The sequence below is a fragment of the Haliotis rufescens genome, unplaced genomic scaffold, assembly GCF_023055435.1.
Source record: "Haliotis rufescens isolate VD_foot unplaced genomic scaffold, xgHalRufe1.0.p SCAF_1, whole genome shotgun sequence".
Classification (NCBI taxonomy): domain Eukaryota; kingdom Metazoa; phylum Mollusca; class Gastropoda; order Lepetellida; family Haliotidae; genus Haliotis; species Haliotis rufescens.
Window position 1 is genome coordinate 15,505,871 of NW_025963779.1, and position 58,655 is coordinate 15,564,525.

General features: G+C 37.7%; 2 protein-coding genes across 5 annotated transcripts; both read left to right on the plus strand.

Annotated features, from left to right (window-relative positions):
- The first annotated feature begins 10,116 nt into the window (after window positions 1-10,116).
- On the plus strand, window positions 10,117-26,988 carry LOC124149216 (CD109 antigen-like). 4 transcript variants are annotated; one of them, XM_048391830.1, is made up of 22 exons: window positions 10,117-10,178; window positions 10,369-10,431; window positions 12,326-12,483; window positions 12,895-12,920; window positions 13,675-13,837; window positions 14,086-14,156; window positions 14,458-14,583; window positions 15,035-15,074; window positions 15,807-15,900; window positions 16,365-16,482; window positions 16,685-16,912; window positions 17,262-17,432; window positions 17,728-17,826; window positions 18,148-18,210; window positions 19,153-19,344; window positions 20,382-20,531; window positions 20,709-20,777; window positions 20,974-21,007; window positions 22,786-22,917; window positions 23,118-23,268; window positions 25,138-25,255; window positions 26,736-26,987. In XM_048391830.1, exons 2-22 carry the CDS (start codon window positions 10,373-10,375, stop codon window positions 26,865-26,867), a joined length of 2,394 nt encoding a protein of 797 aa, XP_048247787.1. In that variant the 5' UTR covers window positions 10,117-10,178; window positions 10,369-10,372; the 3' UTR covers window positions 26,868-26,987. The 4 variants fall into 4 exon arrangements, 3 of the variants coding, with proteins under 3 accessions (XP_048247787.1, XP_048247790.1, XP_048247792.1); XR_007219827.1 differs by lacking the exon at window positions 23,118-23,268 and having other exon boundaries at window positions 26,736-26,846; XM_048391833.1 differs by lacking the exons at window positions 12,326-12,483; window positions 12,895-12,920 and having other exon boundaries at window positions 10,144-10,178; window positions 26,736-26,988.
- A 150-nt stretch (window positions 26,989-27,138) lies between these two features.
- On the plus strand, window positions 27,139-40,105 carry LOC125377808 (CD109 antigen-like). Its single transcript, XM_048391839.1, has 15 exons — window positions 27,139-27,269; window positions 27,936-28,074; window positions 29,930-30,106; window positions 30,364-30,442; window positions 30,950-31,106; window positions 31,386-31,460; window positions 31,678-31,861; window positions 32,034-32,248; window positions 33,377-33,547; window positions 34,645-34,707; window positions 34,977-35,086; window positions 38,136-38,283; window positions 38,866-38,968; window positions 39,172-39,263; window positions 39,987-40,105. The coding sequence occupies exons 1-15, from the start codon at window positions 27,195-27,197 to the stop codon at window positions 39,996-39,998; spliced, it is 1,800 nt and encodes a 599-aa protein (XP_048247796.1). The 5' UTR covers window positions 27,139-27,194; the 3' UTR covers window positions 39,999-40,105.
- Window positions 40,106-58,655: the final 18,550 nt, after the last annotated feature.

Here is a 58,655-nt window from a genome sequence, read left to right on the forward strand (position 1 = left end):
TCACTAGGAAAGTGTTATCCAAAAGATAACATTTGTTACATTGTATCATTATTATCAGTCGATGGTATGTGGTGCATAATATTATGGCATGTGTCAATATTATAAGGGTGTCAGTCGGAGTCATGTGACCATTTCTGCGATGTTTTTCTTTATAATTATTGAGTTTCTCGCTTATGACTAACATGTCAGTCAAATACAAAAATACTTTCACTGAAATTGCACGTTTGTATATTTATAAAAGAATGAAACAAAAAAAAAGATTAGGAATCCTGTCGAATGTCATATCTAGTCATCAAGTGAATTTTCTAACAATGAACCTTATCTGTTTACATACTTACGGACTTACGTGCACCTGTACTTCAACCAAAGCCTTTTTTTCTCTCATATCTTCAAAATCCTGAGATGAACAAACATACAGATGGAATAAGAAGCTTGCAAATACTTTGACTAATCACTGCCTATGTTTTTTTATAAGTTTCGTCATTAATACCATATATTTTCAGCACCACAATTTGAATACTGCATTCATAGTTTATACTGAAACGAAAAAAAAAGAAACGCAAAGTTTTGAAAAGGTATGAAAATATAGAGTTTTCTTGCAAGTGTCAAAAGATTTTTTTTTTATTGTTCCTTGACCAGTCATGGTATGTGGTTCCAATAGTTTTCCGAGAAAATCACAATAAACGTGCCACTGTTATAAAGGGGTAGCAAAATATTTGTTTCATCACTCTCTGCCAGTGTACATACATATCGATGCCAAGATTGACAACAGCGAGAGCAGACCATCGGAGGCAAGCAAACGAAGGCAAGCTGTCGGAACCCTTCAAGCTGACCAGAGCGTTGAAAATGTTGCTCATGTGTTCTTACGACAATTTACCGTCTTCAGTAGCATTTGCCTCAACCAACAGTACTGTTGACTTCTGATATCAAAATATTATTATTTGCTTTTGCTATATGATGTAAATGGTAACAGAAATTGGCAGCTGGATAATTCAGAGAATACTTGCTTTTGTATTGTAAGAGCAGTTTTTAAAGCACTTATTGATTGAAGTATTAACGTTTTAGCAAGATTGGCATTCGTCTTTCTCAAGTGGCACCAACACATTTGGCTGCGCAATGTTCAAACATATTTGTATGGTTGAACGCTTCATCAAAGTTATAAAGTTAATTTAGATTATTTCTCACAAACTCAGGATAGAGACTGGCATAAAATATTGGGGATCATGAGAATGAATACGATGTATTTTATTTAACCAGCAGCGACACAACGCTTTCCATATTCATAAGATTCCGACTACATCATAAGCACGTGTTTATGTATCACTATCAAATAGTGAATGTGCCAGGTGTTCGCGAAAAGGGAGCGTATCCTGCCCCACCGGTGGTACCCGTCACAAACACATGTAAAGGGAAGTAAATTGTTCACAAAAAAGCACGGGAACATATACTCCTCGACATGTCTACATAAATACTTTTTGAAAATTGTAGGCCTTGAATGTCTTTACCATAATCAAACAACTTCTGAGCAAGAGTTTGATTGACGCTCTTTGAAATCTTGGAAGAAAGAGCAAGCTCGATTGTTCCTCAAAAACTGTGAAATTTAGACAACAACGATTGAGCTGCAGGAATATTGATCGACATAAAGGGAAAGCTGACTATTGGAAACTTGAAGTAAACCCTTTTGTAATACAGTCATTCAGAAAGTGTTTTGTCACTCTGAATCTTTATGCATACATATAAATATGAAACATATGACACAGCCTCACTGGTTTCCTTTATTTCTAGTTCGGGTGGGTAAATCAGTGGAAGTGAATTGGCTATTTGATGGTTATTGAAGATATCAGATTATCGATGTACCTGAAGCTTAGGTTGAACTTCTTGGCCAAATTACCTTGTTTTGACTTTGCCAATCTGAGCAGAATTTTTGATTCATGTACATACAGAAACAGCTCAGCAGGAAGGGGGGCACAATTGGTGTCCATGGGGATGCCTACTTTTTGCTTAAATGTCGTACCCTTCAGATTGTACACAGATGTTATCAATGAGGAAGTCCAGCATTTCATTTATTATTTTCTCAGTAAACTGCAGATGGCGTTTGCGTTCATGTTTGCCAAATTGAAGATAGATATGTAACTATATCTATGGTTACCACGTTTCGAATCAAAAGCTCCTTGGATCAAGGAATGATTTTTTTCCTGAAGTTTACCATGTGGGATAGTGGTGAACAAAGTTGAAAAATAAGATGTTTGAAAAATAAGAATTGAACCTGGTTCTCTTTTGAGATTGCAAAATCCTTTGGTTTTTTTTAGAATCCACTTGATATTAATTCCACTTGTCTCAAATACTTTCTGTGAATATAAATAAAGTCTTTCCTTGATTGCATTAAGCATTATGGTTAATCGCTGAGACAAATATTTGATGATACATTTGTTTGAGCCAGCAATATATCTCTCTTTGTGCGGATTTCTATGTAGCTCCGATGGGGTAAAAACAAATTCAACCTTCTAATGTCAGATGTAAATTACACTGTAAGCTATAAACATTGTATGTATAACAAGCGATGTAATTAAGACTATAATGTAGTCTCTATTATTATGTTATTTCCTCACTCAAGAAGATCGTTTTGTAACCTTGGCCTATGGTCTATATTACGTGATGAATAACACATTTGAAAAGCAAATATAACCAATAAGTGGAATTTTAATGAAACAATTCTGTTGCTAAATATGTAGATAACGACATCAACGAATCAATTAACGCAACTGTACCGTCTATATGTTATGTGTACATTTATACACAAAAGGTCAACGCCGTAGTCAGTCGTGATTATCTGTCGAGACATATTCCACAAGGCGTCAACGTGATGAAAATTATATGAATGAATCACTGAAAATCAGTGATGACACCAGGTGTTCACGAAGAGATATTCTCAATCATGTATCCAAACCTGACCACCCAATCCATTAAGTAAGTGGCAGTAAGTGAGGAAGTGTAAAATGTCTGCTGTAACATTTCTTGAAATGCCAGGCCTTTGATGGTGAAATTCTGATTGAAAAGCTTAATTATCTGTACGCAAAATGTGCCCTCCGTGGAAACTTATTGAAGTATAAATGTTCTCAAATACCTGAGAAATGTAGACGCGGTAAGCCAGAATTGATCCCTACCGTTCGTTATGAAAGGGAAATTCAAGATTGCAAAATCAAAATAATCTCTGTTGCCGTAAATCCTAGTACAGAGATTGCCATCAATTTGAAAGTCTTTGCATAGGCTGAGTGAGTAATTGAATATGGTTTTCCAGTTATATCACGGTGTGTGAGCTTAATATGTGAGGAAAGCCCGACGCCTGTGCATACATCCAATCAGAACACTGAATATGATTTCTCAGTTCTTGCTATGATTTCTACTGTACTGGACTGGTGAGGTGAAGATACTCATTGGTCTTGGCATTGTTCCACGAAATGAAGACATATGTCCTGTCTTTGAATAAAGTAAAGTTACACAGTGGAATATGACATTTAGTCCCAGAAAAGTTATATTAATATATATATGAAGGAATCAATAGACTTCAAGTCATTCTGGACTTGAGTTGGACTCCTTTTGTAATTTATTCTCTCGGTTCTAGGAGACTGACTAAGTGGAATAATGCATGCAATTATGGCGAGATTCTTGGCCATGTAAACTACAAAACTCAAACTATGCATTATGACATCATTTCGCAAAAGCATCCCAAGCTTGACTATCACTTTGCAAAGATAATCTCAGTCATGAGTAGACCAGACTGTTCCATATAGGAACAGTCATTACTTTTGCCTTCTCTCACATCTGCCAGTGTTTCAAGGATAAACCATCTTTATGTCTGCTTGTTCCATTTCGACACGTCTTGTGCATCTTAGATAAACCAGTGTTGGTACTTCATGTGCCCATTAGATCAACAAGTGTTGGTACTAATCATGTCTATTGGATCAACTGGTATTGGTTTTACTTGTGTCACACTACCTATGAAATGCCGTTTCTTTATGTCATTCTTGGGTACATTGAACCTCCTCATTAGTGAGAATGAGTATGGAACACAGAGTAAGCTGTTTATACGAGGGCTGGTCAAGAGGTTCTAAGCCTAGCTAATAAAACCAATATCTAAAAATGTTTTCAATTTTATTTTTTAACATAATCTCACTGCTTTTAAATACACTTTTCATATCGATAGTGAAGCTTTTCAATTCCAGTCAGGAAGAATTTTTCTGAAACCACCCTGAAAATAATATTCACGGCAGCTTTGATGCCATCGCTGTCGTCATAGCGCTTTCCATGGTACTAATTATATGTATTGGATCAACTGGTATTAGTTATACTTGTGTCACACTACCTATGAATTGTCGTTTCTATTTTGTCATATTTGGTGGATGATGAGGGTCGTCCAGACTTAGGGTCATCATCAAACTTTGTTCTCCCAACCTTAAACATAGCTGCCAAACGTTTAACAGTGGAATAGTTAGGGCACTTATCCCCATACTCTTGTGACATGCGGTGATGAATTTTGGGCGTGACCTCTCTCTGAAGTCACAAACTTGATTAATTTTGGGCGTGACCTTTCTCTGAAGTCACAAACTTGATGACTGCTCGGGCGTGACCTTTCTCTGAAGTCACAAACTTGATGACTGCTCGGTACTCGCTCTTTTCAAATTTCTGTGTTCAATATGGACCCCTGTCACGTTCAACTGGCTGTCACTGATATACAAATGGCCTCAACAGACCAAATACTCTTGCAGTCAACTACTCAGACAATGTACCACATAAACTATTTCACTTTGTTATGGCCCGTAGTTTAAAGTTAGTAAGGTTACGAACATTTTACCAGCCCGCGTATTTCTCATGAACAGATCACCTAAACATACATTTTATTGTCCTGATCTTATATCAACTGTACATTATTAATTCTTTATTAATTGTCTTAGCAAATGAATGTCAGCCCACTACTCAGGTGTAATACGAAACCCTTTCAAGGTCTTTTTCAATCTATTCAGCTTCAACGGGACCCTAATCTTGTTTCGAATCATTGGCAATCCATCCTTATTACCGTGTAGAATTTTGACTTTCAATTGAAGATCCGAGGTAGAATAGGGCATCTGCAACCCGTGCTTGCCGTAAAAGGTGACTATACTTGACTAAATGTCGTAAGAGGCGACTGACGGGACCAGTCGTTCAGGCTCGCTGACTTGGTTGATGCATGTCATCTATCCCAATTGAGTGGATCGATTCTCATGATATCAATCACTGGGTTGTCTGGTCCAGACTCGATTATTTACAGAGCGCCGTCATACAGCTGGAATATTGCTAGGTGCGTCGTGAAACAAGAAACCAAACCAAATTATTTGATCTGTAAATGAGAACATTCCTGTCTCTCGGTTAACCCTTTCGTCCGCTTTATTAAATTTTCTTTCTCACCTCTCTCTACATGCTTTCTGGGGGCACTGGTGGCCCAGTCGTCTAAGGCGCCGCGATTCACTGTGCAGAGTTGCGTCCCTTGGGAACGCCAGAAACCTATGATTGTGGGTTCGCACCATACCCGTGCTCGTGGGTTTCACCGAAGTGGTAAACGTCTGAGACCTGCATCACCTCGGGCTTTCCTCCCACATTAAGCTGACACGCCGCTATATAACTGTAATTGTGTTAAAAGCGGCGTTAAACCCAACTCGCTCACTCTCTCACTCACTACATGCTCTCTATTAGTCATAATTTTCAGGTGAGACACATTCCAATATTTTATTTACTTTTCACACCTGGCTTTGGGAATACAGATACATATATCACAGCCATTTACTAAACTAATTATGTTTTCTAACACAATTAAGAGTCCCAAATCGCAAATATGATCAATTCAGAAAAACACTGTACACGTCAGTGATTAATCCCCATTTTCTTTTGAATATAGTAATCAAAAAGGGCACCAGTTTCAAATAGAAGATTGCTACATTGAGCATGATGAGTGCCTCTCTCGATGTGACAAAACACGGAGAAAATATACATGTAATCAGGGCACACTGTTACGTTACAGCCATGACACCACATAAGCATGTCCTTTCCTCTCAGGATGAACTCGTTGCAAGAAAGGAAGCTGCAAATTGAGACGTTGGGGATATACACTATTAAATTATCCATGTACTTTGATGTGAAGCTGTCATCTTTAATTATTTAACGGTCACCCGACTCACCCAGTCGTTTTATAAATCATGTGGTTTTCAAAAATCTTCATTCCAAACACTTTCTCCAGCCATATGTCCATCCTGGATCATCACTTAAGCGATAAAAGCTTGGTACCTCAAAGTAGGTAACCTCGGACAGGTGGCATACACCGAAACGATGATCAAAGTCAAACGACTTACACACAAACTGTTTCATGTCCACGCATCTTCTTTCGCAGACCTTCATATTGGTACCCAAATATGTTTTCCTGTTGTGGCCCGCAATTGATGCGCCCTTCAAGAGATGCATGATTTGACTGTGCTTCAGGCAAACTGAAACAAGAAACACATTGTAAGACATTGTTTTCCCTAGAAACATAACGAACTGATATGCACCGAAGGTGAATTCTATTCAGAAAAAGATGCACCATGTGTTGCGCATGACATTCTTTGAAATAATACACGAGAAATTTGATTAATGAACCAATGTTACCAAGAAACGGAATTTAGTACTTTGAACAATAATTTCCTTGCTACATAAAATATATCACAATCAAACACATCTTCTATTAAGAATTTGTTGTCACACTGGTGGATAACATATTTTAGCGAAAAACACTATTGGAGAAATTCTGCAAATATTTAATTACAGTCACCATGCATTCTATATTTCATTTGATGTGCATTAACCTTTTGAATGAGATAACCCGTGGTAGAGAAACAGCGATCAATTCGCATTTGAAATCTTGCAATTCTAACTTACTTTTCAAATTGTATTAAAATCTTAAATGTTACACGGTCTTAAGTCAATTAAATGCGACCTCTTTTGTGTCGGTATAAAGATCCTTGTTGTAAGTGTTGAAACCCTGAATTAATTCTGTTCCTATGTTTGTTGATAATGACCTGAACAAATACATGCTGCTAAATAACAATAACAGGAGATTTGTACTATTTGGATTGTCCTTTTTCTCCCCTTCTCGATTTCTTTCAACTTGCATGCTAAACTTTTACATTATAATAATTTGCTTTTTACATTGTTCGAGTGGGACTGCAAAGTTGTGATCACTTTGATCAAATTCATTGCAAAAACATATGATAAAACAGAGCAATGAATGAAGTTTTATTTCTCTGCCACAACCAAGCCACCTAATCAGAAAAATGCTCAGAATCAACGACTAAATTCAAGAAAACTTCATATGATAAAGGAGTGAGTGAGTTGGGTTTAACGCCACTTTTAACAGTATTCAAGTTACATCTCGGCGTTTCAGCTTAATAAGGGAAGAAAGCCCGAAGAGGTCTCAGACGTTTATCACTTCGGTGAAACCCACGAGCACGGGTATGGTGCTGACAAACCTAGAAATATAATCAAGGTGAATAGGGATTCGTGCCCAAGGGAAGCAACTCTGCACAGCGAATCGCCGTGTCTAAGACGACTGGGCCATCCCTGCCCCCGACAGGTGAAAGACAAATTTACATCTCGAAATCACGCATGTATCAACCATATACTCAGCAAAGTTATTGTGACACACACGTACATCATTACATAACATGCCACGTGTGTTACAACTTCAACCTGTTATAAAAGTGGTTGAATGTGTAACTGATTAAAATTACCTTTAGTTCTGTTCTGTTGTGTTGATGGCTGAAGACTAGACTTTTTGACATCGCACGAAACTGATGCGTGTTGCAGAAATGTTGTCTTGCAGGATTCCTCACAGAACGTGGAACATATCATCTGCTGGCGTATCGCTGTCAAGTCCAACGCGACAACATCATATTTAGTTGTCTCATAACATTGGATGGGTGGAAGGAACAATGAACTGCCACACTTTACAAGATTAAGGATGATCACCGCCACATACATGACTACAGTGACTGAATGACACACTAAAAGTAAAGATAGTTTGACCACAGATTATGGCAACCACCGTCCTCCGAGGTGATTAATAATTAAGTATGAAAGCCCATGGCTGAATGGATTTAATGTTGCAATCACGAACATTTAGATTAGATTGATGGCTTTACACCGCCATCATCGAAAGCTAATGACAGAGTTTAATAATGTACAATATTGCTACTGAAACGCTGATAAATGCGACTAAAATTCACATCTTAAACACCGCCCGTTACAGGCATTCTGATAATTATATTATACTATGTAGAGTTTAAAAGTTGAGAAATATTGCATTACAAATTATGGCAAATTAATGTCTAATGTTTAATACAGTGTATCTTTCTTCGTTTTTAATTATTTATAATTTCAGCAATAAACGCGAAGTAAATAATACTGAACAGTATTAATGTAAAGGTCACTGCACAAAATATACACGACTATACGATTATAATTCTAGCAAACATTATGATACACTAGAATAATTAATTTACATCAATACCATTACTACTCAGTACTTAACATATATAGAACCCTTAAAACATTATACTAACCTTTAGATTTGTTGTTTAGTCCTAAGTGCTCTGAGTTGCGCTCTGATTGTTGTAAAGTGCGATGGCTGACGTGCAAGTAGCTTTTATTATTTCCAAACAAGCAAATCGACACAAACAAGGGGCAGTGAAAGACAAAGAACCTAAGACAGGCAATGACACAACACAACCTGTCACCCCTTATACCCGTGAGAGAGGTGACAAAGATCTAAACATAACTATAGGCTAACATTTAAAGATGATACTATTAGAGGTAAAACTATAAACAATCACAATTCTCACAACCTGAAATGACAACAACCTATATACATGGAAATTCATATCTGACACACTTCAATGATGAGCTCTTTTACAATTCCATATTTCAATATATGTATTTGATATTCAAAAATAACTCCACAAAAGCTACACAATGGCAACAAAAACTGCACCAGCATCATAGATACCAATAATACATTCTTGAACACGAGATGCATTTAATTACTTTAAAGTTCAATCATGTATCTAAATAGTAAATTGTCAGGTTTAAAAATATACACTTCTGACATTTTTCGTTTTATTTTTCGTTGGGAGAGAGAAGTAGTGACAATAGTGACTGGTATCTGATGTGTGCCAACAGGTGTCGAGTCGCAATCTCAGATTGCACAAATTGCCAAGCTCTTAAGATCACGACGGCGCTACAGACCGTGAAGTAGTTTGTTTCACAGTCCCTGAACCACATTATTTTCTCTTCCGCCCAGCCCTCACTGTAATGCTACATAGCCCCCAATGAATCAAGCCTAGATTTTCAACAGGTTCAGGCTGACATTTCCATCTCACTGGGGCTCCTTTTTGATTTAAGTACAGTTGCTCGTTTTTATCAAAATAATATATTTACTAGACTAAGCTTTAGTCTAACCATGAAGTACAACTATCTAAAATATCCCATGCAAGTCTATATTAATTCAGACAGACTCTCCATGTTCCTTTCGATATATATCAAAACACAATTAAGTGTTTATACATTCAGATTGTTTATGTTAATCTAGCGGCTTGCTAAACATATCAGTTTCTACGTCTTCTCGGAAGTGTTTTTTCTGCACTGGTGAATGGGTTACATGCGCATGTCAAGCCTACAATATCCTTTTACACAAAACAACGTGTATACGTTTGGCTCTTTTTCTACGGGAGATTATGGGTTATAGACCAGTGGTTACCTCACACCAGCAAGCCACATCCAAATTAAAGTCAGGATTTCATGGTCTGCCTTGCATGTGTGAAACAAATATCACAATATGGCTGGATATTGCTAAACGTGGTGTGTAAATTTCATGTTAATGTCAACACTGATGCAGTGAACGCACCACAGACATGATGCTAGACTAACATCTAATCTCTGAAATAAACATATTTTACAGAAAACACAATCTACATGCACATAATGTCGACTATGAGATAAAACATGTACAGTGCAGATGTTTATGTGAATAGATCATGTGTTTAAACTGCGCAGTAACTATTATCAGATAATACCTAATGTATCTGGAATAAGATTACTGAGGTGAAACAGACGCAAAGGTAGGAGGGTTTACTTCCAAAGGAATCATAGGTTGCAAATATAATATTAAAATACCAAGCATTTGTTTTAAAAAACAAGAATGTAAGTGGGAAGTTAAAAGAAAGGCTCGGTTACTGACGTCGTTAAGTGAACAGTCAATCTAATTAACATTTTGCCAGTTTTTACACCTCCACAACTCTTCTGTTTCAGGGAGATGCATTTAGTGTTGGTACTTCTTGCGCTCCTGTCCCCATCATGTTCAGCGCGATATCAGTGAGTAACAGCTTTCAACTAGAACAACAGTGAATCGAGCTTAAATCATAACTCTACCCGAACTATGGAAAATACTCGATTCTGCTTGGTCAATCAGAGGTTATAAATCACAATAACAATGGATTTGGCGGCCTCATTACATGGAAGCTAATATTCATAGGAAAATTCTTCTTTCATAACCGTTGTCGGTACGCATCTTAAAATAATGTTGCATGTGTGTACAGTTGAAGGTGACAAAATGCTGAATTACGGTTCCTACATTATTCATGCGTGACAATATATTTAGGAAAGAAAACACGATCTAAATCGACCGAGAGCATGTATATTTAGTTTAAGGCACAACTGGGAGCTTGAAGGAATATGACCTTCTCTGTATCCAACTAAGACGGCTTATGTTGTATGTCACGCGGTTCTAAAGTTGGCGCGTTCCGTTCCAAATTCAATGATTCTTATTTACAACTACCATAGCTCTACTGTAAAACCTGGTATGTTTATCTCCTAAGTATCAGAAAGACACGAGGTTGTCGTCCCACGTGTATTTATCCTGAGATTAGTCTCATCCTTCTTGAGTAGATGGTTGGACAGTAACCAGATATATGCTTATATATATATATAACCCATACTTACGATTTATCTCTAATCTTACATGGCAATGCAATTCATCATTCATGCCTGTTGACTTTTGTACAGATTTTGATGTATTATGATAGATCACGTACAGATTTAAAGATAGTTAATACCTATTAGTTTCAGACAGAATTCGTTCTTAGCATTGTGTAGCAGAGATCCAGGGTTTGTTGATTTGTTGTTTAACGTCACAGCTATATGACGGCGGTCTGTAAATAATCGAGTATGGACCAGACAATCCAGTGATTGATATCACGAGCACTGATCCACGTAATTGGAATACGATGACATGCATCAGCCAAGTCAGCGAGCCTGACCACCTGATCCCGTTCGGCGCCTCATACGATAAGCATAGTCGCTTTTTACGACAAGCATGGATTTCCTGAAGACCTATTAGAGAGAGATTCACGGTAGATTTGAGGCTCCCAGATAACCTATAGCAGTGTGAATAGCAGGCCAGTTAGGAGATAAACCTAATTGTTTTGAATTTTGATGTAATCCCGCTGTAGATAAGATACGTCTTATATTATTTTGAAGTTTTTCGAAAACAAAATAGTCCCAGAAAAAAATATGTATATAAATATAAATGACGACAGTCTTTAAATAATCGAGTATCATGAGTATCTATCTACGAATATGGCATACGATGACAATCTAATCAGACCCGTTAGTGTGGGTTGCTGACGACCAATTCTAACCCGGATCTTCACAGGGATCGCTATATTCCTGTGTAATGAAAACTTGTATTTACCGCAAGCTATCGACTCGTTATTGTCACTTCCTAGTGCGTACAAAGACCCCTTGAATATATACACTGTACATGTATATAATGACAATGCCAGAGTCTCAGTTATCTGCCGAATTCGATTCAATTGGGCGTATAAGGCGAAATGGTGATGAAAAATATATACAATTATTCAATATGGCCGACCACATAATGAATTTGTCCCAACCTTATGACAGTTGCTACGACAGCACAAGACTCGCTCATCGCTCCCCCGAATAACTGGGAACATTACTTTACATGTAACATTAACAGTGATTCTTGATAGAATATATATTAATTTGCAGCAACCATTTTGATTTCTTTGTTATGAAATTTCACTTAGCTTTGAGTTGAACCACCAAAAGGTTTCCTGACTGTAAGCAACGTCATATAACTTTCTATAAATGGTGAAATATGTGGACCTAGTGTTCAGACCTTATATATATGTATAGGTTTGAACTCGTTGTGTATGTTAAAGTATTATTCTTAATCATTACACAGAAACGTGATCCTTCTCGTTCCCAAATACATTGAGCCAGGGACGAACTTCTGTGTTGAAATCCACAGCAAAGACAATCCATGGACAATTCCTTTAGTTGGACAAATTAAAACGTCAACAGGGGCACTTGTTTCATCAAAAGAAATTGACGTTTATCCAGGTAAAAAAGATAGTATAAGGTCTTGTCTAAAAACACCGAGACGACTTTGTGTAGCTCACATCCACATTAAATTAGAAGTCTTCATGTATTTAAAATGTTTACTACCATGTCCCATTCGCACGGTAGAGTCGATAGTCAACTTGTTTAACCTGAAAACAAAATGTTTTTAGCTGCTACAGTTAGTTTAGGTCATTACAAACATTGATTCACACATCTGGTCTTGGTCGAAAAGAATCCAAGAATCGCTGTGCTACTATTTCCAGGTTTGGCAGCACTATCAACCTGCCGCATGTCTGAGATGTTGTGATATAAATGAAATAATATTCAAAGCTGCTTTTAACCAAACTCACTGTCTTAGTCGTAAAACATACATTCATATATATATATATATATAGGTTCGTTTTATTTTAGGAACAGTATCGAAGCTGGTGTTGAAGGTATTGAATATTATTTTCCATCGAAAGAAGATTAAAATGAAAAAGGTGGTGATCTATCCATTTAGGTTTCCATGGCAGATCGCAAAAAATACGAAAGATCCTATTTGAATGTCTTCATGTCCCTGGGGTATTAGTTTAGATTATTGTGTACGTCTGGCATAACTAGCCATCACATCACGGGGAAATACAAAATGAATTGTTAAAAGTTCTTGCATAATACAACGTTTCGTTTTTGTACATGTATTATATCGTACATAGGGCCTTTGACTGTGGGAAGTAACACAATTAACATATCATTTATCACCAATGTATAGTAATTGTATGCTCTCATTTTACCACATGGTAACTTATTTCTTGTGTAACTTCTGCCTTGTATTTAAACATATCTGATAATCCACGTGAGCTTTCGAAAACATCACCAGCGTTATTGGGTTAACAAACTGCAACTCGTAGTTGAATTTTTAAAGATATGATAAATGTAGTGCCCTCAGAGAAATATGTAGGAACACGTTTTAGGTTATCTGTTATTGGTTGAGGCGTTTGAGAGAACAGTCTGATATCATACTGAATTATGCTATTTCATAGGCCAGAAATCCTAAACAGTGTTAACACAGCAAATAGGTTCTACTGACCTATTATTTGGGTTTATATACATGTAGTTGGCACCAAACTGTGTAGTCTGACTTTTTTGTAGTGGGTGTTGAATCAATTTCTTTTCTGAGCCACATGTGTAATATAGCATCTTGCCAAACAGATCCCACCAACCATAACCCAAGATACGATGTACATCTTCAACTGCAAACCTACAACTCAAAGAATCAACATGGAATCTTCAGTTTCAATTCTTGCATACAGGGATGATGGTTATTATTACCTAATACAAACAGATAAATTCATATACAGGGGAGGACAAACAGGTACGTACAAGTAGTGACCCTACATGCAATGATCTTTTGTCGTAATTGATGTGTTCGTGTATTTCGTGTATACTCATAAAGCTAATTCAGACAAACATGTTCATTTATCTATTAACTATAACCCTCAAGGTTGAGATGTTTGGTCACAGTACTTAACGTTGTTCTCTAATCGCCGTAGAACATTAATTTCACATCAACCCGATTTATAGAATACGTTCAATATACAGACTTTTACCAATCTGTTACAGTTCGATTTCGAGTTATAGGATTAAACCAACATCTAATCCCCCACTCTGCACCATTAACAGTTACTGTGAAGGTAATATCAATTATGGATCCGGAAGTTCTGATGTTGGACTATCACCAATTAATCATAGCAGTAAAACAGTATACTTGATCAAAACCTTGGTAAAGCGTATCCAGCGTTTGATGACAACTGACAACAATACTATAAATGTTTTGGAAGAAACATTTCACGGTCTTTATGTTCCGCTTTATGAAATAGTTTCATTATGCAAGTTTCTTTTGCAAAAATCACATGTATCAGACAACGTAGTTTAAGTACAATCATGCAGATTTGATTAACCCAGACATTAACCCAGACATTAACCCATTTCCAGGACTCTAAGGGACAGAAAATTGAACTGTGGAACAATCTGTTGATGACTGACGGGGTACTGAGTCATAGTTTTGATCTTGGAGATGATGTGCCATTTGGAACTTGGTCAATCACTGCAAGCGACGGGGTGAGGTCTCAATATTTTCAATTCATTACACTTCCTATCCAGAGTAAGTGATACGACTTATAATATGTCAACAGTGACTATGATAATTGCCAGGATTTATGTGGTTGAACCTGCATGTTGTGGCAAGGTATTGTTGCAGCAGGTTGGTCTTCAATCAGCCTTTCATTCATTTTTCTTGTCTGTGTTTACAAAAAAAGGAAGCTATTTTGCTAGTCTGTCTCATAGTCCCTGAACCATAATATTTTCCCTTCCGCCCACCCATAATGAAATGCAAAAATCCCTAAATGAAGCAAATCTAGATTTCTCTCCGTTTTGAATCTCCCCATGTCACTCGGGCTCCTTTTCAAGATGTTTGTTTCTATCAAAATTATACTTTTTCAGAGACTTAGTGTTAGCTATTTTGCATGTACGAGCCCTTTATTTCATAATTACAAATGGACTTAATTTAAAGGTAAATTCGACGACGGTAAATCTGAAAATCATGGATTATTGTGAGTATTTGTACCTTTGTTCGGTGTTACACATGCTTTTTACGATTCGGTAACATTACTTATTTGGTTTGGGTATTCATTATGTGTTTATTATGTATTGGCAAAACATTGACACAAAACGTTAACAAAGAACCGTGCTATCATGGATCATGGATGAGAATTTTTATATGAGTATCTTGTGTGGTACATACATGCTTTATCTGGTGAGACATATCTATTTCTGAACATCATCAATGGACATCATGACATGATTCTGTCCATCAAAACATAACAGTTCTCATTACTTTTTAAACTAGAAAACTGTAACAGAAATGAAATACGTAAATTTCACACAAATATTCACCCCAGACATTTCAGAAAAGCTGAACAGCTGCTCGTTGTTCAATGTTGTATAACAACAGGATCATGTTTATTCTCAAGTCTACTATACATTTGTAATAACATGAAAACATTGTTCAGAGGGAAGCGACAAAACCCTTTCCATAATTATAAGAAATCTTTGCTGAACCCTTGACTTGCTTTTGCATGTGCTTATGACGGGTGCCTGCGATAGGTCAGGATACGCTCAGCTTTTCGCGAACACCTAATATCATCACTATATGATAATGATTCATAAACACATGCTGATGATATTGAATTGTTGGAATTGTTCATTCGAGATTATTTCTGAATATGGAAAGGGTTTTGTCGCTTTTTTTTATTAGCATTGTACGGATTTTGTCATTTTTACAGATTTACCAACCTATGAAGTAAAAGTTGAATTTCCACAACAAAACAAATTTGTTGCCTTGACTGATGATTTTGTACATGTGAAAGTAACGGCCAGGTACAGTTCATGTTTAACAATTTATCAAATCTAAGATAAAACACAAACCAGCCTAATATATAGGAACATGCTCTAATCTGAATGCATATACATTTTAGATGTCTAAAACACAACGTACATTGCGTAAGTACTGATCTGTTTTTTGTTAAAGGCAGAGGACCATCCAAAACATGTGTCTCAATGAATTGTCGCCTTTTTCTTTGTACAAACTTGAAGTCCTTTGTTTTGAAATAAAAAGTGATCGAACAAGACATTCGTCTAAACCATTGTAGTATGATGAGCAACGCTGTAAACATCAAACAAATTCATTTCTCGAAATGTCGTTCTTTATATCCTACACTAACTAAAAGTCTGTGATGATATGCATTTGTAATTCCCTGTTTAAGGAACATTTTCAAGTCTTCCAATACGTTATATCGACAACATTCCTGACTGTTCAATTCATCTTCGGAATTTTTCGCAAGGTATTTTTTTGGAAAAGACGTCCAGGGTAACGTCTCGATCATTGGCTCTCTGAAATCATGGGATCAGCCGCAATATTATGGAATCCAGTTTCCTGCCTACTCACCACTACCAAAACAGGTGAATTACTGACCAATTCATACATTTCATACTTTAGTTTTGTCAATCGCGAATAGCATGTTTAATTTGAAACACGGTTCTTTATTCCACGTGAACACATGGTTTATTTTTAACACATTGTAATGACATTTGTAAAGAATTCTGATATAGGTCCAGAAGTAGGTTTTCTCAGATTATCATAAACAAATCAATTTTGTTTCAGATAAAAGGCTCTGCAACGTTTGACATACCAATGTCGGAAATAAGGAAAATGATTGAAGCTCTCAATGCCCCGCTCTCTTCTGATTCCCTCTATGTAGACGCATATGTAGCGGATCAGGGTATCAGCATGAACGGCTCCAAAGCTGTAGTTCTCTACGACAGCCCTATAGAAATAAAAATCACACCAGTGTCAAAGTTTTTCCGAGCAGGGATGCGTTTTGATACACAGGTATATAAACATGGTACAGTATAACATGAAAAAAGTGGAAATATAGGTTTGAAAGGAATAATGTAGTTTTTAGTTCGTTCAAAATGCCTTGTTTGGTAAAATATGGTTCCCGGTGGCTTGGCAAGTCGATAAGACGTCAGTTAGGTCCAAAAAGACCTCGAATCGTGATCGTGTCACTCTTACTTAGCCACAGCCATATCACAAAACTATGCTTGCTATATTTGCTTAAAACAACCAGGCCGGTTACTCTAATCACACGTCTGATAGCAATATGCCATTACAGCATTTGACATTTTACCAGCGCCTTAATTATTTGCTGCCTCTGACTGCCGTGTTTTTTCGGTTGAAGATACTGATACGACAAGTGAATGGAGACCAACTCCCAACTCCCCTGTTAAAAGGAACCCTTACAACTACTATCAACGGACACACCTCCAGCTACACGTTTATTCCAGTACTGCATGGTTTCAATACAGTTAAGATCGTAGTGCCTAGCGATGCTTTGAGTCTGAATGTGAAGGTAAATCATTAGTTTTTTGTCCTATTTGTTGTTTAACGCAACACCCGGCAGTATTCCAGTTATATGACGGTGGCCTGCAATAAATCTTGACAGGATGTACCAGTGAATGAAATAATAAAGTCAAACACAATCTGGGTTCGAAAACACACAATCAACCAAGTCACTACTAAGGTACGCCGGAGGAATCCCCACAGGGAATGAAACATATAATGTAAATCACACAGCTAACGATACAATGTGTTAATGAAAATACAACAAAATGCAGCCATGGTTTAACACAGATTCTTATCAACAGGTCGAATATCAGGGAGTCAGCAAGGATATGGATATCAACTCATTTTCAGGGTCAGAGGGTCACTTCTTGGAACTACTGCCTTCATCACAAGAAGTTAAAGTATAGTAGTTTAATGACATAAAACTGAATATAAGAGCAATTAACCTTATTATGCGCTTCCGTATATGTGGAAGGTTCAGCCCAACGGACAAAATTTTGACCCAAATATGTGGTAACAAAGATCGTATTTGACAACGGACATCGATCTTCTTACTCATGTAAGAAGTCCAAAATTTGAACTTTAAGACAGTTCCCATATAAATGGGACACAAGTTTTGTCAAATGAGATACCTGTATGATTATAACTTCAACCACTTATTAGTTACCCATGCATATATTAAAATGATTCACACGTTTTTGAGTCAACATTTCTTTGTACAGGTAGATGACTGGCTCAATGTTACAATACTTTCAAACCAAGTACTTCCGGATCTGAACTACAGGGTAACGTATCAGTTTTGGAAAAGAATTGTAGTTTCATCCCGGTACTCTTTGTGTAATGAAACATCTTTAGATATTATATTAAGAAATCAAATATATTTATATGAGTACATTATTTGTTGTTACCGCCATCGGTTTTTTTCAATTAGCTACATACATGTATAGTTTCACTCATGTTTAAATCCAATTCATGCTTGAGGACGTTTTTTAATACTGTCATGTGGCGTCCTCATTGTGTCCTTTATAAACTGCCGGGCCAAACAAAAAATACACTTGAAAAATGGATTTGCATATCTGCTCCTTTCTGTGTACGGGGTAGGAGCTTGATATAACCGAACACTTGTCAATGCATTTAAGATACATAAAACTCAACGAACATCAGTGAACCGTCTCACAACTGATAAACTGTTTCGAATAAAAAATAAAAGTAATATCATATTTATGTCGAAGAAATTGCATTGAAAACCTAAGTTTTAACGTATGTATGATAAAGTCACAAGTGTATTTTGTGTATTTGTTATATTTGTTCTTTGGCAGGTTAATATGTCATAAGTTTGGATGTGTTCAGGATAGTATGTCATAAGTGCCAGATGTCTACTGATGGTTGATTTATGCTTGTTTTTAAAGTGCGGGGTTTAATTTATGAATAGTTTTCATAACAGCACTATAATGGCCAGGCAGCAAATGCAGTGTATATATATATATATATATATATATATATATATATATATATATATATATATATATATATATATAAATAAACATCATACTAAATAACAAGATATTTATTATAAATGTCACTTGATCCTTACAGCAGAAAATAGAAAATAGACATGGACAGTTTCCAAAATTCGATTGGATTTAAGACAATCGGAGTTTTGGATGTTGAATCCTCTCTAGAAACATTGGTCAATGAAAGCACGAGTTTAGTCATGTGTTTTCCAGATAGTCGTGCGTCAAGACGTCTTTGACGACGGCGTTATAGCTACCCAGAACAAGTCTTCAGTAACTACGCAGTTCCACATAACGCAAGAAATGTATCCAGATGCGTACATTATTGTGTATTACTTCTTACCAGACGGCGGAGCGGTTGCAGACGAAGTTCGGGTGAACATAGATAGCTCTGACCATAATCGGGTACGCATGTGAATCCTCAAATAACAATATAACCAGCCTTCTCCAGAAACGTCTTTTAGTTTTGCTCATCTGGGCTTATTATAAATCCAAGTGCGACTATGTGCGTTGTCCCTCTTCGTCCCTCAATATTCGTTCTTCTGAGACAACTCGACGAAATTCTGACTAATGAACTTTGTACATTATCTATGGTAAGTTCAAATTATTCTTACCCAGACATTCCATGAGACGTTATATGGGGTTCACGTACGATAAAAGGGTTTAATTGTGATAACGAACGTCTTGAACGTTAAGTACATTCAGGTACGGAGTTTATTCGTATATTGATGTATATTCCACCATGAATTTGGGAAAACGATTCGTCTATCAGAGATTGCAAATTACAATAATCCCCAAACAGCTAGTACGACGGGGGCATCATCACGGTAGATCATTGTCGATAGTGATATGTAGTGTAGTACTACACTTTTCAAAGATTGTTTGATAACAGGCCACACTTTCGAAAACGACTAAGAACAGGGTTGATAGATTTTATACTCAAGAGAGAGAGAGATTAAAATATTAGACTTTTCTATATTGCACTTTATGCATATGTCGGCGTGACTTAATTATAGAGATGTGGGGTTTTAGAACTAAAACTTGCAAGATTCGCGTCCTATCTTTTGTTTGCTTATAAAGTATTTTTGTATTATTATCATTTGAAGCATCAACGAACGCTTTCCTATCTGCGTTAATAACCTATTTATATATCACAATATATAATCTTTGTATATATAAATATGAGAATGTCTATGGAAAAGGTAACAAGGGTGTTACCTGTGACAAGAGATCAAATTCTCCACGGGAAAGTTATGTCCTAATTCAAAGTGTGTTTGCTAGCTTTATGTATAATTTGAAATTATACAAAATATATTACTCGAGTATCACACCAAAGCAAAAGCGCAGGGAGCAACTGTGCTTTGTCGCTATTTTGAGAAAATGTTGAGTAAATGAATAAAGTTATGAATGGTTTATATCTTCACTATGACATTATGTTCTAGGTGCACATCAGTTTCAAACAACCGTATGTTCGTCCCGGCGATAATACCACTCTCAGTGTATCAGGAACTCCGGGATCCACAATCTGCCTCACGGTTGTTGATAAAAGTGTCCTCATATTAGGCAATGAAAATGAAATCACTGAACCCAGGGTAGGTCCATTCAATATGTATATGTATGCAGTTAAATTAAAGCCACATGGATGTAAATGGAAATACCTTGCCATATATGTATAATCTGTATAAGATTCAGAATCGCGAAATTAGACACTTACAATGTGTAAATATCTACTGATTGATATTGATATGTTTCTTAAACCTTCTTTTTAGTATAAACACCTGTTATTGTCAAAAGCCGTTCATGCCGTTGATGAGGATAACAGCGAAGACCTTCTTACGGTGATTATAATACTTTCCCTTTCAAGCCAACAACAATATTGAAATGTGTCTTGATTACTGTATACATCTATTATTTTACTTGTTCAAACCGTTTGATCTATTGGTTGCTTTTGTCCGTTTGATTTGATGTCCAAACGCTACTGTACCACAACAACTGACGTACTCTACTGTGTGTTAACGTATTGTATGATTTCAGAATACTGGAATGTCTGTTTGGACACTCAAAACAGGTAAATATATAGACAAAGTATCACGTAAACATCATTAGGTAAGTGAGTGAGTGAGTTAATATTTAACGTCACATCGGCAATATTGCAGCCATATCGTGACTCATTAGGTAAGAGCTACTTTACATTATGATTTTCGTTTACACAAGTTTCTCCTGTGACACAAACAAGTGGGTTTTTTGTTGTGTTTTTTGTTTTTTTTGTTTTTTTGTTTAACGCTGCACTCGGCAATATTCCAGCTTTATGACGGCGGTCTGTAAAAAATCGAGTCTGAACCTGATAATCCAGTGATTGGCATCATGAGCATTGATCTGCGCAATTATACATGCATCAATCACGTCAGCGAGCCTGACCACCCGATCCCGTTAGTCGCCTCTTATGACAAGCTGATGTAAAATATCAAGCTATGAATACAGAAATAGGATCCAAATCAACTCAAGTCATCTCATCATAAACACAATCAGAAATCCAAACACGATTTCACTGCGGAGATACTTCGACTCACGGCATTTGATGAGCCCAAGCGTAGTGAATTGCATGTGTTATAACTGATAAATGGGGTTCTTTAAACACTCTTCCAACAGGCCAGAAACGAGGTCCATCTATTTATCAAGTTCCGTTTTCGGGACATAACCCATAACCCGAACACTATTTCTTCGTGAACACACAGTGGTATCTTTCTACTTTTTCGGATTTTGATGTAACATTTTGATTAATCATTGGATACCACTGAAAAGTTCCACCTTTCAAAATATTTCATGCTTTTAAAAGAAGAAATGCAAGAAATGGGGGGAGCGCAGTTTCTGACCTTATTGTAAATGCAATATGTCTGACCTTATTATTGTAAATGCAAATATTTCCGTATGTAATAATTGTTAACTATAACTGTTTACATCTGTGACAAGGGGAAAGTAATGTTTATATGTTAAGCAAATGTGTTTCGCGATATTATATATTTTGACCTTTTCTTTACCGCTGCACTTTGCAGTTCTCTCCAAATGCAGTTCCTTGCACTATATCTCCTCAGAAACCACTGGACCAAGAAAGCGAAAACACATTTAAGCCACCTGAATCTGTTTGAAAGGTTCACATTTGATATGGCCGCCACGGCAATCACATTGAAAAAAATCTATTTATGGCAAATACACAGCCATTATATGAAAATGAAAATGGTGTATTTAGTAGTTATGCTCAACAGGTATGCGCATTTTTAAAAATGATATTTTACCTTGATTTGACCTTTGTTCTTTGATCATTTCTCGCATCTGATTTTCTATTTGGCCCGTCACCGTCCCTGTTGAAAAAACTAATTATGACCGTTACTCTACCATTTTTATTTCAAATGAAACAAAATTTCGTAATACTTAGTTTAGTAGTTGGGATCAATATACATGTGAAATTTTATAAATTTGGACCTTGTTTTGACCATGCTCTGAAATGCTCTAAAAAGGCTCTGTATACTTCGACGCTTAGCAATTGAAGGGAACTTCTGAAACTAAAGTATGATTTTGTCTTGACATATTTTGATCAGATCCCTAGATTTTAAGCCTTAGGTTTTAGTCCTCAGTAATTAAGCAGAAACTATCTGAATACCAATGATGATAGCAATTTGTTATAGGTGTCTCGTCTTTGTTGATATTTTAAACAGAAACGAATGGTAAAACATCATCTACAGTTACGGACTTAATCATAGTTCGACTTTCTCAATATGTATGAACAAATATCCCAGTTTAAGTCGTTTTGTAATACTTTGAATGCTGAATGTGATTTATTTTATATAGATATAAACGAATGCTTCATATCACAACCATGTCGGAATGGAGGAACATGCGTGGATGAGATTCCGGGGTTCAAATGTTATTGCCCTCCCCACTATACTGGAAAAGTCTGCGAAATAAACCTTGATATGATTGGTAAGATTTGATAATCAAATTGATAAATGTACTCTCGTGGTAAACATCAGAAGACATCACTTGGGTATTTAACATAATGGATCAAAATAGTTTCTTCTTTATAACAACAATAAACACAAAATACTTGTAAATAGGTAATCAAAATGTCACATCTGCAAGAACTTGAATGACTAACATTACAATATGCATCTGTCCTGTAGCACCACATTCCGCACCTGGTGCTACCGCATATATTCCACGCCCTACTGAAACAGGCATCCCTAAAGCGCATGCAGGGCTGACCAATGTGCAAAAGATAAGGACGCGAGCAAACTTTCCAGAGCTTCCTCTTTGGAAAAGGATCACCATTGGGTAAAACAACACGTAACACACACACTCACTATAACTGGTAAAAGCATCACACATCGACTAGACGCGAAAGAAATACTGATACATGATACAAAAGAAGCAAGTGACCTAATGTCCTGGCCTGTTTGTCTGTCGTCCGTTGTCTGTAAACGTCTTCTCCGAAACCACTGCACCTTTGGAGGTGAAACATGGCATACGTGTTACCACCAATGATCAAACAAAAACGATGTTTTATACAGTTTTCAGTGTGGCTGATAATTCACATCCATTTTTGTTACTTTGACCAACTTTCAATGAGTTGCATATGAAATTTAAGTTTTTAACCACATGGTTCTTGGATGTCATGTATATCTCTTCATAACCCAGAAAATCATATTGGCATATTTACATGTCATGTCAAGTGTCAAGGTCATTGCCTGAAAAAAACACACTGAATGTTGGAACATGTCATCATTAGAGCCAATAAGATGGCTTAGTAATGGCCTCAAGATGTTCAAAGTTCAAAGATCAAATCAACATCAAATAAAAGAAAATAAAAATATATGAGAACACTAAAACTGAAAGAATTAGAATTTCAAGGAAAAGTAGCAAAGAGTGAGAATAAAGAATAAAGGTTTCTTCCATGTTTAATGGGTTGCAATAAAATGGATATGGTCAATAGAACCTTGGGTAATGGCAAAGCTCAGGTTAGTTCGAATAATGATGAAGTGAAAAAGGCTACTTGGAAGGCTGATGCGTTTGTCCCTGAGGTATATAGGCAACACTTTTGGCAGTGAAGGAAAGGGGTTTATTGTCCTTAAGTACAGTTTGCTCGGTGAAACGCGACTGATAGGTGGTGAGGAATTTGATAGGTTGGGGCAGCTGATATTCTTGGAAGATTTCAAGCAGTGTGTGCATTCATAGATTTGTGCCTATTTGGAATTAGTCAGGCCAGATCTGGTGCTTATCATCCCGAGTCACATGATGCATTGGGGAAATTTCATCAGATAGAATCTGCCAAAACTACGAATCAGTACAGTCAACGTTTGATTTGACTCTGAAGCCGTAACGTCTGTAAATTATACCATGAACAGTACTCAACGGATTTGTTTGAATCAGAAATGAACCAAATGTCAAAATATTTGATACTTCAACTTTGTACACTACTATCACACACGGCAAACTTCATTCTTTGATCCGTGGGGCATTTGTCACTAATAGTGGTCACCCATAGATATAGTTACATCCCTATATTCAAAGGCTCAGAAAACATAGTGAAAATGCTGGGCTTTCGCACAGATGCCATCAATGTAAAATTTTGGGATATGATATTCCCCATGGGCACCAATAGTACTCCCCTCTTTGCTGATCTGTATTTCTAGGCATAAGAGAATGAATTTCTGCTCAGATAGGAAAAATCAAAACAAGGCAGTTTGGCCAAGAAGCTGAACTTAGGATTCAGGCATATCGAAGATCTGATATCGTTCAATAACACCTTTCCCTTTTACTGAATTACCCACAGTAGCGAAATGTAGATATAATAGAAATCCAATAACAACGCCTCATATTTCATATTTAGATTTATGGATAAAGATTTTGAGTAAATACTGTCTACTTGACTGAATGACAAGAGGGATGACCTTTTCCTTTATGGCAAGCTCCAGCCTTTGGTGTGTCAACATGTCTACAAATTATGAGGTACATGCTCTTTCTTTGACGATTTCAAAGAGCGACGACGCTTGCTTAAAAGGGATTTAAAACAGGGTTACAACATTCAAGGCCTAAGTAAGTTAGCTTATTAAATGAGTTGTACATGGACCACGTGTCAGTTGTCCCAATAAACAATCCAATTGCTTTAATTCATCTTGATCTACACCCACCCATGCTTTGCAGTCCGACGGGTAAAGCTAACGTCTCTGTGAACCTTGGGGACACTTTGACGACATGGGTGGCTAGTGCCTTTGGATTAAACTTGAAGTATGGACTAAGCATCTCGTCGGAATATGCTGAGGTAAAAAAACACACTATTGATACCCACAAAATAGATGTGAAAATAATTCCATTTCATGAAACGCCTCATTAATGTATGAATTACAAGTGCTGAATAGTCCCGTAGCCCTGTTACGCGTTGTTGTATTGCCCGTTTAACGACATCACACCTGGCATGTAAATACTTAAAGACATTATCACATCCAATATTACCCTCCTTGTATATGGATTTTTCGACACTGATTGTAAGAACATCCATGAAATGTTTTCATTTGTTCTTTTATTCACCGTGTCTCGAGATTTGAGCAATCTTTGAATCCCATTTCTGGTGTCCGCCGTGATATTGCTGGAATATTGCTAAAAGGCGTAAAACCAAACTCACTCACTCAAATCAGGAGAACAAGATTTCCCCTGAAGGCTTTGCGGCTACACACCATACAAACTATTTAATGCTCCTTTTCACCTAACTTGGTATATGACATGTTTATGACGGTTGACCAGCATGGTGGTTGTGTTACTTCTACAGGCATGAAACTTGCTATTTGCATGCATGGTCCACATCAAACGCCAAGCTTAAGATTATTGTGAAAATTAATGTATCACTGTCAGTTATTTAAGTACGAAACTTTGTATTTGGGTGAATATCATGGCTAAGGTCTGAGTCATACGATTTTCGTTGTAGTTGATATTTTCCGGGATCTGTCTTAAGGGATGGACCATTTGATATTCGGATTGGTGGGGGCCTGGGATTTTTTTTTTTTAAGTAGATTGTCCCAGAAAATGCTTGGGTAGAATAGGTCTTCAGCAACCACTGCTTGCCGTAAAAGGCGACTATGCTTGTCGTAATAGGCGACTATGCTTATCGTAATAGGCGACTAATGGGATCGAGTGGTCAAGCTCGCTGACTTGGCTGATGCATGTCATCGATCCCAGTTGCGTGGATCGATGTTCATGATGTCAATCGCTGGATTGCCTGGTCCACGCTCGATTATTTACAGACTGCCGTCACATAGCTGGAATATTGCTGAGTGCGGCGTTAAACAACAAACACAAACTTCAGACTGCCAAGTGCTCATTGCTTTAATTAAAACTATATATGGTTTTGTATCTGTAGCTGAAAGTCTCTTGTCTCTCTACAAAAAAAATCCCCCACCGAATATTTAATGATAAAGAGCCGATAACTGAGTGTTGGTTTCAGTGCGAGCATCCATAATGAGTCATCTATTCCACTGCATATGTTAAGTAGGGAATATTAGAGATATAAGCTATACTGAATGTGAAAGTTATGAACGACGTAAGTTAAAATAGGGTAACTGGGTATTCCTGGTATAGAAACGGATTACGGTTAATAGTATCACATCGTTATCACATCTCTGGGAAAGAAACATGTTGATTTATGTGTCCAGTAACAGAAAGGCGCAATTATCGCACGCCCCACTATTACAACCATCCAAGTATTCTATGAAGTACAAGTAAACTGTAAACTACACGGTTGTTTTTAGGTGCAAACTTTTCTCAGTTTCTTCGTGTTGCTCACTGTTCCGGATCACATCGTGTTTGGGGAAGAGATACTATTACAGCCAAAGGTGTATAACTACATGGGCAGTGATTTTCTTGTAAGTATTGCTAAGTAATATTCAGCTCCATGACCTTTCATGCATACAACACGTGGCTATCATGTCACGCTAAAATGCTGTAAGGTCTGGTAAGAATAGTGATACATGGGACACTTTAAATCGTCTACAAGGTGATATTCTATGTAATTTTAACGAATGGTAGTTGTGACCTACTTATACCGCGTGATAGGAAACACACCAATGGAATATTCAATGCATTAATGTAAGCGATACGTGTTTTGTACGAGATTCAAACAGTTGGCGCATTTGTTTTAACATGCGCAGATACAACAAGGAAGAAGTTTATCTTTCATCGTCCCGGTCACATTCAGCAGCCTTGGCACCATGAAGGTCACTGTAACAGCTATTGGCAATTTCAATGGTGTTTCAGATTCTGTTGAAAAGGAGCTTGTTGTCAAGGTTTGTGCATTTGTAGAACTTACAACGTGCGTCTCAATTGTCTATTTCGTGAAGTATTGGTGTATTGATTAATTTTATACATTACCTTGCAAAACAGGTCAGTACTTAATGTACATGTATGTTTAAGATGTGTAGCGTTAGCAGTATATCAGAAGTTGGTCACTATGGCCAGCACAGCATGCTTGTTAAATACGTTTGTGTGGTCACAAGACCCGTGAAGATCCGGGGTAGAATAGGTCTTAAGCGACCCTTGCTTGCCGTAACAGGCGGCTATGCTTGTCGTAAGAGGCGACTAGCGAGATCGGGTGGTCAGGCTCGCTGATGCATGTCATCGTATCCCAATCACTGGATTGTCTGGTCCAGACACGATTATTTACAGACCGCCGTCATATAGCTGGAATATTGCTGAGTACGGCGTTCATTAAACCAACAAACAAATTTTGGTCACAATGTGTGACTTGGTTCACTATCTGTCAACGTATCGTGAAGGCGTTGAATTCGAATGTTGGTTATAGTATCAACCACAGGTCCAGTGAAGGCACTTTTAACAACCCTCATGATCAGTTGAAATATTTTATAGCTCATGCTCACTCATTGATATCATAAGTGATACGCACCCAGAGTGACGTTTGACTTTTAAACCTTCTGTTTCCTTATATTGCATAGCCCCAGGGTGCCCCACAACACTACAACCTACCAGTTGTCCTAGATCTCAACTCAGCACATTCTGTGGTTGACTCATTGGACATCGCTCTTCCCCCATCAGTTATTCAAGAATCTATCGTCATCAAGGCAAAGCTGTCAGGTACCATACTTTAATGAGCACGTTATTTCAGAGTTTACAAAGTAGAATGTCATATGACGGTGGCCCATACCCGCCACTGGTGAGATCATTTTTCACTGTATGTCTCTATATTTTATCTGGCAGCCGCCAAATAATTTTCTGGCGGCCGTCAGATACTTCCACTGGTGAGATAAAATATAGAGGTATACAATGAAAAATGATCTCACCAGTGGCGGGTATGGGCCACCGTACTATATGAGAATGAATGGTAAACAAATATTGACCGATCAAAATATTTTATGAGATGTTCATAATGTCATATGTATCCTTCACATAACCGTTGTTCACTTAAATAGAATCATGACTCACGAAATCCCATGGGAGACAGGTCACTCGGGTTACTCTGAAGTTATTCACTCCGGAAATCACTTGTAAATAGTTTTATTCAGTTTGCGTGCTTATCTAAGGGAATATTGTCAAGACTGAGTTCGAAAAAAGGTCCCATAAATTATTTGTTTACAGAGTAACGGCTTTTGATCCATGTTATTTTACTTGGTGCAAAAAGTGTCTGCAGAAACTACTGAAGTAAGCTTATCTAAGCGATACTTATCTTTTCCAGAGAAGGAGTCCTTTGTGTGTTTTTATTTCATATTAATCATTTTTGTTCTGATGACATTACGCGGCCCAATTGCCTATCTCTTCTTAACGCTTTATACGGCTATTTAATAGTTTATATTCACTACTACATGAACAAACAAAATTCTAATGTACCCCATGGCGGGGATAGTGATAACGCTGTTTTCTTGTTAGCTAGAGGCATTTAGAGGCTAGGTAGCTAGAGGCATATAACACTGTCTGTTTCAAATCCAATTTTTTCATAGATCCGGAACTGATTTCATTGAACCAAATGAAGCTGTAATGCATTTAGTACTGTGTCTTAACAGTTGTGATCAAAGATGGACATGGATAGTATTTGGTGAGGTGAACTGAACTGAAATTATCTATCCGGGATTAAATATAATCCTTAAATTCTGCTTCCTATGCTGACACCCCTAACGGGGGCACTAAAACGGTTAAACCACCATTTAAAAATAGAGGGCCAAATTTGAATGTATATAGTGCAAAAGGGGCCACGTGTTCGCATAAAGAATAGTTTGAGATAACTAAGCTCGGAATACACTGATTCGACTGTAGTAACCACATGCGTAGACTAACATTTAGTCTCTGAAATCTTATGTTACACAATATCCTTCTTGACTCTAAAAATAAAATAAAAATTCCCTATGCTTCAGAGCTTGAGCTGGCTAGACTTGCCTTTGTATGCATTTCTAGATTATTATTTTTTCATAAAATACATATATTCCACGGTCATGGTGCAGGACTACCACATGCGTACCATATGACAGTGAATGTACATCATACACACAGAAACAGCCTGGTGTGTTTATGTTGTTAAAGTGAGAATATTGTATACTCTCTGTACATTCACACACTGTAGAACCATTTCACCATTTTGACAAGTATGGCTTGAAAACCTGTAAATTACAAAGAGTGAGTGAGTGAGTTGCGTTTAGCGCCGCTTTTAACAGTATTCCAGTTATATCACGGCGTGCTAGCTTAATGTGGGAGGAAAGTCCGAAGTGATGCAGGTCTCAGACGTTTACCACTTCGGTGAAACCCAGGAGCACGGGTAGGGTGCTGACAAACCTAGAAACATAATTAGGGTGAACCGGGATTCGAACCCACAATCATAGATTTCTGGCGTGCTCAATGGACGCAACTCTGCACAGCGAATCGCGGCGCCTTAGACTTACCTTCCAATTAGAAAGATCTTATGATAGCAGGTACATAACATTTCTTTTCATCATTGTTGCAGGCGACATAATGGCACCGAGTATCGACGGGTTGAGTAAACTGTTAACTTTTCCAACCGGATGTGGTGAACAAACGATGATAGGGCTTTCCCCTGATATCTACATATTTAAGTACCTAAACAACACTGGTCAACTGACGTCATCTATTCAGCAGAAACTTTCAAGCTTCATCAAACAGGGTTTGTATAGACATCAAAACATGAAAAAGAGAAATATACATATTCTTTGTGGGATTTTTACTGAATTTCTTCGTTCATTTACGAATCAGTGTTGGCTTAGTAAAGTAGGTTTATATATATAACCATCCTGTAGCCATTCATTATCCGGACAGGTTTACTTATTCAGAACATGATGTTTAAGTAGTACTTTTTTCAGTTTCATAAAGCAAACAAGGTGTGACTATTGTTACTTTCTGTTTTCTTATTTTACATTGCAGGTTATCAACACGAGTTGCTGTATCAGCTGACAGATGGTTCCTTTGCAACTTTTGCAACAAATAGTATAGGGAGCACTTGGTAGGAATGTTATACATCTTCATAAGTTTATGTTGAATGTGAAGCTTAATGCATTAATAAGGTTCTGTTATATCTGATTTTAAACGGTAAATCTAGCAGGACTGTTATACATCTTCATAAGTTTATGTTGAATGTGAAGCTTAATGCATTTATAAGGTTCTGTTATTTCTGATTTCAAACGGTAAATCTAGCTTATTGGACTAAAGGACCGACCATTTGACATTCGGGAAGGAGGGGTGTAGGTGATGGAGCGGTAATTGCACCATGCAACAATGACGTATGTTTGTGGCAGGCACTTTATTTTGTTTTCAAGAGCCTGAAGCATAAATATTTTTTTCAAGAATGTTCAGGCATAATGTTTATTTTCTTAAGAACCAGCCCCGCCTACACCCCACCCACCCACCCCCCACCCCACCCACCATCCCCAACCCTACTCTCCCAATTATATCAAATGGTCGGTCCCTAATAACTAAGTAAGTCATTTTTACAAATATTGTATTATTCCAGGCTAACCGCATTTGTTGTTAAGTCGTTCAGTGAGGCTTCAGATATGGCTTACATAAGTGAAGATGTGATTATCGGAGCAGTCAACTGGTTATTAGTACAACAAACTTCTGATGGATCATTTCCAGAGAAACATGCCCTCTACCATAAGTACATGCAGGTAGGTTCCTTCTATCAATTTCATAACATGAATTAATTAATAACACTTCCTTTTACATAAGGGAAAACAGTGTATGAATTTATGATGATACAACATTTATTGTATTTCATGTAAGGCAATAGGACAAAATACTGAGATACATTTTCACAGACTTATGCAACTTAAACAATTTCGAAATCTACTACATTGCAACGGATGTTTGGTTGGATTAAAATTTTATGCAGTTGTTTTCTTCCCACGATGTTAATGGTGTTTGCTTTGCTCGTAACTGTCTACCAGGGAGGGGTCAAATCGGCAGTGGCCCTTGCTGCCTACGTGTCCATAGCTTTGGGATCCGTCAAGAATCTGGAACATGTATGTTCATATTTATTACAACACAACTTAATTAACGTTTTGTTTGAAATGATTTCATAGTTAGCTGATAATGAACTTTTACATTTCTGCGAAAGTGCAACATGACGTGTAACGCTTCTTTAAGGCGAATTTATCCTCTATACTGGAATTTATATTTGTCCGAATAAAGATACTTACAGCGTTAAATGTTAATTAATTCAACTTAATGCTATTTAAGAAAACGTCACGTTCGATCAGTGATGCCCAAAGAGAGGTTCTTCACTACCTGTCAGGTCAGCTTAACTCTCTTGATGAGAACCACGCCCATGCTTTGGCAATATCAGCATATGCTCTCACCCTTGCTCACAGCTCACTGGGAGATGTCGCTATGAACAAACTACAAGCTATTTCCCATTCAGAAGGTAATTACTCTTCTAAACTTAAGTACATGCTAACAGTCACCGTGATATCTATAACCGGTATCATGCATTTAATTTGCTTGTGTCATCAGTTGCAGTTATCGTTTGTCATTATTTTCTTCTGAGACATGCGAATAAACGGTAGCCCTTACAATGTATAAACACGTTATTTCAGGAGATGTCAAGTTTTGGACGGCAACCAAAACGACCAGTTTCCCGAAACGTCAACCCTGGAGTAGAGAAAAGCGGTTCTCCAATCCCATCGATATTGAGACAACAGCTTACGGTCTACTGGCACACGTTGTGCGAGGGGAACTCGGGGAGGGGCTCAAGGTCATGAAATGGATTGTCCATCAGAGGAACCCCAATGGAGGTTTCACGTCAACACAGGTACGTATATCTGGAAAGCTGTATATATTGCAACGGTGTCTGAGTTACAGTTTTACGGTGTTTCCAAGTCTCGTATCTGTCCCTCGTGCTTTCACTGGAACTTTCGGCTGCATTTAGCACCACAAGAAACCAATGAGTATTTGCAGTGCGACTATAGTTGGAGCTGTATTGTTTTCATGTTGTGCTCATAGTTTCGAAATAATACCATACAGTCAACGAGATCAGTCCAGATCAACAATGTCATCTTAAGTTATCAAGGTCATATGCGGTGTTCCTCGTGGTTCTCGTGTAAACAAGGCCCTTGGGGCATCTGATTATGCAACAACAGGTGGATTATTGTGTTTATGCCGATGATCCAAAACGTTCGGATGTATTGCTGATGTTAAATTCCGGGTGTCCCAAATTTGTCGAGTTCAGTTTTAAAAAGACCAATGCAATATTGATCGATCCTTTCTCAAGACTGAAAATGCCAAGTTAACCAATACACTGGGCAGTAAAAGTTTCGTTTCTCTTATGTGGCAAAAGATATTGGTGAGTATCTGACTCTAGCATCATCGCATAATCCATGTAGAACATATCACTATCAGTCCCGAAGCATATTATGTCTCAATACTACAGATGCAACTGCCTCACTTGTTAGATAATTCATCCGTGAAGATCCGGGATAGAATTTATCTTCAGCAACCAATGCTTGCCATAAAAGGTGACTGTACTTGTCATAAGAGGCGACAAACGTGATCGATTGGTCAGGAACGCTGATTGGTTGATGCATGTCATCGTATCCCAATTGTGAAGAATGATGCTCATGCTGTCAATCACTGGATTCTCTAATCCAGACTCAATTCTTAACAGACTGTCGTCATTTTACTGGAATATTGTACGACCTTAAACAAGAAGCAAACAAAGACAAATAATAGATAATTCTAACTGTTTCGACCAGACTATTGTCATAATTTGTTGGTTATCTGGCCATCAGCACCAACACCGTAACAGCATTCCCATTTACAATTTCCTTGTCCCCAAAAATTCTTGAAAAAACATAATTATACGAACATCAAATGATCGGCCCCATATTGCACAAGTCCCTTCGTGTGTTATGTGTATAATTCTTATATTCTTATATTCTAGGACACTGTCATAGCGCTAGAAGCTCTCTCTAGCTTCCATACATCACTTCATAAAGCAACACAGCAGTCGACGCCACATGTCACCAGCATAGCGGCTACTGTTACGGCTGGTGGAGTAACTCAACATATCACCATGGACGACACGAACAAAGACGTCCTTCATCAACTGCTGGTAAGTGCTTTCCAAATATCGTAATTTCCGATCATTTGAAAACGAAAACTATCTAATTAATTCATATAAACATAAGTCTATGTTTCCATCATAAACGAAAATTAAGCCCAATTGAAAACTATTGAAGAGACCTGAACAGACATGTATGTGCCTTTTGCGGAATAGAGTTTGACAAATCAATTATTCATTTCATTTATGGGATAACGATGTAAAATATTCATGATAACTTAGTGCACTACGTGTTACTTTATTGCTGACCAATAACTAAAACATCTCTCCTTTCGTATATTGATAGTAATTTAAAGTTTTTTAGGGATATTCAACATAGTCTTTCTACGAAGAATGTCATATGACTCTTGCTCTGAAGTTGTTTGATCAGTGTTATAGCATTCGAGGCCTACGTAAACCTTTCAACAAGGTATATAATAATATAATAAATAAATTCGAACTTTACATCGCACCAGTATCAAACATTTGGTCAATGGCGCGGGTCCTGCCTTGGCCATACCTCTGTCCCCATGGGGTCTTGTACGGGCGGCAGGTCCAGTAGCTTCATGTGATCACGTTCAGTGACGTTACCGCCAGGCAGGTGCCATGTTGTCAGTTCTTAGATGTATGATGCGGCGAGTAGATTGAGTGTATTAAACACATAAACAACGTCCTGTACACTATCCTTTGATGCAGTGCCGAAGAATCGTCGAATCCGTCCAATGTTTATGGGATGAAAGTGGGCAGTTCTACAAATTACGTATGTGTGACCTTCACTTCTCAGGTTCGACTGAAAGATAACACCGTTTTCTGGCTTTACAACTGGAGCTGATTACATTTCGTAGCTTGGTGCAACAGTGACAAAAAATATCACATTTGTTACAAGATTGTCTATTTTGATACCCGCAGAGGAACATTTGAAATGTTGATTAGAGACACTAAACCTAACGTAACGAGAACGTAAGGTTGACTGGTTTGAATTTATCTTGCCTCCACAGGACCACATGTAATATACACGAAGGACAACATAATAACAGACGTCAACGTGGAGGAACAAGCAGCTGAAATGAATCTGAATGAATTTAATTTTTTTTCTTTCTTTCATTCAGCTTCCTGGAGACAGTAAGACGGTCAGAGTGAGTGCTACAGGGTCCGGACTAGGCATAGTAGAGGTAAGATAAGATCCGGCCTTAAACATCAATCCTACCCTAAACAGTCATCAATGATCTAACGAATTATGTAGGCAAAAGATGTAAAGTCAATGATAGGATACCTAAATGCTTAGCTTTCAATAAGTTGATGTCGTAATTGATAAAGTGAAAAATAAGATGTGTTTATGACTTGAAGTATTGGATTGGAATATCATTCGCATTACCTTAATGAAGTAATCATTTGCGTAAGTATACGTTACCTGTGAGTTATCTTTCTACGTATGTTAAAGGTGGGGGTGTTCTACAATGTCAATGTGACTACTGATGACGCGGCCTTCGACCTCACAGCTTCCATAACCAAAGAAAGTGTTAATACTATCAATGTGAGGATTTGTACAAGGTTTGTAACAATGTCCTGTGTGTGTGTGTGTGTGTGTGTGTGTGTGTGTGTGTGTGTGTGTGTGTGTGTGTGTGTCCTTGTTTTAGCCCGTTTTGTCGAGGGCCAGGCGGGGTAACAACAAGTACCATTCTTTAACGTCTTTTGGTTTTACGCGGTCGGGGATCGAACTCCGGAGCTTCCGCTCTCCGGGCGGACGCTCTACCATTAGACCCCGGAGGCGGTCCAACAAATAAAGGATCCGCAGTGACATGTACACGTACGGGTTTTTTATATCGTACGACAGCATGCGACGGCAGCATCCGACAGCAGCATCCGACGGCAGCACCGTAAATCACTTACATATTAAGTATTTTGTTTTCATGTTGTTTTCATGGCCAGAACAACAAAAACGTGTTGTCGGTCCTATCAATAAATTGGTGATTACAGGCCTCACCTTGAGTTACTCCCCTTGTTACCTGAGTCTTGAGATACATTCTGTCTTTGCTCTGATTTGAAGATGAATTATTTTTCTCTAGTCCTCAAGGACCTAGGCTAGGTTTGTACATTTTAGTCAATTCAAAGCAGTATTGATTGTAGCACTGTACATCACCTTGTTATGTATTTAACACAAGAACCAAAATAGTCCTTACTATTTAAGTTGTTGTAAGGAGTTTAAATAAAATATTGTCCACACACTTTAAAGCCGATAGATAAATCGGACAAAACTATATCCAAACAAAGTTTCTGTATCCGCCATAATGAAAGTAACACAAATGCCACTCTTGACCTTAATATTCTTATAAAGACCAATGTCATTTTCAAATTGAGTAATTTGTATTTATTTTTTGTTTAATGCCGCACTGAGATATATTCCAGCTATTTGACGGCGGTTTGTAAATAATTGAGTCTGGACAACACAACCCAGTGATTGACATCATGAGCAGCGATCTACGCAATTAGAATTTAATGACATGCATCAAACAAGTCCGCGAGCCTGACCACAGGATCCCGTTAGTCGCCTGTTACGACAAGCATGGGTTGCTGAAGACCTATTCTAACCCGGATCTTTACGGGTTTTGAAAATACAGAAAAGAAGGAGAAAAGAAACTCTCGATTATGATGCCTTTCATGGAACTAAATCATGGTGACAAACAAAATAAGAATGAGAATAGTTCAGTCAGGATTATCGGAGCTACAGTAGAAAACGCCCCATCTTTCACCAATCTTTACCAAACCATTTTCATAGCAGGGCCAAGTCTCAAAGTAATCATAAGCTAGGTTTTGTGATACAGAAAAACACGTTCTTCAAGGAAGCAACCATCTTGTGATTTTGTCCTTTGACCTTCTCATGTCATCTGTTATGAATAGTTATGACAAGTACAAGGTTTTACATATTGCTGCAACAATATGCGGCCAAACTGACAATCAGATTTGGCCCTCTTGAACCATTACCAGGTGTCAGAATTAAGAACATAGGTCATTGTCGTCACAAGTCGTCCCTAGTAGTTGTTCATAAACCTTTTTACATATTTTACTTCTGTTTTATGGTTTGATGGATTCAGCTGACATTGTGTATGCATGTTTGTTACTATAAGGGAGTTCGAGGCAAGGGAGCGATCTTTCATTTAACACAAATATCTTCTCCAAAGCTGAAAAGCCCTGAAAAACCTGTTGGGCGAGGATATCAGATTATTATTCAAGTTTGTTCAAAGCATCTCGATAGGATATCAAAATATGATTTTCAGTGGTCATATTGTAGAATATACAAAACGCTTGAGGCACTCGTGATAAACGTTGTCTCCACTGAAACCACTGGACAAATGAAGCTGAAACTTCAGCTGTATTGCAAAAGCTATTTATGTAGTTTCTCAGTCATTTTGGTTTAAAATGTAATGCAATTTGATACATGTGTAGTTGGTAGTCGGGTTCAACAAACATTATCCGTTGATTTGACCAGATTTGGCCTTTGCACTGATACTGTAAACTGACACTTGTGGCCATTATTAAGCCATTTTATTTCAAAATGTAATGATATATTTGGTATATGTATAGTTAGTAGTTGGGTTCAAGACATGTGCTTTTCGTGATATTTCAAATTTTGACCATGACATTTTGGACCATGTTCTAACATTCTCTAAAATGCATTCGCAAGCACTGTAAACTTCATCTCCTCAGAAACCACTAGACCACTGCATCTGAAAGTTCACATGTATTTACCATTAACGATGACCCGTGAATTTATTCAAGATGTTCGAATCCATTTTTCAATATTGCACCAGCCACATTGAAGAAGCTATTTATAGACATTACTCAGTCATTTGTTTTCACAATGTAATACAATGTGATAAATGTGAAGATAGTAGTAGGACCCGACATATATGTACCGTTATTGGAGATATTCTAAATTTCGATCTTGATTTGACCATTGCACTTTAACTGTACATAAAGCTGAAACTGTCACCATGGTAGGTTCATTAAAACAATTTTTAGACACTACTAAGTTATTAAATCTCAAAATGCACCTTCTCCTCTGAAATAGCTGAGGAAACTGTATACTTCTTATTACGATGACATCATATGTTGTTCAAACCATCGGGAAGTTAGTGTTTTGTTTTGTTTGAAATAGTAGACAATTTGTATTGCATTGGAAGTGATATTCTCCTAAGAAAGTATACAAGGCTCAGAATTGAAAGGTTGTGTGAAATATATGTATCTTGTATGTGCATTGCAACAATGTTATTCAATAGTACATTCAATCTTGCAGATTTAGAAATAGTGTAGACATTTAGGTACTTGTTACATATTTGTTAACACGTTTATCCTCAGTATTTATTCAGAAAATGTTTGAAGAAGAATTAAGTGGTTATCTTTGGTGACATTTAAAACTGTTGACTACATATCCAGGTTAGCTTTTAGATTTTAGAAACCTTGCAAGAAGCCCTTCAACACACGCACATGTCTTCTCCATCGCATGTCATACATAAGGAAAGTTGACCTCGTTTATAGATCAGAGTCACTTTTTAAACAAAGGAAGACGAAACACAGCAATAATCTTATACGCATTGTCCAGATGGCTGTTGTCTGGATCAAGCGGCATGGCGGTGATACAAGCAGGCATTCCCACAGGATTTCAGCCTGATCTCCAGACGATCACCAGCTTACCTAGCCTTAAACGAAAGGAATACAACAATGGCAACGTTGATCTTTACTTTGAAGAGGTAATCAGCTAGGGATTAAGGTGTTATGTAGCTCATATCTATGTGTTAGTATGTTAAGCGTTCAGCCAATAATATTGTAACTGGCAGATGTACGCATGTCCCATCAGTCAAGCATGCAGCTCGGTTCCATTAATAACCTTGAGATAGTCGCGTATCGCGAGGTTACTGTGTAGTGACGTAGTTTAAAGTTGATGTGTTACCAACATTCACGTTAGTAATAAGCAGCAACTGATCTTCTGTAAAAACGGAATCATTTGTTTTTGTTTGATAAAGAACTGCACATCTTGTCTATTTGTCTTCTTGAATGTTTCGTTTTGTCGATTGTGATGTTCTTACTTTCATTTATCCATTGAGGCTGAACTCAATGGGTCACAGAAATTATATGTACAAACCTAGTACAGGGAATTTAGTTTGTTTCAACAGAAGGCAGTGTTCCATCTTGTTGAGATAGTGTTTCTATATTCATTAAGAATTTTTATCCTTACTTATAAATTATTTTTGCAAACGTCTCAGTTAATATCATAAATTGCTTATGAAACTAATACATATTTGTAATCATAAATGTACCACATGTGTCTACAGATCGGGTCAAGTCAAGTATGTGTGGACATGAAGGCAGGTCGGGTCGGAATGACACTCAGAACACAGAAGTCGTTGGTTGTTGTCTTTGACTATTACAATCCAGGTAGCCTAAATTAGACAAATACGTTCCTAACGATTTCAAATTTTCTTTAAACCCCAAACATCATTCTAAATGTTACCTCCCTAGTTTGTTAGCATTAAAAGCATATTTCCCCCACCATAAATCATTTGGATTATAGTTTTATATATATATATTTATGAACTATATATAGGTATCATGTCATGCACTATTATTGCTTTTTTCAGCCAATCAGAAATCTGTTTTCTATGTATCCCCTGAGCTTGAAAATGCCAAACTGTGTGACGTGTGCACAGACTGCGACGGCTGTGGCAATCTGGTTCGTGAATGGACATATTGTAAAAGTTGTAACTGAATATAGAAACTGTTCCGCATATTCATATTTAATATTTTACATGCACATGACCCTGGAGTAAACGATACATAAGCATTGTATCTCATTCAAATCCTAGCATGTGAACACGTTATGAGAATTTATCTCAAACGGTCGAAGACTTATGTAAGATTCTGACCAATGCGTAGATGTTTGAATCAATCTTGAATGTAAACATAAAACATAGCAGTTCATCGTACACACCTTTAACATAATATACATTGAGAAAATAATATATGTAACGGTCAATATCACAAAGAAGATTGTAGCCCATCTGTTTGAAATGAGAAACTTCGCTTATCAATCTGTTTACTAGATACAAGCCTGCCAATTATTTCGTGATAGAAAACTTTCTGTTAATCAAACCCTCTTCATAATTAAGATACGGTATGAAAGTGTTCATGTGACGTAATAATTATTTTCAGACCTCATCGTAGAAATGTTATTTGCAATACATTCCTACTTTCGTTTCGCTAAACGAAATCAGTGATTTTATGATAACATAGTTTTCATACGCTTATAATAAACATGGATGTAAGAGGCGAATACAATTAAAAAATATTTGACATTTGAGATTTCGGATTGATCATTGACCAAATGTTACCTCCATCAACCAAACTATCTTCAGATGTGTGTCATGCTGCATTATATGAATTTAATTAATTTCAGATAATTGGATAACTGCAACGTAAGCCTGGAACAGGACAACCCATCGACATATGACAACATTCTTTGTTTCCTCAGTAAATGTTTATTTTGTTCTTATTTCAATAAACAGGTGCAGCGTTGATAACTTTCTTGTTTTGTCGTAGCCACAATATTGAACTCGTGGATCTAAAGGTGTTCACTTAACAAAATTTCCATCTGGATAAGTGATTTAAATTCTTACATTTCATATAGCACCAACTCTGAAAGGCCCATGGAGACCTTTTAACGATAACCTAGCCTACGCAGTTAGATTTCCACTTCTTTCATAATTACGCTTTTCCATAATCGAGTACACGAAAGTTGTGATTACACGGGTGACTATTTGGAAGTTGCTGTGCATGCAGATGATTTTCTTTTAAATTGTATAATTATTAAAGCCTGTGGAAGCCTCGGTGGCTGAGTGAGTAAGATCGCTGACTTTGTGTGTTGGAGGTTATGTGCCCCACTCTGACAGTGTGGGTTGGAATCCCGGATGGGACTCAACCCAAAAAGAGAATCTGTACTTTACAAGGAGAGTGTTATCCCAAATATAACATTTGTGACATTGTATCATCATTATCAGCCGATGGTATGTGTTGCATAATGTTACTGCATGTGTCAATATTATAAGAGTGTCAGTCGGGGGTCATGTGACCATTTCTGCGATGTGTTTCTTTTTTTAATTATTGTTTGGTTTCTCGCTTATGACCATAATGTCAGTGAAAGAGGTACACGCACCTGCAAATGTAAAAATACAAAAATACTTTCTCTGACATTGCACGTTTGTATATTTATAAAATAATCAAACACAAAAGATGAGGAATCCTGTCAAATGTCATATTTATGTCATCAAGTGAATTTTCATACTATGAACCTTATCTGTTTACATACTTACGGACTTACGTGCACCTGTACTTTTTTCCTCTCATATGTTCAAAATACTGAGATGAACAAACATACAGATGGAATAAGAAGCTCGTAAATACTTTAAGTAATCACTGCCTATGATATTATAAGTTTCTTTATAAATAACATTTATATTCAGCAAGTCAATTTGAATGCTGCATTCATAGTTTATAGTGAAACGCAAATATTTGAATAGGTATGAAAATATAGTGTTTTCTTGCAAGTGTCAGTATTAGGTTGATCGCGTCCATTTTACGAGCTTAGATGATTTTTTGATAGTTCCTTCACCAATCATGGTATGTGGTTCCAATGGTTTTTTCCGAGAAAATCACAATAAACGTGCCACTGTCATAAAGAGATAACATAATCTTTGCTTCATCACCCTCTACCAGTGTTAAATATCGATACCAAGATTAACAACAGCGAGAGCAAACCATCGAAGGTAAGCCAACGGAGGCAAGCCATCGGAGTGAGTGAGTGAGTTTGGTTTTACGCGAATTTAGCAATATTCCAGCAATATCACGGCGGGGGACACCAGAAATGGACTTCACAAATTGTACCCATGTCGGGATTCGAACCCGGGTCTTCGGCGTGACGATCGAACGACTACATCATGAGCACGTGTTTATTAATCACTATCAAATAGTGATGATATCAGGTGTTCGCGAAAAGGTAAGCGTATCCTGCCTCACTGGTGGCACCCATCACAAACACATGCAAAGGCAAGTCAATTGTTCACCGAAAAAGCACGGGAACATATACTCCTCCACCTGTCTACCATAAGTTCTTATTGAAAGCTTTAGGCCTCGAGACCCGTGAATATCCGTTAAAGGCGACTATGCTTGTCGTAAAAGGCGACTAACGGGATCGGGTGCTCAGGCTCGCTAACAGCAAACGAACAATGATTAAAGTATTGCTTTCCGTTCCTGTTCCTCGAGTGTTTCAGCACATACTCAGGATCTCTATCTACTTAAAACAAATCTTTTCCTCTGATTCGACACCTCCCTGCGTCAAAATCTGACGAACACTATATTGAGGTAACATCATTTGAACTTTCCTGTCAACCATTCAGCAGGGAGACTTCTACATTTTCGATACGAGCGAAACATTCGAAACAGCAGATCTGCTTTCTCTATCTCGAAATCGAGGAGATCCTAGTGGAGAATAACGTTTTTAAAAACATCCCTCTGTCTTTTTTTTCTGAGTGCAATGCCATTTTTACCCCAATTGCGTGGATCGATGCTCATGATATTAATCACTGGATTGTCTGGTCCAGATTCGATTATTTACAGACCGCCGTCATACAACTGGAATATTGCTGAGTGCGGCGTTAAACAACAACCAAACAAACGCTTAGTATGGTTTTTCATTTGTTGCTATGAGTTTTACTCTGGTGGACGGATGAAGTGGAGATACTCATTGGTCTTGGCATTGTTCCACGAAATGAGGTCATCTATCTTGTCTTTGATTAAACTCAAGTTACAGATTTAGTTCTATTTGGGCACTTAAATTGCTCCTTATTAGTGAGAATGAGTATGGTACATAGAGTTAGTTGTTTATACGAGGGCTTGTCAAAAGGTTCTAACCCAGCTAACAAAACCAATAATTGTAAAATTGTTTTTAATTTTATTTTGCTACATAATCTCTCTGCTTTTCGATACACTTCTCATATCGATAGTGAAGATTTTCTATTTCCAGTCAGGAAGAAGTTTTGTGAAGCCACCCTGAAAAACCCGAGGCAGCTTTGAGGTCATCGTTGTCGTCATAGTGCTTTCCACAAAGGTGTCTATCAGTTTCGGAAACAGGCGGCGATCACTTGGTGCCAGGTTTGGCGAGTATGGAGGGTTATGAAGCTCTTCGAACCCACATTGTCGCACAATAGCCCTTGCAAATCGAGATATGTGAGAAGAGGCATTGTCATGAAGTAGTAGATCTCCAGCAGTCAGCATTCCTCGCCACTTTTATAGAATCTCTCAGGCAATGAAGTAAATCAGAATAGTAGGCACCGGTAATCGTCTTTTGACTTTCAAAGTAATCAACATGGATCACGCCCTTTGCATCCAAGAATGCAGTGACCACAACTTTCTTCACTGATCTTGAAGACTTAACTTTCTTTGGCGCCGGAATGTCGAATGGTGCCAGTCCATGGTCATTAGTGCCAGTTAGCTCTAATTTTTCTCTGGCAATGACAGGGGCTGCCCAACGTTTAACAGTGAAATAGCTGGGGCACTTATCACAATACACGTGTGACATGCAGTCTTTGCCCGGAACTCGTTCTTTTCCATTTCTGTGTCCATTTGGACCCCGATCACTTTCAACTGACTGTCACTAATATACAAAGGGCTTCAAAAGACTAAATACACTTGCAGTGAACTAATCAAACTATGTACTACATTAACTAGTTCACTTTCTTATGGCCCAGAGTTGAAAGTTAGTTAGGTTTTGAACTTTGGTTTACAAAAATCTCCATTCCACACATTTTCTCAATCCATGTGTCCATCCTGGATCATCACTTAAGCGATCAGAGCTTGGTACCTCAAAGTAGCTAACGTTGGACAGGTAGCATACACCGAAACGATTGCCAAAGTCAAACGACTTACACACAAACTGTTTCATGTCCACGCACCTTCTTCCGCAGACCTTTATACTGATCCCGAAATATGTTTTGGTATTGTGTTTACAAATTGATGTGTCCTTCCAGAGATCAATGATTTGACCGTACTTCATGCAAACTGAAACAAGAAACACATTGTAAGGCAATTGCCTCCTACCTGTATCTTGTCAACCATACTCTGTACATCACTTGCTTGATAACGGTATCAGAACCAACACCGAAACGTCGCTCCTAAATGGAATAAGCATGTTGTTCATCCATAAATCTTATGCTAACTTAGAACACCAACTTCTAAATGACTCTTAAAGAAGTGATTTGACAGTGCTGAAGGCAAACTATAAGAGGGAACACACTGTAAGACAATTGATCTTCTATCCCCTAAAACGGCACGTCAACATAATGAACTGATATACACCGAAGGTGAAATCTATTCAGACAAAGATGCACCACGAAACGGGTTTGAGTACTTTGAACTAAGAACAATACTTCCCTTGTTTCATAAAATATATCACAATCAAACCCCTCTTATATCAAGGATTTGTTCTCACACCAGTGGATAACATATTTTAGAGAAAAAAATATTTGAGAAATTCTGTAAATATTTAATTACAGTTATCATGCATTCTATATCCCATTTGATGTGCATAAACCTTTGGAATACGTTGACCCGTAGAGAAACAGCGATCAATTCGCACTTGGAATCTTGCAATTTCTAACTTACTTTTCATATGGTATTAAAGTCTAAAATATTACACAGTCTAAAGACAATTAAATACGACCTTTTTTGTGTCGGTATAAATAATATGATGCCTAGTTGATAAGTGTCAGTGTTCAAACCCTGATGAAAATTCTGTTCATTTTTCTGTTGAAAATGACCTGAACAGATACATGTAGCTGCTCAAAAACAATAACAGGACATTTATACAATTGGTATGGTCTTTTTCTCCCCTTCTCGATTATTTCAACTAACATGCTAAATTTCTTTAATCATTTGCTTTGTACACTGTTCGAGTGGGACTGCAACGTTGTGATCACTTTGATCATATTCATTGAAAAATACATGATAAAACGAAGCAATGAATGACGTTTTATTCCTCCGTCGGAGCCTCCTAATCAGCAAAAATGCTCGGGAACAACGACAAAATTCAATAAACTTTCTTATGATTCAGGAGAAATATGTTATACATTATCTCTCGGTATACTGACATCTCTTGTGTCGATTAAGTGGTACAAATGAGTTACAATATTATGAGTCTGTTCATAACCTGCTCAATTCGTTTTGTGTTGTTTTCTGAAGCATATTTGTATTTTCTTTTAAGAATTATCTGGGACAAGTTTTTTTTTCATTCTAAAACAGTATCACACCACGCATCCAGAAATCCATAGATGCATAGAGAGATCTAGATATCGGTGTTTGATGTCAAGTGTGTTATAACCTGTTATAAAAGTGGTTGAATGTGTGACTGATTAAACTTACCTTTAGTTCTGTTCTGTTGTGTAAATTGCTGAAGACTAGACTTTTTGTCTTCGCATGAAACTGATGTGTGTTGCATAAGTGTTGGCTTGCAAGATTCCTCACACAACGTGGAACATATCATCTGCTGGCGTATTGCTGTCAAGTCCAAAGCGACAACATCATATTTAGTTGTCTCATAACATTGGATGGGTGGATGGAATAATGAACTGGCACACTTTACAAGGTTAAGGATGATCACCGCCACATACATGACTACAGTGACTAAATGACACACTATTGGCTTGACTATAGATTATGGCAAGCACTGTCCGTGGCATAGATTTGACAAACCTGAAACCTTGAGACCTTGAGATTAGATTACAATGCCATTATCGAACACTAATGACAGACGTTTAATAATGGAGTAGAAACGGCGCCAGGCAGTAGCGCCATCGACGTCAGTGACGAATTGAGGTTACTCTCGACCTTACACGGGGCCGCGGTCGTGTTATCCTGAGAACTACCAGAAGTGTACGACAGCACATCACAACCGATTTTGTGCAACTCAGCGATGTAAATGTAAGCACCACCTAAATGTATGGACCATACCTCATCCCTCTTGATGGTCAATTGTGGTACTCGCGCAGGGTTGGTCATCAGTTTGAATAGACTTACGATAGTCGTGGCGTTAAGATCGCTTTGTGGAAGTAGAACTTTCAACAAACTAATATATCAAATCTGCAGGCACTTCATGTTTCTGAATAATCAGTTTGACTGACCAGTTTTGGGATTCCTTAATACCACTAAAATCAGTATCCCATTGTTCAGAATGACACGAAAATGCGCCACTGTGTATAATATTTAACTGTTGACATTAGGAGGTGCTGTCGTAATTCATACATGTACGAGTGTCTGGTTGTACGATAGAGAAAATATATGGGTGGGTGTGAGTTTGAGCCCGTGATTTGTTAAACGCCACACGGTGCGGTCCGTTTAAAATCGAACCATGCATCTTCAATCTTCAATCCACACCCAAACTCTCACATCCCTTACCTTTCCTGGCAACTGAGGCGTATCCGTGAAGACAGTCCGACGACGTGTACGCATGTACGACATGGGAGCGAGGCGCCCAGCCAGACGGCCAATTTTCAAGGCAGAATAGAAACGTTGACGTCTGCTGAAAGGTCCTCTTCTGTGACGAGTCACGTTTCATGGTCAACTTATCCGGTGGCAGGATAAATGTCTGCACGCGTCGAGGTGAACGTCACGCCATGTTTCTGTTGAATGTGATCGCTGTGGTGAAGGTGGCGTTATCATCCGGGGTGTGAGGAATCAAAACATTATGATTGATTGTAATTTGAATGCTCCGAGAAACCAGGAAGAGATTTGCAAATGATCGTTTTAACGTTTTTGAAACCTAATGTGCAGAACGGCCCTGGCAGATATATAACGCCAGACCACAAGTTGCTTGTGTCCAGCGGCAGCTGCAGTATCTGACTCAGAACAATGTCACGATGTTACCCTGGCCTGCAAGAACCCATGATTTGTCACCAATGATTAGGAACCAGTGGCTTAGTTGATTGCGTATCATCGTGGCCCGACGGCGTGGATCGATGCTCACAATCCCCAGATTGTTACTAGGTTCAGACGTGATTATTTACAGGCCGCTCTCATATGGCTGGAATATTGCGGAGTTAAACATCAAACAAACAATGATTTTAAAGTATTGAGTTCTGTTCCTGTTGCTTATGTGTTTCAGCATATTCTCTATCTAATCGACACCTCTCTGCGTCAAAATCTGACGCTTTATTGAGGTAAAGTCAAGTGAACTTTCCTATCAACCATTCAGCGTGAGAACTTCTACATTTTCGATACGAGCGAAACATTCGAAACTGATCTGATTCTGTATCTCGAAATCGAGGAGATCCGAGTGGATAATAGCATTTTTTTAAAAATATCACTCTGTCTTTGTTTCTGAGTACTATGCCATCTTCACCCAGAAGGTTGCACTATCAAAGGAAAATTCGCTTTTTTTCTGATTGAATTTCCGAAACGGTCACAAAATAAGCGGTTGACAAAGGACTATGTTGACGATATTAAGACTAACTTGAAGCTTAATCGTTTTAGAAAGCTGAAATCCAATTGGCTCAGAAATCCATCGATGTTTCATTTTGATTGAGCGGTCAGAGTTTGCTGAAGATTCAGTTGACGTTACCCCGTCACACAAGCCACATTGAAGAAGCTATTTATAGACATTACAGTCATTTGTTTTAACAATGTAATTCAATTCCATACATGTGAAGACATACATGTACCGTTCTTGGGGATTTTTAAAAATTTTGACCTTGATTTGACCATTGACTTCAACCCTACATAAAGCTGAAACTGTCACAATGGTAGCTACTTTAAAATAAAACACTACTGAGTTATTTATTCTCAAAATGCACATGGATACAATGTGTGGAGCCCATATCTGGTGTCCCCCGCGGTGATATTGCTAGAATTTTGCTAAATGCGGCGTAAAACCATGTTCACTCACTCACTCACCCACTCAATCTTTCAGATTTAGAAAAAGTGTAGACATTTAGGTACTTGTTACCTTATTATATGGTTTATAGTTTTATGTATATAATATAATACCTATATATAAACTATATATAGGTATTATGCCATGCACTATTATTGTTTTATTTCAGCCAATCAGAAATCAGTTTTCTATGTATCCCCCGAAAATGCCAAACTGTGTGACGTGTGCACAGACTGCGATGAAGTTGTAACTGAATAGAGAAACTGTTCCGTATATTCATATTCAATATTTTACATGCACATGACCCTGGAGTAAATGATACATAATCATTGGATCTCATGATTTATATAAAATTCTGGCCAATGCGTAGATGTTTGCATCAATCCTGAATGTAAAAATAAAAAACATACTGTACATACCTTCAAAATATGTATATTAATAAAATATCGTATGGAACGGTCGATATCACAAAGAAGATTGTAACCCAACTGTTTGAAATGAGAAACTTCGCTTATCAATCTGTTCACTAGATACAATCCAGCCAATTATTTCGTAGTATAAAATTTTCTGTTAATCAAACCATCAACATAAATGAGACAAACTGGAAGATATGCATGTAAGTGTTCTTGTAATAACTATTATTGCACAGTTTTCATATGCTCATAAGAAACATTGATGTAAGAGGCGAATCCATGGGCCAATTATCATAATATTTGACATTCGAGATTTCGGCTTGACCATTGACCACATGTAAACTCGATCAACCAAACTATCTTCATATGTGTGTTATGGTATATGATATGAATTTCAATAATTTCATATAGTTAGATACCTGCGGCGTGAGCGTGGAACACGACCACCCAGAGAAATTTGATAACATCATGTTTCCTCAGTAAATGTTTATTTTGTTCATAATTCAATAAACATGGACAACTTTCTTGTATTGTCGTAGGACACAATATTGAACTAATAGAACTAAAGGTGTTTATTTAACAGAATTTTCATAGGGAGGTGTGATTAGAATTTAATAAGTTCACATAGTTTCAACTGTTAAAGGCCATGAGGACCTTTGAACAATAACCAAACATTTGCAGTAAGATTTCCTCTTGTCGTTTCATAATGAAGCTTATCCAAAATCGAGTACACGAAAGTCGTGAAGACACGGGTGACTATTTGGAAGTTGCTGTGTGCATGACTGATGGACTTTTTGGAGTGGTATAATTATTGAAGCATGTGAAAATCTCGGTGGCTGAGTGTGTTAGATCGCTGACTTTGTGTGCTGGCGATTAAGTGCCTCACTGTGGCAGTGTTTGTTTGAATCCCGGAAGGACTCAACCCAGAAAGAGAATCTGTACCTTCCTAAGAAAGTGTCATCCCAAATATAACATTTGTTATCATTTGAAAATTTGTATAATCATTATTAGTTCACGGTATGTAGTACATGCTTTTGCATGTGTCAATATTATAAGGGTGTTTGTCGGAATGATGTGACCATGTCATGTGTCTCTTCATAATTGTTGTTCTCGCTTATGACTATGATGTCAAGTGAAAGAGGTACATGTAACTGCAAACTTGAAAATACAAAAGTACGTTCACTGACATAGCACGTTTATATTAATATTATATTAATAAAATAATCAAAAACAAAATTAATGTCATCAAGTGAACTTTTAAAATATTTACCTTGTCAGTTTAGTTACTTGCGGACTTACGTGCACCTGTACTTCAATCAAAGCCGTTTTTTCCTTCAACATACTGAGAAGAACAAACATACAGATGGAACAAGAAGCTCAAAAATACTTTGACTAATCACTGCCTACGATTACATAAGTTTCTTCATAAATACCGTTTAGTAATCGTTTGATGTTTGTTTGTTTGTTGTTTAACGCCGCATTCAGCAATATTCCAGCTATATGACGGAGATATGTAAATCATCGAGTCTGAACCACACAGACTGACATCATGAGCACCGATCTACGCAATTTGGATACGATGACATGCATTAACCAAGTCAGCGAGTCTGACCACCCGATCCTGTTAGCCGCCTATCATGACAAGCACAGTCGCCTTTTACGGCAAGCATGGGTTATCTGTTCTAACCGAGATCTTCACGGGTCCAATTTGAATACTGCTTTCATAATACAACTGAAACGCAAACGAAGCACAAGTTTTTAAATAGGTTTGGAAATAATGTGATTTTCCAGTAACTGTCAATATTAGGTTGATCGCGACAATTTTATGAGCTTAGATCTTAGTTTTTAGATTTCCTTGACATCATATCTGTCAAAAACGCAGCACCTTAACCAGCAATGGGATGTGATTCTAAATGGTTTCCCAAGGAAATCCCAATAAACGTGCCACTGATACCAAGGGGTAAAAAATGCTTGCTTCGTCACTCACTGCCAGTGTCACTTATAACCAACACTACTGCTGACCTCTGAGAGCCATCAACATATTATGATTTTTGATATATGATGGAAATGGTAACAGAAATAGGCAAAGGGTTAATTAGCGGGTAATTGTGCTTGTATTGTAAGAGAAGTTTGTTAAAGTATTTATAGCTTGAAATTCACTCATCAGCTAGATTGGCATGCGTAACTCTCAAGTGGCACAAAAACATTTGGTTGCGCAATGTTCAAACATATTTGTATGGTTAAACGCTTCATTGAAATTATATAGTCAATTCAGAATGATTATAACCCAGGATAGAGACGGGCATAATATATCTGGGAAGATGGGAATGAATACGATATAATTCTGTACCCAGCAGCGACAAAACCCTTTCAAAAAACAAATTCATAAGCAATCTCTGCCCAAAACATAGTCGATTATACGACTCTGACTACAATCACCACTAAAAAGTGATGATACCAGGTGTTCGCGAAAAGGTTAGATTTCTGCTCCACCGGTGGCATCCGTCACAAACACATGCAAAGGCAAGTCAATTGTTCACCGAAAACACGGGAACATATAGTCCTCCACATGTTTACCATAAAACTATTTAAAAGCTTTAGTGATGCCTTGAATGTGATAGCGATGATCAAACAACTTCTGAGCAAGAGTTGTATGACGCTCTATAAAATCTTGGAAGAAAGTGCAAGCTGATTTGGACAACAAAATTTGCGAAATGTAAACACCAAAGGCTGGAGCTGCTGAAATATTGCTCGACATGAAGGGAAAGTTGACTATTGGAAAGTTGAAGTCATCCCTCTTATCACAGTCTTGTGGAGAGTGTTTTGTCACTCTGAATCTTTATGCATTGATCTAAATATGAAACGTATGACACGGTCTCACTGGTTTCTTCTTTCTAGTTCGGGTGGGTAAATCAGTGGAAGGGAATTGGCTACTTGATGGTTATTGAACGATATAGGATCATCGATGAACCTGGAGCTTAGGTTGAACCTCTTGGCCAAATTACCTTGTTTTGACTTTGCCAATCTGAGCAGAATTTCTGATTCATGTACTTACAGAAACAGATCAGCAAGAAGGGTAGAGCAACTGGTGTCCATGGGGACTTCTTGCCTAAATGTCTTTCCCTTCAGATTGTACATAGATATTATCAATGAGGAAGTCCAGCATTTCACGTATTATTTTCTCAGTGAACTTCAGATGGCGTTTGCTTTCATGTTTGACCAAGTTTGACCAAGTTCCAAGTAACCCGAACCTCTTAAGATGGGTATGTAACTATATCTATGGCTACCACGTTTCGAAACAAAAACTCCATGGATCAAGGAATGAAGTTTGCCATGTGGGATAGTGGTGAACAAAGTTGAAAAAGTTGAAAATGTTTTGAACCTGAATTGCAAAATCTCTTTGGCTTTTGAGAATCCACATGGTATTGATTCCACTTGTCTCAAATACTTTCTGTGAATAAAAAGAAAGTCCATGTTTGATTGTATTAAGGGTTATGGTTATTCGTTGAGACAGGGATTTGGTTATACATAAGGTGGACCCAGCAATGTCTCTCTCATTGTGCGGATTTCTATGGAGCTTTGGAATCAAGTACAAAAGAGGAATGGACCTTCAGGTCTTCAGGCTTACAGTCAAGTCAAAAGTTGAAAGTACTGATGCATGATTGGCATATTTTTCATGAAAATGAAAACATGTTAAAGATGAATATATATTTCTACATATATCGGATATCTATTATTCATTGAGATATTTCTCTATCCCAACTTGTGTATGTATTCACAACTAGACACAAATTCAGTCTTCTCATGTCCGCTGTAAATTACACTTTAAGCAATAATCATTGTATCTATAACAAGCTATGTAACTAAGACTATAATTAAGTCTCCGTTATTATGTTATTTCCTTACTCAAGATGATGGTTGTGTAACCTTGACCTATGGTCTATATTACGTGATGAATAAGCACATTTGAAAAGTAAATATAAAACAATAAGTGGAGACGCCTATAAAATTTTAGTGAATCCTTTTTGTTGCTAAATAGATAACGTAGATAAAGACATCAACTCCTTGATTGAATCTTTATTGATGGAAGTTGAGGGTCGTCAGACGTTTGGCCATCATCAAAGTTTGTTCTCCCAGCCTTAAACATAGCTGCCCAACGTTTAAGAGTGGAATAACTAGGGCACTTATCCCCATACACCTTTGACATGCGGTCATGAATTTCTTGGGGACTGACCTTTCCCTGAGGTCAAAAACTTGATGACTTCTCATCGTTGTGAGTACGTTGTGAGTACTTTCATGTGAACCTGTCAACTTTAATAATTCAAAGGTCACCCGACTCTCCAAGTCACAAATCGTGTGGTTTACAAAAATCTTCATTCCACACATTTTCTCCATCCATGTGTCCATTCAGGATCATGACTTAAGCGATCAGAGCTTGGTACCTCAAAGTAGCTAACGTTGGACAGGTAGCATACGCCGAAACTATGACCAAAGTCAAACGACTTACACACAAAACGTTTCATGTCCACGCATCTTTTTTCGCAGACCTTTATACTAACACCATAATATGTTTTGGTATTGTGTTCTACAATTGATGCGCCCTTCCAGAGATCCATGATTTGACTGTGGTTCATGCAAACTGAAACAAGAAAAGACAACTGGTCTTCATTCCCTATATCAACGGAATGAACTGATATAACCGAAGATGAATTCTATTCAGAAAAATATGCACCATGTGTTGATCATGACATTCTTTGAAATAATACACGATAAATTTAGTTAATAACCCAATGTTATCACGAAACTGGATTTAGTACTTTGAACAAAGAACAATACTTCCCTTGTTTCATAAAATATATCACAATCAAACCCCTCTTATGTTAAGGATTTGTTCTCACAGTGACGGGTAACATATTTTAGAGAAAAAAAACTATTGGAGACATTCTGCAAATATTTAATTACAGTTATCATGCAACTGTATCCCATTTGATGTGCATAAACCTTTGGAATACGTTAACCTGTGGTTCAGCAATAGCAATTCACACTTGGAATCTTGCATTTCTATCTGACTTTTCATATGGTATTAAAATCCAAAATGTTACACAGTCTAAAGACAATTAAATACGACCTCTTTTGTGTCGGTATAGATATTAAGGATCCTTGTTGATAAGTGTCAGTGTTGAGACCCTGATGAAAATCCTTTTAAGTTTTCTGTTATAAATGACCTTAACAAATACATGCAGCTGCTAATAACAATAACAAGAGGTTTGTACAACTTGGATGGGTTTTTTTCAACTTGCAAGCTTCACTTTTACATTTTAATTATTTGCCGTGCACACTTTTCGAATGGGACAGCAACGTTGTGATCACTTTTATCAAATTCATTAGAGAAATATGATTAATGATGTTTATTCCTCCGACACAACTGAGCAACTTTGATCTGATTCATTGAAAAATACATGATGAAACGAAGCAATGAATGACGTTTTATTCCCCCGTCTGAGCCACTTAATCAGCAAAATGCTCAGAATTTTTTTTAAACATCAACTTAATTCAAGAAACTTTCTTCTGATTTAGGAGAAAGATGTTAAACATTATCTCTTGGTTCACTGACATCTCTAGTTTCGATAAAGTCGTACAAAAGTGTTAAAAAATATATGTTTGACAACCTGAAGTTAGTATGGTTTGACGCCACTTTTAGCAATATTCCAGCAATATTCCGATATAGAAATGGGCTCACACATTGTACCCATGTCGGGTATGGAATCCGGATCTTATGCTAGACGAGCGAACGCTTTAACCACTAGGCAACCCGACCGCCCCTCATGTGTGTTATAACCTGTTATAAAAGTGGTTGAATGTGTGACTGATTAAAATTACCTTCAGTTCTGTTCTGTGGTGTAGATTGCTGAAGAAATTTCTTCTTGTCTTTGCATGAGACTGGTGTGTGCTGCAGAAGCATTGGCTTGCAAGATGTCAAACACAACGTGGAACATATTATCTGCTGGTGTATTGCTGTCAAGTCCAAAGTGACAACATCATATTTAGTTGACTCATAACATTGGATTGGTGGAAGGAACAATGAACTGCCACACTTTACAAGGTTAAATATGATCACCGCCACATACATGACTACAGTGACGGAATGACAAACTACAAAGAATCAATTGGCTTGACTATAGATTATGGCAAGCACTGTCCTCCGAGGTGATTAATTTTTTAAGTGTGAAAGCCCATACGTGCCTTGGCTGATTGGATCTAAAGTTGCCACGAAGCATTGTGTTCCTGTATTTTGACATAGTATATCTGTAGCAACTTTTCTCCCTTGTCTTCCTTCAGTGTATCCTGGTGTATTACTCAGTATACCCTTCAGTGTATCTTGTCTCAACAAATCAAGTATTGGGATTTGAAGGTTATAGAATATGCAAACCGATGCAACATGGCGGTGGTAGATTTGAAAAGAGTGAAACCGTTAAGACCGTGATCTATGATTCATGGATCTACGATCTACGGAGTCGTGTTATCCTGAGAACTACCAGTAGTGTACCAGAGGCATCACACTGTTAAACGTTATGAGTAAGATATGTCTGTGTATTCCTAATAAGAGATTAGACCAAGTTGTAGAAACAAGGAATATGGTTGAAGAATACCAGAGTGGGTTTAGAAAGGTACATTCTACTGTAGATAATATAAATTATCCTCCAATCACCTGTCCATAAATATATAACTCGGGGAAAGGGTGCATTCTATGTGGCTTTTATGGATTTTCGGAAAGTATTTGACCTTGTAAAGAGGAAAAAGTTGTTATATATTTTATAACAAACTGGAATTCATGGGACATTTTATACGACTATAGCGAGTATGTATGATAGTGTGAAGTCTACAGTTGTCGTAAAAGGTGGTAAGAAACTATCAGATTATTTTACTTGTTCTTCTGGTGTCCGGTTGTACTCTCAGTCTATGTTGTTCTCGATTTTCATTAAGGAATTGGTGGAATACATGTTTACGTCCTTGCAGGTCGGGATCTTCATATCTGAAACAAATGTTTAATATCCTAGCATTATTGTTTCAAGACGACCTCATTTCAGTGTCAGATACCCCTGTGAAACTGCAAAAGAGACAACACTTGTTATATACTTACTCGGTAAGATGGATAATCAAATATAATGGTATTTAAAATTAGAGGCCATCTTTCTGTTCATGCAAAATGGTTTTATAATGGTAATGCCACAACAATTGCCAATGCTTATAAATATTTAAGTTTAATGATTACTCCAAAACTTGTCTGGAATAGAGCAGCTAAGAACATTTCAGAACAGGTTAGTAAAGCCCATAATCCTTTACAGTCATTAATAAGAAGGAACAATATTCCACTTAAAGTGGCCTGCGAAATGTTTGATAAAAAGACTGTACCTATTTTAACTTACGGAAGTGAAATTTGGGGTTTTACAGCGCGAGAATCAATCGAACGTGTACACATACAATTTTGTAAAGTTCTGTTAAATATTGCTTAATGCAACCGTATAGATATCCACACATATTATCTTATGTTAAAGGAAACATGCGACAGACGCCACCCCAACTGTGCAACACAGGTTAAAGGTCTGCTCTTTCGATATGGATTTGGAATAGAATGGTTGTCACAAGAGGTTGGATATGAAAGTTTGTTCCGAAATGTATTAAAACAAAGGTTGAAAGATTGCTTTTTTCACGATTGGCAAGGTATACTTAATGCATCAAAACCATTGGAAAAATGGTTCTTCTTTTAAATCTTTGATGGATTTTAATCATATTTGGTAAATATAAATAACTTATGATGCAAAAGGGCATTAAGTAAATTTCGAAGTGGCTTTAATTCAGTCTACCCCTAAACAGTTCATTTCTGGTTGATGTAGCCGTCAAAAATCGGTTACGGAGGTGACGTAAGACAATCTGACGATCCTCTGCATGTGACGTCACACGTGGTCGACCTGGCCGAGGGCGATCAGCGGTGGTACCCGTTTGCTGTAGACGCATCTGTAAATCATTAACAGTCCGTCGACTACAACCCATTGTCCTTGCGACTTCAGCTACGGACGTTCCCATCTGCAACATGCCGATGGCACGTTCACGTTGCACATTTGAAAGGCGTGGCATGACAAATGGCCATAAAGACTTTTGTTTTCTTGTGTTTTTCTTTTTTTTTAAAATGACTGCTAACAAGTATGGCTGAAAATACGTGCGGTATTATGGCCACGTGACCAGTTGCACGTGAAAAAACACTTTTGACACTACATTGCTGTGCACATGAGTTTGATCGAATCACCTGCACAAAAACGGGTGTTATCTGAAGACAATACGTGACCATTACTGTTTAAATACACAATAAGGGCCGACAATGATAACTGTTCAAAATGCTAACATTTTAGGATTGTGAAGTTTTTAATTTGGTTCAGTATATATCAAATGTACAGGCACTTCATGTTTCTGAATAATCAGTTAGACCGACCAGTTTTGGGATTCCTTCATACCACTAAAATCAGTATCCCATTGTTCAGAGTGAAACGAAAATAAGCCACTGTGTTAATATTTAACTGTTGACATTAGGAGGTGCTGTTTTATTCATACATGTTAGATAGTTTGGTTACATTCTCTGTTTCTTCCCAACCTTCAGTAGAGAGAGAAGGTATATGGGTGGGTGTGAGTGTGAGTGTGAGTGTGAGTGTGAGTGTGTGATTTGTTTTACGCCGCAAGGGGCGGCCTTTATAGAATCGAACCATGCATCTTCGACAAGGATCCACAAAGAAACATTCACAGCCCTAACCTTTCCTGGCAACTGAGGCGTGTCCGTGAAGACAGTCCGACGACGTGTACGCATGTACGACATCGGAACGAGGCGCCCAGCCAGACGGCCAATTTTGAAGGCAGAATAGAAACGTTGACGTCTCCAGTAGTACAGACACATTTGCTGAAAGGTCCTCTTCTGTGACGAGTCACATTTCATGGTCAACCTATCCGATGGTAGGATAAATGTCTGCACGCGTCGAGGTGAATGTCACGCCATGTTTCTGTTGAAGGTGATCGCTGTGGTGAAGGTGGCGTTATCATCCGGGGTGTGAGGAATCAAATGATTATGATTGATTGTAATTCGAATGCTCCGAGAAACCAGGATGAGATTTGCAAATGATCGTTTGAACGTTTTTGAAACCTAATTTACAGAACGGCCCTGGCAGGCCGATAACGCCAGACGACCACATGTTGCTAGAGTCCTGCAGCAGTGTCTGACTCAGAACAATGTCACGATGTTACCCTGGCCTGCAAGATCCCCTGATTTATCCCCAAATCGTTAGCAACCAGTGGTTTGGTTGATTGCGTATCATCGTGGCCCGACGGCGTGGATCGTTGTTCACAATCTCTGGATTGTTAGGAGAATAGCATCTTTTAAAACATCACTCTGTCTTTGTTTCTGAGTGCTATGCCATCATCACCCAGAAGGTTGCACTGTCAACGGAAAAGTTGTTTTTCTTTTATTCTGATCGATTTACCGCCGGGCACAAAATAAACGGTTAAAAAAGGACTATGCTGACCAAATTAAGACTAAATTGAAGCCGAAACGTTTTTTTAAGGCTGAAATCAACAATTGGCTCAGAAACCAATCAATCATTCATTTTGATTGAGCGGGCAAAGTTTGCTGAGGGTTCTTTTCACGTGACCCCGTATAGAGGGCTTTCTAGATCTTCCACGACCAAGCATCGTGCAAGACGAATCGTCCCACTATCTATCGATCTGATGTTAATAAAACCACATCAAACCAATCAGGTTGTGCGTATGACTATCAACATCTTGGTAAAATAATCTTACCTTATTAGTTTCGTTTACAGTTATAGTTTTATATCGTAAAATATACCTAAGTGACAGTCACATGTTGTTGTAAATGACAACTGTGTTAAATTTTATATAAATTTCTGTTGTATAAATTGAATACGTCCACAAGTTATATCAAACTGAAACTAAAAAAGGCTGCCTGGGTTTGTCAAGAAAATGATGTACTTGTTTCAATAGTGTGTTCATTGAAATATATAGCGTATATATATTTGTAGGAATGTGTAAAACATAGAAAAGTGTCTCGTTTTCAGAGTGAAACGTGTTGGAGGTCAGCACTGGGATTCCAGGCATACATTTCCACCGTACTTGGCATGCTCAGCCTTCTCGTTCCCATACCATTAATACTTGATGACAATTTGGCTTGCAAGGAAACAAAATATTTACCAGGCCATAAGATACTTCAAGTCAAATTGAACCGTTGCCATTAAGAGACGACATCGACTCCCCGCTAGGTTTCGTTGACTGTGTATGTTTATAGTAGCGCAATATACGCTTGCTGTCTCGATATGTCTACTAAATAAAATGAAAATTAATATATGTGTTTCTCTTGTCCTGTTTACAAAACGTGATAGCACCGGCACACAATTTTCATAAAAAAGTATAAAGTGTTTGTTGGTTGCCTTAGATAGTCCTTTCGTACTACGGATGCCTGTGAACAATCGAGCCTGGAACAGACAATCCAGGGCTCAGTGTCATGAGCATTGATCCACGTCGTCAGGGCACGACCGTACGCTGTCAACCACGTCACCAAGTCTGACCACCCGATCCACTAAAGTGCCATTGAGTAAGGTGTGAAAACTTCATTAACATCTCACCAAATACACTTAAGCGCAAAAGAAAGTAAACGGAGATTTTATGCAAGACAGAATTG

What these genes read in the sequence shown, in the direction of transcription:
- LOC124149216 (XM_048391830.1), top strand. Translation starts at nt 10,373, where the DNA reads ATGCATTTAGTGTTGGTACTTCTTGCGCTCCTGTCCCCATCATGTTCA. An exon ending in TCATGTTCAGCGCGATATCA is followed by an intron (nt 10,432 to 12,325) that starts GTGAGTAACAGC and finishes ATCATTACACAG; the next exon opens with AAACGTGATCCTTCTCGTTC. An exon ending in TGGAAAAGGATCACCATTGG is followed by an intron (nt 23,269 to 25,137) that starts GTAAAACAACAC and finishes CATGCTTTGCAG; the next exon opens with TCCGACGGGTAAAGCTAACG.
- LOC125377808 (XM_048391839.1), top strand. Translation starts at nt 27,195, where the DNA reads ATGAAGGTCACTGTAACAGCTATTGGCAATTTCAATGGTGTTTCAGAT. An exon ending in TCTACCATAAGTACATGCAG is followed by an intron (nt 31,107 to 31,385) that starts GTAGGTTCCTTC and finishes ACTGTCTACCAG; the next exon opens with GGAGGGGTCAAATCGGCAGT. An exon ending in AATGTGAGGATTTGTACAAG is followed by an intron (nt 35,087 to 38,135) that starts GTTTGTAACAAT and finishes CGCATTGTCCAG; the next exon opens with ATGGCTGTTGTCTGGATCAA.